This window comes from Phoxinus phoxinus (assembly GCF_949152265.1).
Source record: "Phoxinus phoxinus genome assembly, chromosome: 5".
Lineage (NCBI taxonomy): Eukaryota > Metazoa > Chordata > Actinopteri > Cypriniformes > Leuciscidae > Phoxinus > Phoxinus phoxinus.
The window spans coordinates 31280217-31352305 of NC_136880.1; the positions used below are offsets into that span (position 1 = coordinate 31280217).

A 72089-nucleotide genomic window follows, 5' to 3' on the forward strand; every position below is an offset into this window, starting at 1 on the left:
AGATATGAAGATTCTTTCCTTTACCAAAGGATATTGTCAGAGGGCTGAATGAAGTGCAGATCCTCTAACTTTTGGAGCTCCCATCCGTCTCACGGTCAATCCAAGTAAGTAAATCCACTTCAATATTATTATTATAAAGCATTTTTCCAACCCATGCACCCGTTTTGTGAATACATGAACTTTGCTCAGTTAGTTGTTGTAAATAGGGCTCGTTTAGGTCAGTCCTAATGCAGATGTAGGGTCAGGAGTGTTTTTGTAAGGGTTACGGTAGCAGTGCATTTTCAGCTACTGACACTTTAACATTCGGAAAGCCGATAACCCTCACTGTCTTACCAAGTAAGTACATCTTTTTAACTATTGCATGCTTTTACACCAACCATTTTGCTGCAGAAAATAGTGGAAAACTCCACCAATTAGGTTCAAACGATGTCCGTTAGTGTCTAGTTGGTTGTGTTGCGTTCAGCTTGTGATCGCAGTACGTTCACTGTTAACCCGTTGCTCTGAAGAAAACATTTGTAGTTGAGTCATTATATTTGTTCATTAAACTAGTGATGTTTTATGCATGAATAGATGACTGCAAGATTTTTTTTCACTACATTATGGGCATAGTTTTGCAAATACAACATGTAAAGAAAGTACGGTCTTGCCAAAGAATTGAAAAACTGATGAAAACTGCTTATTTTTCTTTGCTTAGAAGATGCATCGCCTACTGCTCCTGCTTTGTCCATCCTGTCCCCTTTGAAGGACAAAGGACAGGATAATAAGGGCAAAGAACAGGATATTTGTTTGGCCGCCGGGTTCTATCCTCAAGAAAAGTCTATGACTTTGATTCTGAAAGATCAAGTCCCTGTGGAGCTAAAAACCAACAATGCAGAACTGTTCAAATCCAGCAAAACCTATTATTATGCTGGATTCAGTGATGATGGAATCCAAAACTGCACAATGGATGGAAAATACGCAGACAAAATTCCTGTCAGAAGAGAAAATGCTGCTGTGACAGGTTTGTACTTAAATTGATAATTATTGTTTGATTTTTGTTTTATGTGATTTCATATTTTAAGTATTGTACGTTGTATATGTATATATTATATATGTAATACATAATAATTAATACATCTATAATTCTTTGTTTTCTACTTAATTCTTATTCTGCAGGAAGTCCTATTAAACCGAATTCACCGTCTTGTGAAACAAATTCTTCTAGTACTCCAGCCTCAGTATTCAACAGGGGTTAGTAATAAAATATAGAATATTATATGCTACACGTATATCTTGCATTAGTTATCTAGATTATGCTATACAAGTAAATTAAACATCAAGGGATTATTAATTTGTGTTTTAATTATTTTTTTTTACAATTTTTTCAGATGATCCAAAAATGAAGTCCATGACCCTTCTTGTGACAGGTCTGAGAATTCTGCTGGCTAAATGTGTTGCAGTCAATGTGTTGATGACTGTAAAGGCATTTCTATTTTAAAAGTTCAATTCAGCAAATCAAATTTCTTAACTGACGCTTGATCAGACCCTGGCAAACAAACAAATGCGATTATAGTGAGCCACCGTGATATATATATCTCTGTCTGTTAATGTTAAATGGATTTTTTTTGACATTATAAACATTTCTGAATTCAATGCTGTAATGTGCATATTGCTTTGTTGTGTGTTTTTAGATTTTGTTGCAGACAAGTGCAAGTTATAATTGTTATGCTTTTTAAATCAACAAGATATATATCTTTTTTTACATAGCGGTATCACAGAGTTCAAGACTCTTACATTGTCAAATTGTGTTGATTATTATTTGACTTAAATACTGAGGCTTTTTTTCATGTAATATGATTTATTTTTGTTTAATTGTATAATAAAATGCCTTCATGAAAAAAAGTTTCATGCCAGTATGTCTAAACCACAGTTTCAACAGCACACTGGTGCTCTAGGCAGACGCTAACCACTTTTGGATAAAGATCTACTGCTCGCTTCGGCTTCCAAGAATTACTGTTTTGCTGCTACGTTTTTTTTCACCTCAGTGCCTCTGTGATATAAAGTGAAAAACAGCTGTAAAAAAAGTATTTATTTATTTACTAAATACTTATAAAGTCTTTTATTAATTACTTAACTTGATTTAAAAATAAATATTTCACAATTGTTTGTCAAACCACTGTTTTAATGATAAAAAATGTGTGAGACATACACTCTTTTAAGATTTACTAAGATAATATTTTTTAAATGTTTTTTTAAAAGAAGCTGCTCACCAAGGCTGCATCTATTTGATCAAAAATACAGCAAAACAGTAATATTGTGAAATATTTTTTTTACAAATAACTGTTTTAATATATTTTAAAATGGAATTTATTCTTGTGATGGCAAAGCAGAATTTTAGTACTCCAGTCCTACAGTGGCATATGATCCTTCTGAAATCATTCTAATGTGTTGAGTTATTATTATTATTATTTATAATTATTATCAGTTCAAAACGGCTGTGTACAATTTTTTTCAAGATTCTTTGAATAGAAAGTTAAAAATAACAGCATGTATCTGAAATAGAAAGCTTTTTAACATGATAAATGTCTTTAATGTCACTTTAGATCATTTTAATACATCCTTGCTGATTAAAAGTATTAATTTCTTTAAAACAAATGTTTTATCTTACTGACCCCAAACTTTTAAAGGGTAGAGTGTATAATTGTTACAAAAACTTTATTTTCAGATAAATGCTGTCCTTTTGAACTTTCCATTCATAAAAAAAAATCCAGATTTTTTTTACTAACTAATAAGTACAAATAGGCTAAATGAGATGTTTCTTGAGGACCAAATCATGAATGATTTCTGAAGGATCATGTGACACTGAAGACTGGAGTAATGCTGAAAATTCAGCTTTGCCTCACACTTATAAATTGCATTTTAAAAATATTCTAATAGAAAACAAATACATTTTTAATTGTAAAAATATTTCACAATATTTCTGTTTTTTGCTGCATCACTAGGCCTACTATACTGTTTTTGTAACAAATAAATGCAGAGCAGAAGAGATTTATTTTAAAAACATTTTTAAAAAATCGTTCCAACCTAAAACTTTTGAACGGTAGTGTACTACTCGTTGTATTTACAAATCACCTAATTTTATTGATTAACTATTAATTAATGAGTAAGATGTTTTCACTCACTCATTTTATTGAAATGGTGAGCTTGCTACTAACCGAGACCATGAAATAAAAGGTGTACTGCCCTCTTGTGGCCTATAGTGGGATTTTACATGCCGGTAGGCTGCTTGTCTGAACAGGCAGACTTGAGTGACCCCTAGTGGCCGCCTGAGCTTTATTGGCACCAATGATTCCGCATATTCCACCTTTTTTGCTTAGTGAAGACTCAAGAGCTGTTTGCTTAAGGGGATAATGGTTCGTGTCCGGCCTGGCTCATGTCCCGATTTCAATCCGGCTTAACCCCGCTATAAAGAGGACTCGCAGAATAAAATGAATATCGGCTGTCTTCAAATAACACATTTCTAAAGTGACATCAGTAGCATCGTGCTTTTACTTGATACTCCATCTAATCCAAGGAGGCATTCAAAAGTGTTTAGTTTACAGCAGATACGTTAATTTAGAGCTGGTAAACATTCCGTTTTTAATATGCGTTGACAAAACAAAACCGAGTAAAGAAAAGCCCAATGTTATTAGCCTATTTTAGACACTGCATGTTGACAGGAGCGAGCAACAATAAGGCCATGTGTCACTGTCAAGGTAAAAGTAGGCCAGTAGAACACTGATGTCTATATGAAGAGGTGAGTTACTATGAATTCCTCATTTGAATGGTTTCTTCTCTTAGTCTAAAATGTTCTGTTTGGTGTTATTTTAATTCTGCAGCTAAACTCATGTACACATTCAAAACACATCCTTACACAGGATCTGATGTAAATTGGGAGCAGTGACACTAAGGTAAGGAATTAAACTGCTACAAAATTGAATATATTTACTCAATTTGTTTCACCGCACCACAGTGAAATATACTGTTAGTGTTTAAATGAATTAGAGAGGCTGTTGCATCACAATCACTGATATATTCTCATAGATGGCAGTGATTGTCTACAGCTACTAAAGACTCTTGGCTTCATTATATTACATATAATGCAAATTTGAGACAAATAGTAAAAATCATTCAATTCTCTAATGTAAAAACATTAATAAAAATGTTTTAAATGTCAAAATAATTGAAAATATTTGTATTTTTCGGCATGCATTTGATAATGCTAAAATGTATGGGGAAATTTTTTAAAAATATAGAAGTATATTAAGTATTTTAAGATAGTGTCATTGAGAGTTTGGTAAATGAATGTGAAGATATCCCGTTTAAATCTATATTTTTTATATCTATATTGCAGGAAGAGGTTTTATGTATGGGAATGCAACACTGTGGTCGTCTGGTTCAGGCTTCAAGCTCGTAATGGGATCTGGAACAAATTTAATTGTGCAATCCAGTGAGTATTATTTTTAATAGCTTTTTTTGTTGCTTTTATAGAATAAAAAGTATGGCTTGAAACTATTATTAGTTTTTTTTTATATCATATTTATTAATCTTTAATTAAAGGGAGGTGGAATGAGTACAACATTTTCATATCATTATCACTTGTGATAATGCAAAGATTATAAATGAAATATTAAGTATTTTTTTTGCACATTAATATTGCTCAGTTGAGGATGTTTGCACTGAATGATATTTGACATGGTGTGTAGTGTTGTGTGAATGACCAGGGATTCAATAAGATAATCTTTGGCACTGGTACAAAACTTATAGTGGAATCAGGTGAGATTTATAATTATTTATGGCTTTTAAGTCTTCTGTAATGCAAGAAAGTGACATTTATGTCGAGCACTTCTCCATTTATAATAGTTACACTAATGTAATGACTAATGTAGTACATGATGAATGTTTGAATGGCAACAATCAGAGGGAAATGATTAGAAAATATTTCTGAAAACGTAACATGAAATATAACACATTCTCAGTCCGTAAATGAGATAAAATGATGCTCATTGTGTCGTTTATCATTGTGAGTTGTATTCATTTGTTTAACAATTTATTTGGTAACACTTTACAAAAAGGTTTCATTTGTTATCATTAGTTAACTAGAACTAACAATAAACAGTTAAACAATAATGAATAAATGAACAAAGATATACATAACAAAGATAACAAAGAACAAAGATAAATAAATAGGCCTACTGTAACAAATGTTACCAATAACATAAATTTACCAATAATTTGATCGGTCACTGAATTCAAATGTGTAAGATTAAAAACGAACATTGGTTGCTGGTCTCATTTAGTGTTTTGCGTCTAAATAGCAATCTGTGTAATTGTAAAAATAAAGTCTTGGTATATATTTGTAAGACCTACAATCATGTTGCATTTATATGAAAACATCCACTAGCTAGATTGGAAAGACTTTAGCATTCAGTGACTTTTCTTTGAGCTAAATCCAATTTCAGTGTGCATGAAACCTCAATTAAATGTCATGCATTGCTCACTTAAGAAAATATATATTTTTTAGTGTTAAAAATTAATTTGAAAAGAATCTATCTTCAAAATTTGCTGTTTGGGGGGTTTGTGTTATGGTGTATAACTTTGTGTGACTAGAGGGAATGACAAGCTTATATTTGCAAGTGGCATGAAACTATTTGTGGAATCAAGTAAGTTCCGCTCTCTCTAATCTTAAAATAAATGTTTGTTAGGTGTGATTTAAATACTAAATAAGCAGTTTGCAAAAAGTAGTTTACTAAAATACAAGATTTATGTTGTGTAAGTTTTTGAGATGCTTACTTTTGACACACTTCTCCAAAACACACAGACATTTTTTAACATAAACATTAGCATTTTTTGTATGTTTAATCTATCCTACAAGTACAGCAGTCTTGATGGCAATACTGGGCTTTTTCAAGAGTTAAAACATCCTATATGTAACATAACATGGCATTTTTTAAAAACAAATAAACAAACAAACTATCAAATCTAAGCAATACGTTTAAAAGGATGCATGTGCAATGAAATCTCTTTTGATAGGCAGCATGTTTTTAGAGATTGCTTCTCATGCATAGGTTTATGTATGGATGTGTAGCCATGTGTGAATACTGGCAGCCTTGGAAAGATAATCTTTGGTAAAGGAACCAAACTTTCCATCCATGCAAGTAAGTTTGCATGTCTGATAAATTCAATAATTGCAACATCTTCAGAGTTGTATGTTTTATCCTTGTTTGTGTGTGTGTGTGTGTGTGTGTGTGTGTGTGTGTGTGTGTGTGTGTGTGTGTGTGTGTGTGTGTGTGCATTAACTCTTGAGAAAGTTCTGTGAGTTTGGTGGTAGTATTTGGTCTAGTATCTGGACTAGTAATCCAAATGTTGAAGGTTCAATCTATATAAAAAGTGATTCATAAACTGGAGTGTTGCTGAGAGAAAATCCTAGAGAAATTGCTCTAAGGAGGTTGTTGAGTCCACTGGAAAGCACGTCGATTGAGAATGCATCTTATATATATTTTAATTCTGTAAAAAATCTGTTAATCCTTTTTATATTCACTTTAAACATTCCCAGTTATTAAAGCCTTACATGTTACATGTAGATTAAATTATATGCTTTGAAAACAAAAGGTAAATTTATTACATGCATACAAAAAAATGCTGTACAAATAAATGATACAAAAACATAATAGTATATGTTTTATAAAAAGTGTATATAAATAATTAAAACTGAAACCGTTCAACATAGTTGAGTGAACAGTAGCAGTTAGTGTTTGGCAGTATTTGACATGGAGTGTCTCTGTGTGTGACTAATACTGCAGACAAAATCATTTTTGGGAAAGGAATAAAGCTGCTAATTCAAACCAGTAAGTATCAAGCGTATGATAACTATACCATGTTTGACAATGGAAACTAAAAACTAAACTGTATGAATTATATTAATCCTTTTAATAGTTAAATTCCTGAACAATGTTCTTACTAAATGACAAACACAGATGCATAGTCAAATTCTTATTTTTAAAGCCTAAAAACAAATGTACAGTTCTGCATTGGTTTAGTTTCTATCATTTATTGTAGAGTAGAAATGGTTATTGTAGCGGGGAAGTCTACTGTGTGAATGTTGGTGCTGGCAATAAGCTGATTCTTGGTCAAGGGACCAATCTCATCATTGAATCAAGTAAGTAAGAGATGTAAAAGTATGTCAGTTATAGAAACTAATAATAAAAAAAAAAAAACAGATTAAATGTGTTGCACTATTAGAATTTGTATAAATTACTATCTTTGCCAAGGCCACGATCACATGCTAAGACTTAAACTTACATTTTTGTTTGACACTTTAAATATTTTAGCACTGAACATAAATGTTAAAAATCTCCAGTGAGGGAATCACAATGAGGTTTGCAAATGGACATTTCAGGAGACTTCAGAAAAGTTTCCCATTTGGCCAGAGGACTTTTTTCTTCTTCTATTGGATGGTGATTTCAAACTCTTTGTTTTGGGGCTACTGAACTGACCGCAGGCTGTAGTTGGATCAGAGCGTGTGAACAAGGACATCAAATAGATTAAAAAGAGAAAAACTACATTTTAAAAGACAAATGATTGTCCATGAAAGAAGTCAAGTCTTTATTTCTAGTGCTTTTTATATAAATGTAATCTATTTTCATCAAGCGTCACTAATTATGAAATGAGTTTGAAATGGCACAACGGGTAATAATGTGTAATATTACACAACACTGTAATGTGTAAAATATTTCCTTAGACTCTCTGATTTAAAGATATTTTATTTGTCTGCAGTGGCAGGTTAGTACATTGAGTATTTGATGCAGGCTTTAGTGCTGTGTGGATGCAAATACTAACAAGTTGTTTTTCGGCAGTGGAACGAAGCTCGTAGTTGAATCAGGCAAGTACTCGAGTTATTTACAACAGGACACATTATGTAATAATACAACAGGACACATTATCCAATATGTTCACATTGTATTATTTGATAGTGGTGTGTTGCTACAGGCAAGCTAAAGCCAGAATGTTTTTTTTAAATCTCATTAGATTTGACATTTAAATCGCATTTGTAGTTGTCAGGTGTATATTGTTCACTTGGTTTAGTTGTGTGTGGTAGAACAAGCTGCTCTTTGGGTCAGGCACAACTTTACATATCCAGTTAAGTGAGTGATACCGTAACGCATCTCTTTAAGATATTACATTTAGGATGTTTTTCCATGTGCACTACAAATCTAAAACAAGGAAATGAAGGTGCATTAGCTTTATTTTAATCATAGTCAACACCAAAGTTGAAAATTAACATCAGAAATATACGCCATTATTTTGTTCATTGTGAAAAGTCATACAACCAAATAGTATATTTAAGGAAGCATGAGACAAGATGTAAAGATAAATGTTAGATGCACTTAAAGAAATTGCATAAAAGTAATTCTTAATTAGTAGATATTGTCAGATATTTGTGCATCTTCGCTTTGTTATGCCATGACAGTTGGCATGTATTTGTTAGCGCCCAAAGCACTGTGTGACTAGTAGTGGGGGAACATGGAAGGTTATTTTTGGAAAAGGAACAAAACTCATTATACATTCAGGTATGTATATATCTTAAATATAAATACACAAGCATACACAGTCTCATCACACCTTTAGACAATATTGCAATGTAAAAAAGCTTGGCTAAAATATCCAATTGGATCCAAATAAGGATTAATTTATATTGATATTTCCAGCAGGTTGATTTCAAAGCCTCTATATTTGTTACTAAATCAAACCAACCTTTGTTTATGACTTTTTTTTTATCAAAGTGAAAAGAAAACTATATTTTTTCCAAATGAAAATCCAGAATGTTTTTAATATACATGTACCAAATATCTATCTAATTGTAATACTGCACAACAGAAAATGCATATGTAAGAGAAATCACTATTCTCTAATCGCATCTTTAGTTATTAAACACTTTCTATGTGAACATCGGTTCTCTGTGATCAGAGATAGCATGGGGTTTTTGGTATAGGTTGTATCTCTGTGTGAATACTGGAAATTATAAGCTTATATTTGGTGGCGGAACAAAACTCATTGTTGAACCAGGCAAGTATTTGTTTCTTGAAGTTGCAAACCCTTTCAAAAAGCTTTGCTTTATATACCAGGTATATGTTTGCATTTCGTTTAGTCACGTGCTATGAGTTTTCTTATTTTCCTCATGGATTTAAATCAATCTTTTTTTTATGCAGCACATGCAAATATTCCCTTCTATAGAGGGATAAACTGAAAATAGAACCGTGATCCCTGCTGGCCTTTTGTTACATACCAACTCATTAGATTCATTTATTTGTAAAATCAAAATTATTGACCGGGTCGTTTGCCATGGATTTATTATGACGTTTCCAATAAAAGAGAAAAATCACAGATATTAGAAAATTCATGAACTGGTGGGTGAGTTTCACACAATATTGATAAAGATTATATTTTTGAGAGTGGAGGGAGTTTTTGCTTAAGACAAAATGGGTGTGTGACTAGTGGAGACTTGAAAGTCTATTTCGGCTCCGGAACTAAACTGACAGTTGAAACCAGTAAGTGCTTTGTATTTGCATAAATGCATAACATATTACTAGCAATTGTTTTTATAAAGCAATACATATCAAGTTGCAGAACATGTTTCAACAAACTAAGCGAGTCATTGATTGCGATATTATGCAAAAATATAGTGCTTAATACCTAGCACAAGTGAATATTATTTTGTTTTTTTAAAAAACATTTCTCTGTGTCGAACAGAACCTGTAGACTTCCCTATAAATGAGATATAGTAATAGGGTTTTTGAATTGTGATCTGGCATTGTGTGAATGCTGGAATCACAGGAAAGGTGTTCTTTGGAAAAGGCACAAAACTGATAACCCAAAGCAGTAAGTTCATAAGAATTAGTGATGCTTACATTCAATTATTTTATGTTGCATTTCTTAGATTTTGAATTGAGTGGTTTTATTTAAAATGCAGTTAGACATTAGTAAGATAGCAGTGTTGCTTGCAATGAGGAATTGCTGTGCCATCTCATTTTGTGTGACTACATGTAGATTATCTTTGGGAGATGCATTGAATTAAGTCTATGCCCGTAAGTTTATTATTCTTGGCCATGCTTACTTCAAAGGAATATTTAAAATAAAGTATATTCCATGTTGATGTAGTCTTCAGTGGAAACTGACACATAATTGGAAACCTGTTTTAATAACCTGATCATTCTACAGTTAAGTTCTATATGTTTATAGACAATTCTATTTTGAAGCTGGTGTTTGCAATCAGCATGTTTTTGTGTAGCTGTGTAACTGTGTGTGACTTATTCTGGAGCACAGAAAATAATATTTGGAACAGGCACAAAGCTCACTGTAAATACAGGTAAATCATTTCTATTTGCACTTTAGATTCAAGCTGAAATGCAAACAAGAATAATCTTGTTTCCACTTGCATTATTGTTAATAGTGCACATAGAAGTACTTTATTTAATATTGGATGTTCATTTTAGGTAAAGCATGTGAGAAAACAGTACATTTAGTAATACATGACATATTACTAGTAATGTATTTAAATAATGCTAAGCATTATGTTTAAATAAGGGAAATGTTTATGAAGAATTTGTAGTGTTGACTGGTACAGTGAAACGCTCATCTAGTGTGCTATAATCAGTTATAGTTATGATGCTTCACATTGTGTGACTGATGGATATGGAAAAATTATCTTTGGTTCTGGCACAAAATTACACGTCAGTTCAAGTGAGTAAGCAGAACCAAATATATTTCCCTTTTTTTCTATTGTTACCAACTTTACATTGACCTATAATGGAGAGCTGGAGATGAATTAAGAGTATTTTCGCATGGAAGGCATGTGATTGTGGAAAAGGAATTTATCAAATAGAATGTGCTAGTTAATGACCGGTCATAAAACTCTAACAATATCTGTCTTTAGATTATTTATTATGTGAAAGCAGCTTAATCGAATAGCAGATTTGTGACTGTGGTGTTAGAAGGTTTTGGTTGTGTGTAGTCATGTTGTGTGACTACTGGAGGAGGTTATAAGATTATCTTTGGGTCAGGCACAAGGTTGATAATTGACACAAGTAAGTTTATTTATTTCAGCAGTACTTTAAAAATTGCATGACTTGCATTCATTTTCTTTTTTTTATCATATTTGCTTACAAAGCTATTATTTGTTTGTAGATCTGTTTTAACAATCAAGCCGATTATGCCAGAGCCAGGGGAAAGATGCTAAACACTTTAGTGCATTTTTGCACTAAACAAAGTTGATCCATGAAAAATGATTGCCAGTAAATACACTGTAAAAAAAAAATCCCGTGAAATTTACGGTATAAAACCGGCAGCTGTGATTGTCATAAATTCACCAGAAAAAATACTGCATGTTTTAACATGTACAGTATTTTACTATAAAAATTACAAACTTTTTTAGTGTTGTTTATTGAAAACGTCTTATAAATTGTATTCATCGTTGTCCTTATCCTTATAAACTCACTGTTATTAAACAATAACAGTTGTTATAACTGTTAATAAATGCGAGGGCACATTTTCAAAATCTTAGCAGTTTGGATCATTGGTTTAAATGTAGAAGGTTATTGTGAAGGTAAACTGCATTGTGTGACTTCATCTGGACTCTATCAAATCTATTTTGGCTCTGGAACCAAACTGATAGTTGAAACAAGTAAGTGTCTATAGAGAAGTAGAAACATCACAAACCATTTCTAGATCCAGATCATGATATAGTTGTGAAATTGCTGTAATTTAGTCAGATACATAGTCCCATTGCCACAATACTTCTATTTATTTTTTTTCCTAGTTCAATACGTTTATCAAAACGCCTTTAATTATTAGTGATTAGTTTTCACTTGACATAAATATATTGTCAGGTGAGTTGATTTTGGTCTTTCAGGACAGTTTTTGTTCAGTGATCTGGTATTGTGTGACTACTGGAGGTGGAGGTTACAAGATTATCTTTGGAACAGGCACAAAGTTAATAGTTGATCAAAGTAAGTTTGTTTATATTGGATTATCAGTGCCGCTTTAAGGTGTGCTGAATTCTTCATTGTTTTATTCATTTGTGAAAAGCCATGATTGAAGTATCTACTTTTCATTTAATATTGAGAAGGTTAGCTCCGTTTCAAATTTCAAATGTAGCACTGTTGACAAACAATAGGTATCGGATGCTTTTACTTGGTAGTTAACTCTGTCTTACAGGATGAAAATGTGAGATTTTTAAGCTTTCTTAAGCTTTTCTCAGAAACTTCCTCAATGCTATTAAGATATAGAATAAAGCAGTAACACTTTACAGTAAGGTTCAATCTAGTTCAATGTTCATTTTTATATAGCTATACTAATGTTAATAAAAAAACAACAACTAATGTTAATAATATACTAATAATAAAATTAACATTGATCTAGATTGAACCTTACTGTAAAGTGTTACTGCTTTCTTCTATATCTTAATAGCATTGAGGAAGTTTCTGTAGAGGCAAAATATTGTGTGTGACTCAATCTGGAGCCTTGAAAATCTATTTTGGCTCTGGAACCAAACTGACCGTTGAAACTAGTAAGTGTTTTGCCAATATAGAAATTGCACACATTGTTCTATAGTATAAAAATGCATTCTTTGGTATGCAAGTGGGCTGTAAATTAAATGCAAAGAAATAAAAAGTTGTTTCTTTGGAAGGTTATAGTATGTAACTAGCATAAAAGGAACAATTCATTTGACACAATGTAGGCAATGTATGCATAAAGTCATATTAAGGAATATTTTGGTCAGATATAATTGAGGTTTAAATATATTATCTTTAGAGTTTATACAGAACACACTGTATATTTATATGTGTGTTTGACAGAGTTTTAACTATGGATATCATATAGATTTGTGTTGCATGTGACAAGGGATTTTGATGTGTGGTGTGACATTGTGTGAATACTGGAGGTGCAGGAAAACTTGTTTTTGGGAGAGGCACAAAATTAACAGTTGATTCAAGTAAGTTCATTATGTTTAGCGCTACTCTTTACACTTTATCTGATATTGGCTAAATAGCACCAATAGTTGAAACTAATTGCAATTGTCTTGAGGAGACATAGTTTTCCTTTTGTCAATTCCAAACATGTCTTTTGCTGTTGAAAAAGAACTAAATGACACTGTTCGTCTTGATTACATGCAAATGCCATTTTTATTTAATTAGTGCAATCAAGTTAAACTTTACTTAACAATTTTACGTAACTTAACTGACTTTCCTGGTTATCTTTTGAAACAAAATAGAAAAATGCACATTTAATTCACAACATTTAAGGCAAATGAAAGTGGTTTGGGGATAGATATAACATTTGAATAAATAAAAATGCTTGACTAGCATCTCTGAAAAATCTTAATCAGGTTAAAATGATTTAAAACGTACTTGTTCTATTCAGCCGAAATGCATTAAGCAATATTAACATGTAGCGGTTACACAGAAAAGTTTAACAGGGCGATGGAGGGCTCTTTGGCTGTCTCAGAAGTTTTTGCTGTTTGGTTTTGTAATGTGTGACTACAAGTGGTCTCAATAAGATTATATTTGGGACAGGCACAAAGCTGCTCATTGAAACAAGTAAGTTAATTGTAATCACCTTTTAGAGTACACTAAATTCCTGACATTGTTGACATTGGTCCAGGTTTGGTAAATTAAGAGAGACCTTGGTTTTGGGAAACGGTATTTGTTAAGAGTAAATGTTTGAGTATTTTATAGGCAAACTCTATAAGCAGTCAGCATGTTTTTGTGTGACTATTTAACTGTGTGTGACTGGTACTGGATTACAGAAAGTAATATTTGGGAAAGGCACAAAACTCACTGTAAATACAGGTACAATTTATTTACTTTTGCACTTCTCTAAAATTCACATGTTCTCAAGAGAGCATGCGTAAAAGTATATATGGTAACACTTTACAATGCGATCAATTTGCTAACATTAGATTATGTATTAATGCATAATAAACTATGACATTTCTTACAGTACTTATTAATCTAGGTTCACAATACATGTTAATTTACACAATTATATGTTAAAATATGTATAAATAAATATTAGAGATTATTAAATGCAATAAAAGTAGTTAGTTCATGATGACTAATGCATTGCTTAATGTTAATAATTAATAAGACACACTTGCATACACACACTTTTACCCGAACAAACTTTACAACTTGCATCATTTCCAGCATGTTTTTGTGTAGCTATATAACTTTGTGTGACTCAGACAGGACTACAGAAAGTGATATTTGGGAAAGGCACAAAGCTCACTGTAAATGCAGGTAAACACCAAGTTTTATGGCTCGTATACATTCTTAAAAGAACATGGACATAAGAATAAATGTGCATATCCTACATTTAAAATATTTGATAATTTAGACATATTCTTAAAGGGGAAATTTGTCATTCAAAATCATTACATATCAGGTATCTAGGTCATGATATAAAATGAATTGGATTTATACTTGTTCAATAAGTATATTTCATTTAGTATAAAGAAATTAATTCACACATGTATAAAGTATGCGAAAAAAGGTGCATGGGCAGGATTTGCTTTAAAATACTGTATTGCTTAAGATTAAAATTATTTGTAAGTGAAAACCAATCTTTGCTAATTATTCATTTATGAAATATTGATTGAGCTACTCAGGCCAGATAGTTTTTGTTTGGTAGTCTTACATTGTGTGACTTATGCAAGTGGAGGCAATAAGATTATCTTTGGAACAGGCACAACGTTGATTGTTGAATCAAGTAAGTTCAAGATTATTATTCAGTATTATGTGTACTGAATTCATTGTATTTGGTTTCGTCCCTCTATAATTGTCTTCAATTGCATAAGGTAACCTCTTGTCAGATGTCAGAGTTAATCCAGATGGCCATGTCTCGGGATGGATATTAGTGACATTTTACTCATAAGCTAAGAATATAAAATTAAGGTATAGCTAGCATGTAATCTTTAGGGCAGATACTGTATAATGGATGTTTAAAGAATAAATTGTTTAACTATAAAATTAATTTGGACTTTCGACCCAATGGGAATGTTGGATCTTATGGGCAGAAATGCACTAAGCAAAATACTATATTACTCCCATTGCAACTAAATCCAATATTATAATATGAGTTATATTCGGATTCTTTGTCGGTCGAACATTATTGTCATAGGCTAAGTTTTATAGCATCTTGGTTATAGTTTTTGCTGTTTGGTTTTGTAGTGTGTGACTCAAGGTGGATTCAATAAGCTTATATTTGGGACAGGCACAAATCTGATTATCGAAACAAGTGAGTTAATTATTACACACACTATACACCAACACTATCACTGACATGGCATTGTTTTATGAAAAGCCTTGTTTTTTCTTTACAGGGATACAACTTAAGTAATTAATAGCACAATATCTGTTAGCATGAGAGCAGCTTTAAAGCCTAAAAGAATATTTTTTTCTACTGAAGCTTAATATTTTTGTATTCAATTCTAAGTTGAATTTGTGTTTGCCTTTAAGCATTCAGTATGTTTTTGTGTAGCTATATAACTATGTGTGACTGACACTGGAGTAAGGAAAGTAATATTTGGGAAAGGCACAAGGCTTTTTGTAAATTCAGGTAAAACTCTTTCCTGCTTTTTTCATATCGACTCACTTTAAAATAGATCAAGGTTGTATAACAATATGGAATTCGAAATTTAATTATAATTGAATGGCATAAGAGGATTTTTCTTTTTTGAAAATCAATGTAAAGACAAACATTCTTAACATCATAACCATATGCATAAGTAGTACAGTTAGAGTTATGAAGTTTCGTACTGTGTGAATGATGGAAGTGGATATGGAAAGCTGATCTTTGGCTCTGGCACAAAATTATATGTTAATGCAAGTGAGTACAGAATCCCACATAATTGTTTTTTTTTTATTGTTATTACTACTGTTGCTAACTTTACATAAAAATGGGAAGCAATAGTAAAAGATTGTTCCACAAAATAGAATGTAAATCATATAATAGCAGGACCTAAAACTTATTTTTTTAAATTAAACTTTAAAATACATGAGAGCATATTTCAAAAAACAGTGCGGTGATAAACGTGTTAGAAGGTTTTGGTTGTGTGTTTTTATATTGTGTGACTGGAACTGGATATAAGATTATCTTTGGCACGGGTACAAACCTGATAATTGAAACAAGTAAGTTTTTAATTCTAGTGGGGTTCTTATATATATTCATTTATATTCACTTTGCATTATGAGCTATTATTTGCTTTATCGTACCTGCAAAAAATTATACAACCAATAAGTCATATTTTTTACATTACTTTTTAACAATATTTTACATACAATATATGTTTTACATTACTTTAACTTATCAAAATAAGTTTGTAATACATTTTAAAATAATTACAGTTTAAATTTCTTATACATCCAAGTTGGTTGAACTTAGTTTTATATTATTCCTTATTTAAAGAGTAATTTATTATAAAATATACAATGCATTGAAATCACTTTTTATTCAAAAAATATCAGTGTTTTCATGAGTATGAAGTTATTGGGGTAACACCTTTTTACTTGTATATCTTTAAAATCAAAAGTTATATCTGTCAACATTAGTTAATGCACTCTATAAGATTAGTCAAATCTGTAAAAAAAAATACTCCTATGATTGATAGTTTATTTTTGCTAATGCATTATCTATCGTTAACAAATGAGACCATATAGTAAAGTGTTAGCGTTATTTGTTTGGCAAACTGCATTGTGTGACTTCATCTGGTCTCAGACAAATCTATTTTGGCTCTGGAACCAAACTGATTGTTCAAACAAGTAAGTGTTTTGGAGGCTTTAAAAAAGAAAAGAAAAAGTTTTTTTACATCAACATTAAGATAAAATGTAACATGTCAATCTTATCGTTTTTAAGAGAAACTAATGAGTATTTGACCACACATTTAAAATACTATCAAAATGGTTCATTAGTATTGTACTTGTATACCAAGTGTCATTTACTATACGCTTTCTAATGCATATTTAATTCCCTTTATCAATGACAAGTTATCACCTTAATCCTTGACTGTATGAGAAAGTGTCTCAGGTAGTTTTTGCTAAGTGGTCTTATGTTGTGTGACTTCTGGAAGTGGACTTTACAAGCTTTTCTTTGGGGCAGGCACAAAGTTGATAGTTGAAACAAGTAAGTGTTTTTGAGGCTATAGCAAATAGCACACATTTTTATAGGGAATGCACAAATTACGAAACGAAACTGATGCATATTACATATACCAGACAAAAATGGTTATTTATTTACACATTGACTAATGGTCATTCATTACTGTGATTTAAAATACACCTTATAATTATAACTTGTCATATTAATCTTTAAGATTCACTGAGGAGAATAAAGTTTCAGGTCAGGCAGTTTTTGTGTAGTGGTCTTACGTTGTGTGACTTCTGGAAGTGGAGCTTACAAGCTTTTCTTTGGGAAAGGCACAAAGTTGATAGTTGAAACAAGTAAGTGATTTTGAGGATAGTTAAGAGGAATAATACATATCAGGAATGCATATCAATAAGTTAAAGAGAACTTATGCATATTTTGTCACACGTATACCAAACCAACAACATGATTATTTACAAGTGTAATTTACGAATGGTCATTCATTATTGTGCTTTAAAATGCACATTTAATACACCTTACAATTACAAGTTGTCATTATTAATCATTGAGATTCAATACCGATAATTAAGTTTCAGGTCAGGGAGTTTTAGTTTAGTGTTCTTACATTGTGTGACTTCTGGAAGTGGAACTTACAAGCTTATCTTTGGGAAAGGCACAAAGTTGATAGTTGAAACAAGTAAGTTCATGATTATCAGTACTACTTAATGTTTTATGATTTCCTTTTTATTATTATTTAATCTTGAATGTTTCGAAAATAAACATAATAACGATCGTAACTCTATAATTTATCTGAGATCTGCCATTTAACAAGGTATCAGTTAAATTTTCGGCTTGAAGTTAAATCTGGGATGGTCACAGGTGTAGGAAGGTCATAGTTTTAGGATATTTTCACCAAGTTTCACCTGGTACCATTTTACCATGCTTTACATTAAGAAATGAATACAACAGGTACATTAAGTTAAAGTTATAAGCTTTCTTTTATCATTTCAGTGGCATAGGCATCACAAATTGTTGAGGAAGTTAGTGTAGAGATGAAATATAGTGTGTGACTCAAACTGGAAGCTGGAAAATCCATTTTGGCTCTGGAACCAAACTGACCGTTGAAAGTAGTAAGTGATTTGTAAAAAATCTTGCTAAGTATTATTTCCTCCAAAATATAGATTGGTCAAAAGTATTAAGCATAACATTTTATAGTTGTATAGAAACACTAACTAGATAAAATAATGAACTAGATATTAAACATATTGGATCATACAATTTGTGCTATAACTTTGAACAGATTCATAGTATGCATGAAGATTGGAGAACATTAATAGTATGCGTGAAGATTTGTTTTATTTTGGTTAGATATAACCAGTCTTAAATAGTAGTTATAGTTTGAGGGATTTTGCTGTGTTGTTTCGTACTGTGTGAATCTTGGAGGTGGACAAAAGCTTATTTTTGGAACAGGCACAAAGCTAATAATTCTAGCAAGTAAGTTTTATTATGTTATTTTTTATTTGTGCAGCGTGATGCTATATTTGTAAAGATTTCGACTTCTGAGAGGTTTTTTGTTTTTTATCATTCAAAAAGAAAAGAACGATTCTAAATCGATTTTAAGAATTGCTTTTCTTTTTGCTTGAGAACTTCCCAGGGTACATTTATCTCAGGGCAAATTATGTTGGTATTCAAATCTCACATTCAAGGAGATTTTCGTGATGTATTGTCTATGGGCCAGCATAGTAGTTTCTGGCATAGCCCTACTGGTTCTTCTGGCAAGAACTAGTAAACTTCCCATGTTTCAATTATTCATTTAGCTGTTACAGAACATTGAATTTCCGTGTAATTTTTTTAATTCAACAAATTCACATTAAGTAAGTATATTTTTAATCTTGACTAGGCACACACAATGATCATTGACTTTAATAGTCTTGTGTCTCTAAGGCTACATAGTTTTTGCTCTGTGGTCAGATACTGTGTGACTACTGGAGTTAATGTCAATAAACTATTCTTCGGGACAGGCACGAAATTGATAATCGGAACAAGTAAGAAAACAACCTAACTCTAAAAACTTTTACTTTTAACAATTATATTATGAAAGTTATTGATTTTGAACCTGATGGCTAAATATTAGGATGGCTATTTAGGTATCAATATAATTCCCATGTGTGTCTTAAGACATCTGAGTAATAAGAAAATAATAAGTATTAACGGACTACACTTTAAGCTGGTATGTGGCAAGAACATTTGATACATGTACACATGCTACATGTTCTTACAGAGGCTTGAAGTCAGAGATGTTTTTGTGCTGCTATATAATTCTGTGTGACTAACACTGGAGGTGTTAAACTGATATTTGCAACTGGAACAAAGCTCACAGTACAGTCAGGTATGGCAAAATAGTTTATTCCCCAATTTATATTCCCTATCTTTAAAATATCCTGCTAGATATCCTGTTTTCAACAACAAACTGAAATATATCATCATAAGAAAGAGTCTGATTGTTATTGCAAAAAAACAATTAGCAGAACTTTAGATGAGGAAACAATGGCAGGGTGAAATTGTTATGAAGCTCAGTACTGTGTGTTAACAAACTATGGAGGGAAACTTGTACTTGGCGAAGGAACACACCTAGTTGTTGATACAAGTAAGTGCCTGCAATCGCAATTCATAGTCAACAACATTAATGGATATAAATGCATTGTTGAATGTTTAAAAACAAATTCAAACGAAATTATGCATTATACCATCATATCCCACTACAAATGCCCTCAGCCACACCATAGAAAGTTAGAGGTATGAGGTTTAGCAGTGTGTGGATACTGGATTTGGAAAGCTCATCTTTGGGTCTGGCTCAAAACTTCATATTTATTCTAGTAAGTCTCTAAAATCCCAAACATGTTTTGAATTGATGTGGAAGATGTGATCATAGACACTTATGCTTAATATAAGAAAGTAATATAATGGTATTTAGAATATAATAGTAAGTAAAATGTTGTTGGGGGTTTAACATCAGGTTTAGTTTAGTTGTTTATATTAAAATCCACTATATGACTACATCCGGCATGTACAAACTTATTTTTAAAAGAGTTGATAATCAAAAAAATTAAGTTCATTAGAAATTGACTATTTCTCAGATGAAGCTGTATTGTAAAACTTTAATTTTGAAAGCTCAGTATTGTAAACTGATATCTGCTCTTGGTGATCGAGAGCACGTTAGAAGAGCAGTCAGAAAATGTAATGAAGTTCAGTGCTGTGTGTCTATTAACTTTGGAGGAAAACTCATTTTTGGTCAAGGTACAAATCTGCATGTTCACACAAGTAAGTGGTTTTGTATTTAAGTATTGCAATATTAAAATATCCATTATTTGATATAGCACATACAGAAAACATTTTAAAAGTTCATAATGGAAGTATTGTAGTTTAAAAACTACAGTGAAATGAATTAGAAAAAGAAAGAATGCATGAGAAAGAAATTAAATTACAGATATTGGCCACTGAAAAGCTATAAATTACCATATGATTAATCGGCACAATTTTATTTGAAGTATAATACAAGGTAGATTCTTTTTCACCCTGGTAGATTTCCAGGAATGTTAAAAACACCTATCAATGGCCTTAAATACTTAATACATACATATTTTGCTAAATGTTTTGGTAAGAGTCAAGCAGTCTAATGTAGAGAGTTTTAGTTATCATGTTTAGCACTGTGTGAATTCTGGAAGTTCTTACGGAAAGCTAATCTTTGGGTCTGGTACACAATTAGAAGTTCACACAAGTGAGTATCCAGATTCTTATCCCAACTATTCATATTTTGTATATTGTTTAAAAAAATGTTGTGTCATAATTTTAGTCATAACAATATTGTTTTAATTTATTAGAAATCCTTAACTGTCAGGTGCATTTATATAACATAATATAGAATTTTCCAAGTGGAATTGTAAATTTTTGAATTCCTTCAAATGTTTGTAGAATGAGGGTGTTTTATGTGAGCATGTAGAGTAATTGCTGAGAGGAAATACAGTGTGTGTCTGGATCTGGAAACTGGAAAATATTTTTTGGCTCTGGAACCAGACTTACTGTTGAATCAAGTAAGTCAATAATATTGAATGTGATGAAGCTCTAAAAGTAAATGAGAAAAGTATCTTGCACAAATTCAGTAGAACTTAGAAGCACTGTAGGCAAGGAAAATTACTTGCAGATATTTTTCTTATAAACAATTTTTCACAATCCAGCACTCATTTATATAAAATATAGATAACTGTTTTGAATTTTCTATTGTGTAATTACAAAAATGAAGAAACCTCACACTATAGTCGAACACAGTTAACACATTATGTGGATGTAGAGTAATTGCAAGGGGGAACTGCAGTGTGTGACTTCTGGAAACTACAAAATCTATTTTGGTTCTGGAACTAAACTTCAGGTTGAAACAAGTAAGTGATAAATACATTGCATTTTATTACATAAAAACATGTAATTGTAATTCCAAACTAAATTGTACCTGTCCCAAAGATAAAGTTGATTAACAAATATGAAAAAAGCTTTTAGTAGGCTTTTGTCACCATATTCAACAAAATTAATTTTGATCTTACTTAACTTGTTTCAATTAAGACGAAAAGTATTCAAAATATAATTTCAAATAATATTTAGTTTCTCAGTAGAATATTATCCACATGATTTTTGTGGTATGAAGTTTAAGAAGTTCCCATAAGAAGTTTACCATAAGTTAGCATGTTTGTTGTTAAAAACATTTAAGCACTTAAGACAATATAATGCTTCCAGAGATTTAAATATAAAAAATACAAAACAAAAAAACAAACTTAAATGCAACAGAGTACTATTACAAAATAACCACAGGAAGTAATTTGTATGGTTGCTAACACTGTGTGTCATATTCTGATAAGATATACTTTGGTCAAGGAACAAAGGTTATCATAAATCCAAGTAAGTAAAAACAAACCAGTCGGAGTTATTAATTTATTATTTGATGTAGTGTCTGTTTTCTGGCTGCTTTTCAACCCTTCACTTGTGATCAAGTTCTATAAGACTTGTTTCTCAGGGTTGATAGATTTTGCCGTGCAGTCGTATACTGTGTGACTGGACTTAGAGTGAATAGAGTTATCTTTGGAACAGGCACAAAGTTAATCATTGAAACAAGTAAGTTTTCCTTTCTTGTTGAGTTTAGTTTAAAAAGAAAAACCTGACTTTTACACAAAACAAATAATATTTTAGACATAAAGCATTAACCCACTCAAGGTGTAAAGTTTATGATGTTTCCTATAAGTAGTATGTTTTATGGCTGTCATACAACATGAAAAGTTACGTTTGTAAAAAGAACAAAACTTATGTCAGCTCATATAATCCTTTTCATAAATGGTTATTTTCATGTACCAATATAAAAACAACAACATGAAATGCTTTATATAATCCAAAGATTTTAGCATTTCAGTTACATGTCTGAAAAAGCAAACAAACATGAAAAACTCAACATCGCACCATGTAAAAAAGTATTATTGATTATAAAAAAATGTGACCGTTTAACCGTGGAATACAGTTGATTAATATAGGTTAATTATAGATTAATATATGTTAATTGTTTCTCTCAATTAATTTCTCGTTTCAAAAATAAAATTTTTTAGGTTTTGGAACCAAATTAAGCGCTTATCATCAGTACATTCACCAGTAAATTTACTAGCAAACCTGAACATCTTACATTGACGTGGCCAGTCTATAATTTCTTAGTTTTTGTTGCAAAGTTTTTCATTGTGTGAATAATGCGGGAGTGAAGATTATCTTTGGAACAGGAACTAAATTGATAGTTGCAACACGTAAGTGAACAGTCTTCGCCGTTGATTAAAGTTTGATTGTATTCTTTCCAGAATTTGCCTTTTCAAATGGTTTAGATTTAAAGTTCTCAATAGTGCAACATAAACCTTTGTGAGTTCTTATATAGGTTCTTATTAATCGGTGCTACTCATTACTGTATAAATAATAATCTTACGTTTTTGTAAAGCCATAAAACTGTGTGTGACTAACTCAGCAGGACGTATAATATTTGGGAAAGGAACTAAACTTACTGTCGATTCAGGTATAGCTAAAATCTATCATCACAGCATTTTCATTTGCTTATTATATGCATTTATATGATTTTTATTTTATGTTTTTTATTTTAAACAAAGTAGTAATTATGTTTTCAATTATCCTTTTATTTCAACCAGTCAGTTCAACTAGTATTTTTTTTCTTTGAAACATTTCTATAGCCTCATTCTAGATAGTTTTTGTTGTGTAGTTTTTGGTTGTGTGAAAACTGGGGGATATGAGAAGATTATCTTTGGAAAAGGAATTAAATTGATAGTAAAGTTTATCGCCTTCTGACAAATTTTGCATGATAAATCTGCTTTTGGTCTCAAATTAGCTTTGGAGATTAGGATTAGTTTTCGAAAGTATAGTCAATCTACAAAAAGTGTATCCTATAGATCAATGCTATCTGATTTGAACCAACATATGAAGCATATATTGTAAAATAGATATTCTTGATATTTGCAAGCTTTACTGCTGTCTTATGCAGAGATAGACATAATTGAATGTAGACCAACATACACATTATCTAATTACAAATATAAAAAGAAGCATTTACAAGTTGGACACATTTGAACTTAAACAGTTGGTATTTCATACTTAAAAAAAGAACTAAAAGTACGTTCACATTTAGCAGACACGTTTATTCAAAGCGATTGACATAGTATTGAAGGTGTACATTTGATCAGTTCTTATATTCCCGGGAATTGTGGACCCTTGACTTTGGCATTGTTAGCATCATGCTCTACTGTGTGAGCTTTATATGTTTTATATATATTCTAATCATTCTAATGCACTCTAAGTAATTGCTGAGGTGTTAGCTACTGTGTGACTTATTCAGGGGACAAAATAATGTTTGCCTCTGGAACATCATTGGCTGTCCATGCAAGTAAGTGTAAGCTATTACAATTAATTGGCAATGTAAAAAGCTTTATCACACAGTTGAATTTATAAAAGTAAATTTGCTCGCTTCAGGTGTTCACAATGTGATTCTGACCCTGAAGTTAAGGATTTTACTCAAGAACACTCTGAGTACTGTATAGTTATTATATGACAGTAATCCACTTTCAAAACTTTAAATCTGCTTTATATTAGGGATATCTTTTGCATTGCATGATTTCAAATTATGTTTGTAACATAACTGTGTTCTAGGTATTAAATCAAAAGGACTTATTGCATTACCAAAACTGTATATAGATATTGCCAAAGGTTGCACTATTGTGTGACACTTGCTGACAAAATTATATTTGGTCAAGGGACAAAGCTGAACGTCGATTACAGTGAGTATTGAAATCATCATAGTGGTCTTCATTACATATTTATCGTTACAGACATTAAATATTGTAGTACCATTATCTTACAACAATATAACAATTAAAGATTACAGAAAACAATTAAAAAATATAAATTAGCCTAAATAAAAAAATTATATTCAATATTTGGAAAACAAATAATTAAACATGCAAGTTTTAAAAATAAAACTGTGAGGTCGGGTAGTGTTTGAATGATGAGACTTGGAATATTCATTTATGACAAGAGACAACTTGTTTGTACATTCAAGTAATATAGTTTTATTTTTAAGTTGTGAAAAATAGTCATTACAAAACATACTTACATTAACTTTAAAACCTAATCTTGTCGACAATAATCGGCAGAATGTTTAAAGACCAAACAATATTCTCAAATAAAAATTCAGACCCTATAATATATATGATTGAAAAAAACGCTTTTCCCATTCATAATCAACACGTATATTGAACACATTAGCCCCGTTCTTGGTAAACCATGTTTTTGGTGTGATTGTTTCTGTTGTGTGGATGCTGGAGGGACAAAGATCATTTTTGGTCAAGGAACAACTTTAAGAGTTGAATCAAGTAAGATGCTTTTAGTTTCTTAATACCACTTTTAAATTTATCCAAAGACCAGTTTAGTTAAAAAACAAGACTTTATTAATAAGTCTTTCACCACATGCGATGGTGATATTCATCAGTTATACAGTGATTCCTGTTATAGTCCTAACGGATGGAACGGTAATGGTCATTGTACATAGGAAGATAAATAATACTAGGGCTTGTTTTAGTGAGGGCTGTTTCTGTTGTGTGAATATGGGGGCTTCCAGGATATTGTTTGGAGAAGGGACAATGCTGCATGTGGAAGCAAGTAAGATTCCCATTAATGTTGTTTTTATTGGTAGCCTATACAAAGGTGAAGGGTTGTTACTCAATATACAGTGTGATGTATGATAAACTCATATTTAGTCCGGGAACACTCATATTTGTCTATTCCAGTAAGTAAGATGAAGCCTACATTAGAAGAGCAGTCAGAAAATGTCATGGAGTTCAGTACTGTGTGTCTAATACCTATGGCGGGAAACTCATTTTTGGTCAAGGTACAAATCTGCTTGTTCACACAAGTAAGTAGTTATTCTTTTTGATATTCATACCAGTACATATAGAAACATTTTTAAAAAAGTTGATAATGGAAGTTGTTAAAAGCAGTTTAAATGTGACAAGTACACATGTAACATGATGTAGAAAATGAAAGAAAAAGCTATAAATTATAATAAGATGATTAATTTATTTAAAGTTTATTAGAGGGTAGAATGTATTTTTTATCCAGTAGATGTCCAGTAATGTTAAAAACTGTGTATTAATTGCCTTCGTACATATCTTGCTTAATGTTTTGGTATGAGTCAAACAGATTACAATGAGTATTTAAATCATGATTGTTGTCTGCGTTACACATTTATCGTTGCCAAATTATTATTATTTTTTTTATTCTGTTTTTTGAACACTTACACAACAATCATGTACATCACATGTATGTAACAACACATATAATGTACAAAAACAAAACAAACAGCTCATATTACATGAAAAGTGAGCATGCAAAACCATGAAAAACCAACATTGGATAATACAGTATGTACTTTGGAACTTAGAATTAACAATACATTGCAATCAATAATAACCACAGATATAAGCAATAAAGTAGGGTTAATAAAGTGCACATTAAAATTGTTGCTCATATTTAATATCGTAGTATAATTGTCTCAAATCAATTTAAAAATTAAATGCTACATAAAAAAATTAAAAAATATTATTTGACAGTAAAACAACCGTGTAGATGTAGACTATGTGTAAAAAGGGAGAAATTAAATAAGAATACAATTTTATATTAAATATAAAATAAAAAAACGGATATATCTTTTAATAACAGGTTTTAAAAAATAAAACTGTTTTTGCTGTGAGGTCAGGTAGTGTGTGAATGATGGAACTTGGAAGATTCATTTTGGAAAAGGGACAACTTTGTATGTACAGTCAAGTAAGAGATTTATTTTTATTTTTAAGTAGAAATACATCACAATAGCATTATACATTATACTCATTATAGCATTATACATTAACTTACATTCATTTTAAAACATGAACTTTAAGACCTAACAGTAATAGGCTAAATATTGAAAAGACAAAACCGTAATCTCAAAAGAAATTTGTGTTATTTATATATATTTATATTATTTTTTACTATTAATAATCAACATGTACTGTATATCAAACACGTTAGCCCCAGTGGTAAACTAGCCATGTTTTTGTTGTGATTGTTTCTGTTGTGTGGATGCTGGGAGAAAGATCCTTTTTGGTCAAGGAACAACTTTAAGAGTTGAATCAAGTAAGATACTTTAATTTCCTGTAATTAATACCACTTTTTAATGTCTTCAAACTCAAAGACCTGTTTAACGTGCACAGATGGTGATATTCATAGCAATTTGAACACAGAACACACAAACAAGTTTTCAGCACAGTTAAACAAAGCTAAGGCTTTTAAAGTAACACCACCAGTAATATATAACATAATCTCATTGAAAATAATGATGTACAGCAGAGTCCTTGTAGCCTGTGAGGAAGAGTTTTTTGAAGTGATGTTTGTTACTGTGTGAATGTTGGAACACGGAAGATCATCTTTGGATCAGGGACAAGACTATACATTGAACCACGTAGGACAACATTTTTATTCTATTTTATATAGTTACAGTACTCTTTAAAATTATATAATTCAGTGATACAAAATTACCATGATAGCAATCCAGTATAAGGAAAATTAATGTGTTGGCGTCAAATTTGAAGATCAAAATGATACAAATCCAAACTAAAGCTTAAATATTGAAATTAATACTCTAAATGAAATCTCAATCCCTAAAAACATTTTTTGCACAATATTTTGTTTTACAGTTTATTATCAACACCTATCATATACATATTTTAGCCCCAATTATGGTAAACCGGTCCCCTTTTTGTAGTGATTGTTTCTGTTGTGTGGATGGTACTGGGAGAAAGATTATTTTTGGTCAAGGAACAACTTTAATAGTTGAATCAAGTAAGAATATTTTAATGTTGTTTTTACATACATTCTGCAATAATGGGATGTGATTAATACCAAGTTTTAAGAAAAAAAAAATGTATAAAGAATATTGCCATTAGACCACTGACATTGAAACAGTATAAACTTTTAAAATAATAATTTATTCATCAAATGATATTTATTTATTAATAGGCAATCAAGATGTGTCTTGTCTTGATGTCTTTCATCACACACACATAATTTGAACTACTGTACTTTATGAAGAGAGTCCTCATGAACATTTTGTCTGAGTGTTTGTTACTGTGTGAATTTTGGGAACAACAAGATCATTTTTGGAAGTGGAACAACACTGACCATTGAATCTCGTAAGACACATTTTCTTCATCAGTATTTCATAATGTGCGTAAAACAAAATCATCATCCATAATTGGAATAATGTCTTCGCTTATACCACAAAATATCTGTCTTACCTTAAGACAAAGTAACTTTAAAAACAACCTTTAAGATTTAACAATAATAGGCTAAATGTTTAAAAGATCTAAACTAAATGTAATCTCAAATTAATATTCAAACTGTATATATATATATATATATATATATATATATATTATATGACCATTTATAGTCAACACGTACAGTTCATGGTAAACTGGCCATGTTTTTGGTGTGATTGTTTCTGTTGTGTGGATGGTACTGGGAGAAAGATCATTTTTGGTCAAGGAACAACTTTAAGAGTTGAATCAAGTAAGAGACTTTTAGCTACTGTTGTTAATGCTGCGTTTTAATTTATTCCAGTTTAATTAAAAAAACATGTGAAGTATTTCATCACATGCATGCTCACAGATGGTGATATTCATAAGTATTTGAACACACAATATCAACTACAAGTTTTCAGCACAGTTAAACAAAGCTAAGGCTTTTAAAGTAACACCACCAGTGATATATAACATAATCTCATTGAAAACAATGATGTACAACAGAGTCCTTGTCGCCTGTGAGGAAGAGTTTTTTGAAGTGATGTTTGTTACTGTGTGAATGATGGAACACGGAAGATCATCTTTGGATCAGGGACAAGACTATTCATTGAACCACGTAGGACAACATTTTTATTCTATTTTATATATAATTACAGTACTCTTTAACGTGTGAACATATTTCACAGTGATTTCTACTTGATATAATTTAGTGATAAAAAACGACCAGCAATCCAGTACAGGGAACATGAATTTGTTGAGGGTCCAAACAGTGTGTGACATCAAATTTTAAGATCATTTTTGGAACAAGGACAAAGTTAACTGTTGAAACCAGTAAGTACAAACATATCTCAACGTTTTTATTATCTCTGTTTTTATTTATATTTAGATGATTCCTGTTATAGACATAACGGATGGAACGGTAATGGTCATTGTACATAGGAAGATAAATAATACTAGGGCTTGTTTTTGTGAGGGCTGTTTCTGTTGTGTGAATATGGGGGCTTCCAGGATATTGTTTGGAGAAGGGACAATGCTGCATGTGGAAGCAAGTAAGATTCCCATTAATGTTGTTTTTATTGGTAGCCTTTAAAAAGGTGAAGGGTTGTTACTCGATACAGTGTAATGTATGATGATAAACTCATATTTAGTCAGGGAACACAGATATTAGTCTATTAAAATGGATATTGATTAATGACATTCTCAGTATTTATGTTAGTAATGCAATTGTTTTGAGTATCATATGTTGCAGCTGAAAAAATACTTAAAATACTTTAATTTACACAAATGTCGATAATGTTGCAAATGCTCAATTAGTAGTAAACTAAATAATTATAGCTTAAATATTGAAATTAATACTCTAAATGAAATCTCAATCCCTAAAATATATTTACACAATATTTAGTTTACAGTTTATCATCAACACAAACATCAAATACATATTTTAGCCCCAATTCTTGGTGAACTGGTCCCATTTTTGTAGTGATTGTTTCTGTTGTGTGGATGCTGGTGCTGGGACAAAGATCATTTTTGGTCAAGGAACAACTTTAATAATTGAATCAAGTAAGAATATTTTAATGTTTTTACATAAATTCTGCAATAATAGTATGCGATTACCTTGGTTTAATAGATATTGAACAACTGACATTGAAAACGTTTAAAAGAATAATGTATTCATCAAATGATATTTATTTATTAATAGACAATCAAGATGTGTCTTGTCTTGATGTCTTTCATCACACACATAATTTGAACTATAGTACTTTATGAAGAGAGTCCTCATGAACATTTTGTCTGAGTGTTTGTTACTGTGTGAATTTTGGGAACAACAAGATCATTTTTGGAAGTGGAACAGCACTGACCATTGAATCTCGTAAGACACATTTTCTTCATATATCATATGTGCGTAAAACAAAATCATCATCCATAATTGGAATAATGCCTTCGCTTATACCACAAAATATCTGTCTTACCTTAAGACAAATAAGTAAAAATGGTTACAATAAACAACCTGCCTGTGTTAAACATGTACAAGTCATGTTAATTGTACAAATTGTACGTTAATTGTACAAATTGTACATAAATTATATATTTTAATATATTAAATACATTTTTGCTGAAACAATGATAAAGTAGGCCTTTTACCAACCTATGTTGGTATAAATCACCATGTTAAAATAAAATATTTAAAAATGCCCTGTTTACAATTGAAGCAATTGAACATGTAATTTAAGTTTTCACTGAATAACTTTTTAGAGTATTAGGTAGACAAAGGTAGTTTTTGTGAGGGACGTTTATGATGTGTGACTTTTGGTGCAAACAAGATCATCTTTGGAGAAGGGACGATGTTACATGTAGAAGCAAGTAAGAGGCTGATCAAGATTCATTATTTTCACAGCATTTGTAAATTGTAACTGAATTCATTAGGTGTAAGAATTTAAGGCAAAATAAAAGTAAGAATAATGTCCGCCAAGGCATTGGATTGTTGACTCCGGAGGTTGTTGCTCTGGTATTCAACACAGTGTGAATTATGGCAACAAGATCGTATTTGGTCAGGGAACACAGCTTTATGTTTATTCCAGTAAGTATAATGCATTTTCATAATAAAATGATATTAATAAATCTATAATGAAAAATATATATTTGAATATCTTGTCAGCTTAAATCGGTAAAGAAGGAATAATTTGGAATCCAAAATGGCTTTCAAATTGTGATACCAGTATATCTTCTTTACTTAAAAATATGAATAATATCTATTACTGTTTGTGATGTCCTAAGTCATTCTATGCCAAAGTCAAAGTCGTGAATAAAAATAAAATAAAAAAAAAGTCAGTAAATCTGACGAATCATAAAGAATCAAAACTCGAATGAATCATGGCTCTTTTAAAATGCTTAGAGAGTTTTTGCTGAGGCCTTTTTTAATGTGTGAATTATAACAAGATCATATTTGGAGCTGGAACCAAGCTAATTGTGGAAACCCGTAAGACCAATTAATTATTTCTATGAATTCATCTTATTAATACAGTATTATTTCTATATAATTATAATACTTCTTACAATATTAATACTCTTTACATTTTTTTGCATTGCATTTAACCAGATGAAACAGTCCAAATATAAAACTTAAAAAAAGTGTTACATATTCTATTAAACCAGGAAACTTAGTAAAAACAAATGAAAACAAACAGAAGGGATAAGGTCATGGCTGTCTTATGTGACAAAATGGAGTAGCAAAACATATTTTGTAATGTAACATTTAAATTAGTAGGTTTTAGTCATTTGATAAATAAATACTAATATAATCTGAAGGTGTTTTTTAGAATGCAAATTCATTTTACTTACTTTTTTTAATTAATAATTATCCCAAAATAAATACAGAACAATTTCCAAGTCATGTACCAAGTTTTTGTAGTTAACCAGATAGCTGTGTGACAACTGGAGTAAAGATAATATTTGGAAGTGGTACTCAACTTATTGTTGAGTCAAGTAAGTGAAATTATTTCATCAAACTTGTTTCTCCTTTTGACTTAAATCTACTATTTTTATAATGTTTAATTTGATCAAATTTACAGAATCCAGAAATGAATACATTAAGACAATCCAAAATGTATACGTTAACATTTCAACGTGGAGTTTAGGGATGTTAAGACACTATTTAAGTCTAATTGTAAAAATGCTATATCTAAAGTCTCACATATCTGTTGGCACATACTATTTGATATCAAAAATACAGTTTTCATACAAATGTACTATATGCGTCATACATAAACTTAGGATGGTTATTGTGTAAGGCTATAGCAATGTGTGACTGGATCTGGAGCAAGAAAGGTCATTTTTGGAGAAGGAACTAAACTGACAGTTTCAGCCAGTGAGTATTCATATATTTTAGTCAAAATTATTATGTTCTATTTAGGGCTGTTACACTGTATTCCCTTTAATTTCACTGAGGTTTCATTGTAACCTTAGCTTTATGTTTCATTAATATGCGTTTTAATCGGGATCACATTAATCAGGAAAGACAAAAATCGTATTATTCATAGCGGCACATTTCCATTAATGCATAATTCCATTAACGCATTGAACGCATGACTTTGGGGTTGCGAGCGCCATGCTCTACTCATTGAGTTACAGTAAATGTCATTTGTGAGTGCAGTTATTTGTGATTAGTTGCGTAAGTTGTAAGTTTTTGCTATGTAGCTAGTGTCTGTGTGACTGGTGGTTACAAGTTAATCTTTGGAAAAGGAACACAAGTGCATGTTGAAGCAAGTGAGTTGTACCGTTTATATATTATTGTATAGAAGTTGGTTTAAATCTCTTATTTATTATATATTTATGTATATGCATTTGGAAGATGCTTTTATCCAAAGTCATTTACATTGCATTCAAGGTATATCTTGTTTTTTCTCTGGGAAAAAACCCATGATTTTGTCCAACTTATCCATTTTTTTTGGAGAAAATCGCATTATCATGAAAAATTTAAAAGGCTGAAATTAAAAATAACTTTATTCCCCTTAAAGTTTTACTACTACTTTTTTAAAATAGAAAATGTTAATTTGCATATGGCTAATAGACAATTCTTATCTTTGTCGTTTTAGAAATTTATCAATATGGATTTGTATAAGTTTGCATACAGGTGAAGCATGTACTAGGTTTTTTGTAGTAATATATTGAAAACAGTCATGAACTGACATTCAGAAATGACACATCACCCCATAATTGTAAGCCCTATAATTTAATATATCCCCACACATCACAAAATAGAGTTGGAACTTTAAATGTGTTTTGGGACCCCCTTTTTTGTCGAGAGCTTTAGCAATGTGTCATTTTTGGAAGTGGAACTTTGCTCTCAGTGGAATCCAGTAAGATTTTTTGCCTTACTTATTTTTTGCCAATCAAATTTACTTTCAAGTTAAATTAAATTTTAAATGTTAATTATGACCATACTGCTTATTATTTTTGTAAATGTTAATCATTTATTATATCTAAATACTAATCATTCAATCTAAAATAACCAAATATTCACTCAGTATAGCACAAATTACACTTTAGACTTTAACCTTTTATTGTCTTGGGGCAGTTTGTTCTGCAGCATGGAAAATCACCATCACATGCAAGTCAGACAAATACACAACATCAATAATACATAAAAAACTACACAATATGTAACAAATATTAAACCCACATCAAGCATCATGATGCATTATGTTTGCTAATTGCATCTACACTACACATCTACACTGTACTATATAACAAAAAACTTTGATAGTATCACAGAGTGTCAGTTACATAAGAATAAGTTATTGATAGTGTGTATGTCAGTGTGTGACATCAACTGGAATAGGAAAAGTTATATTTGGAGCCGGGACCCAATTGAAAGTTCAAATTAGTGAGTATAGTGCCCAACATAGTACATTAATGTTTATTTAACGTTTTACTTCACATAATGTGCAGTTTATTTCTATCTTATGGTTTTGACATTGATAACTCATTCATTGAGTTTTTGTGCTATGGTTAATTGCTGTGTGTATATTGGCAATAAGATTGTATTTGGAAGAGGGACCCAAGTAGTTGTCGCTGCACGTAAGTCATATTATGATTTGACATTCAAACACTAAATTTGTAGTTTCTCAGCACAGACAATTAGAGTCCTTTAGAGATGTCCAAACGTGCCAACAAAAGTCTGAGCAGTAATGAAAACCAATATTTTTGTATTCCTATTCCTAATCCAATCGTTGTCTTCTACTAATGAATTAACTAATTAACAGTTTATTTATTCATGAAATTGGAAATACAGCGCTTGCTGATTAACTATGATCTCACAAATTCAGTGTAAACCTTAAAATGACAAGATTTCACTTTAGTACTCAGTGTAATGACTATACTGTGTGAATGATGGATTTTGAAAAATAACATTTGGCTCAGGGACAAAATTAAGTTATTTTATTATCTTTTTATACAGGCTTTTGTACTAACACTATAATATTAAAATATATTATTATGATATTCAATTGCAACAACTCTTGAACTTGAAACTCTAAAGCACAATGCCAAGAACAAGAAAGTTAGCATTGGGTATTTGCAATGGAGTCAGAGGTTGTGTGACTGATGGAATTAGAATAATATTTGGCAAAGGAACAGAACTCAAAATACAACCGAGTAAGTGTGAATTCATCCTAAAGTTAACATTTTCAGACTAATGATGTGCATTACAATTCTGCAATCAATCAGTTATATTCTATACATATTTTTTTTTTGTAGATAGTTTTTAAAAGTAGTTTCAATCTTTTTCCATGCAATGTAGAAATCACAGCAAAAAAAAAAAAAAAAAAAAAAAAAGCAAAATAATTGATATGGCAATTGTGCTAAGTACAGTTTTTATGCACACTGCTTTCATTGTGTGACATCAAACTGGAAGGTCATTTTTGGTTCAGGAATTACACTGAGAGTTGAGCAAAGTGAGTATTAATCAGAGCATATTTTACGTTTTTCTTCAGATATTATTGAAGTATGTTAGTTTTATATGAGTTTGTGAGTGTTCAGTTATGACATCTTTTGTAGCATTAAAAAAATATTTTAAAATAACTTATTTAATATGTTTTCTGGCATTCCAATCAGCAGTTATGTGTTTTAGATCTTAAATTTAGTCAGATTTTAATGGAACGTTAAGCATCTGACAAATGCAAGACTTTTTGGTGCATGCCTAAAGGCTGTGTGAATACTGGGTATAAGATTTTCTTTGGCAGTGGAACCAATCTTGTCATACTATCAAGTAAGTTACATTTAAAAACAACAAAAATAATATTCAGTAATCATCGTTCATTTCGTTAATATTATTCCACATTAATAAAACAAAAATAGAGGTTGCGCAAATTCCAATAAGGTTGTATTTGGCAAAAGGATCAAACCTTTAGGTTTTCATTTTGATTTAAAATGATGAATTCACTATCATATGTAGTATTATGTGAATTATGACCTGAAATATGTCTGTGTGAATAATGCCAATATTAATTTCTTTAGTAAAGGTAAAAAGCTCAACATGGAAGCAAGCAAGTTCTGAATATTTGGAAGCCTAAATGCTTTTGGGTAGTTTGTTATTAATGCAAATAATCATAGTCATTCTAAATTTTAAAGGATCAGAAGTTTCATAACTTTTTTTTTAATTCTATTAATTATGTTTCATGACAGCTACGGTAAAAAAAATTGCTTCGATTATTTATCACAACTTAAAATCCAACATTGTTTCAACTTTAAAAAGTATGTGTTCATGCTTGACTTAAAATATTAAGTTTAGTTAACTTTAGTTTAGTTTAGTTAAGTTGGATATTTAAGTTATCTCAACAAATTTTAAGTTGTTATACTAATTGCAGCCACATTTTTTTACAGTGTACACGTAAAAATTATTTTGGTTTGACAAATATGAAACTTAGAGTCTATTGTAAGTGACTTCTGTTATTATCTTAATATAGTTCCTACTAAAAGTAGCTTGCATTAATGCACTGACTGCATTATTAAAACGTTTATAGAAAATTATAGTATAAAGTAAATATAGTGTTTATACACCATAACTTTGCAGTAGCAGACACAAGTTACTGTAATGAGTATATATGCTGTGTGAATCAAGGATTTGGCAAGCTGACATTTGGTTCTGGGACAAAATTAATTGTTCATTCAAGTGAGTTTTACATTTTACATTTCTATTACATTTCTTTTACATTAATAGTACTAAAGAAAATCGCCACTGTTTAGAAGTTGTTAAAGTACAGTACAGTATGTACAGTATTACATAAAATAGAAAAACTTAAAAGCCCTCAACACACGCTCACACATGGTTTTTGTTATGGACCCGGCCCATGTGTGACTAATGCTCGAAAGATAATCTTTGGGACGGGGACGATACTCACTGTAGAAACAAGTAAGTTGCGTTGCTAAAAGGCATTAAAGTAAAAAAAAACAGAAGATAAAAACCGAATATCAAAACTGGTATGCAAAAGTACTTGATGTTATACTCTGTGTCTCAAATATTTGCACATTGCTGGATATTTGTATTAGGCTAAGTCTCATTTAAATAGTAAACTATTTGACATTATCCTAAAAACAACCATTATCGAAAATATAATTAAACACTCAACAAGCGTTTGTTTATCCTACATGTTCATACACTTAGTTAAAACCCTAAGTTTGTTTATTGTTGGAATTTCTAAAGTAGCTTTTCAATAGTATAAGAATTTGAGTAAAGTTTTTAGTTCATTGGAAAGGGGACCAAACTTGTTGTACAAACAAGTGAGTTTTGTTGTCTTATATTTATATATATATATTTTCACTAAACATTATTGATTTTTTGGACGCCATTATGAGTAGCTTTAAAATATAATGTAGGCCTAAACGCTCCAAAATTAGAATTGCAATATGCCCTTCTAAAGATAATAGACAAAAATGTTAAATGATCAAACCAGTTATTTCTAATTTAATTTCAGTTTCACGAGAAAGATTAGGTCAGTTAGTTTTTGTAACTAAGTCTGTCCATGTGTGACTGCGGGAAATAAACTTATCTTTGCAACAGGGACAGAGCTTATCATAGAAAACAGTAAGTTACTTGAAATATATTTTCAATCCTTCTTTTCAATTTATTAAGTTTAAAACTCGCTGTGTTAAAGTATTTAAAATGTGTCTGCATATATCATTCCTCATAATACAGATCACATAAAATTAGTACTGATTATAATCTAGCTTTTATAAATGCTGATACTGAAACAGTGTGGACATCATTAGTGAATTCATTAGATTTGACTTGCTGAACTGTAGTCTGTAGATGGTATAATTCCAGACAGTACTGTTTGTAAAATAGCTGGAAGGCATTAGTTTTTGGCACATAGTCAATGGGTGTGTGAATGTGAATAAGATTATCTTTGGGAAAGGAACCAAACTTGTTGTGGAAACAAGTAAGTAATGCATTTCTGAAAGTCAACATGAACAAATACTAACATTTTAAAGGTCAGTTCAAACTGATGTCTAAAAAATATCAAATCTGTGTTGTGATATTTTGATTTTTTTTTTTAAACTTAATTGTTGTTAAATGGTCAAGATCATAAATTCTTTAAAGTTCGCAAAAATACATTTGGTACTGGTTAGGTTTTTAAATCTAAATTACTTATCATTATCATAATCACTTGCATTATTATTTTCCAGCTTAGCTATAATTTTCCAAACTAATCAAACAAGTCATACCTAAAAGTAAAATATATAAACACCGCCAAAAGATGGAACCTCACTGGCCAAACGTGTACTAAGGGTAAATGTACCATTCTATACTGGTGTGTGAATAGGAACAACAAGATCATATTTGGGACCGGCACCAGTCTCATTGTTACTTCAAGTAAGATATTTTGTTTAATCAGATAGAATTGTAATAATAAAAATTGTGATCCTTAACATATTTCTTTTAAACCTTAAAAAAGTAAGATAAAGTTTAATCATAAAAAACACAAAAATCTGTAATTAATATTTGCATGAATAAAAGTGCTTCCCAAATGCATACTGTATATTCAATAATTCAACAGTTTATTACGACTTTCACTTAAAATGATACATATTTGCAAAGTATACAAATTTTACAACTATAAAGGTCATACCAGCTACAGTAGCATTGAATATTAATATATTATACTATTATAATAGCGGTTATAGTGCTTCATGTATTGAGCTACTTGTTTTTGCTATATAGTCAATGGCTGTGTGAATGATGGATATAAGATTTTCTTTGGTAAGGGGACCAAAGTCATAGTACAATCAAGTAAGTTAGGATTTTTTTCTAATTATACAGTTAAATTACTTCAATCAGTCAATTAAGTTAATCAGATTTTCAATTAGAAAGATTAATTCAAGATCATATATAATGTGTTATGTGAATTATGGCCTATTGAATATGACACAAGTTGTTGGTGCACGCTCAATGACTGTGTGAATAATGCCAACAGGATTTTCTTTAGTAAAGGGACAAAACTCAACATAGAAGCAAGTAAGTTCTGAGCTTTTGAAAACTTAAATGCTATTGGTAGTTTGTTATTAATGCAAATAATCAGTTATTGACAAAATTATGCTGTTATTCATCACAAAAACATGAATAGCTAATCATTAATTTGCATATTAGTTAAATTATGAAGAAACGCCAGTTGTATAAATTTAACAAAAATTATTTTGATTAATTATGTTTCATGACAGCTATACAGGTAATTTTTTTTTGGGATTTGACAAATATGAAACTTGAAAGTATGAAAGTCTATTGTAAGGTATGTTAATATAATTATAAAGTAGCTTGCATTAATGCACAAACTGAAAGTTTATGGAAAATTACAGTATCAAGTAAATATCAATTGTTCATACACGATAACTTGGCTATAGAAGCAACCCGATCACACTAAATGCGTCTCTGTAGCACGCAGTGTGTTTATTGTGTAATTTATACGCGAAAATGAGTTTTTACGTGCATAGGATACGCATGGGTTGGTTAGGATAGGTTTAGTAGTGGTGTGGGGTGCGTGTGTATTAGTGTGGGTGCGTGTGTATTATACGTTTGGGTAGAATTAATAGTGTGGGGTGCGTGTGTATTATACGTTTGGGTAGAATTAATAGTGTGGGGTGCGTGTGTATTACACGCAATGAAGTGCGTATCAAATGCACGCGAAAACTGCGTATCATATGCACGTAAAAACTAATTTTCGCGTATAAATTGCACGATAAACACACTGCGTGCTATAGAGACACATTTACGTGAGAACAGACACAAGTTACTGTAATGAGTATATATGGTGTGTGAATCAAGGGCTTGACAAGCTGATATTTGGTTCTGGGACAAAATTAACGGTTCATTCAAGTGAGTTAAATTTTTTTTCATTCTTTTACATTAACATAAAAATAGTACTGAAGTCACTCTTTAGGAGAAAAATCTTTTTAAAAAGTGATATATTATTGCAAAACAAAAGCCCCAGTGTGATTAAACCTGACACAGGTTGTTAAAGTACTTGCATTTAATTTATTACATTAAAAAAAGTATTTAAAGCTCACAACACTTCAGGCTATGGTTTTTGTTATGGACCCGGCCCATGTGTGACTAATGCTCAAAAGATAATCTTTGGGACGGGGACAATACTCACTGTAGAAACAAGTAAGTTTGCATTGTTCAATAAATGAAAAAGCAACTAAGTAGATAAATACTGAATATTAAAGTAAGTTGATGCTATACTCTGATATTTTGTAATCAGTCTCATAATGTAGTTCTATAATATAGTTTTCACATTGCAGCTTAATCACAGTATATTTTGATCAAATCTTATTTAAATTGTAAACAATTTGACATCCTCAAAAAAAACAAAAAACATTTCCATTATCAAAATATAATTAGAAATTCAACAAGGGTTAGTTCATCCTAAATGGTCATATACTTAGTTAAAACTTTAAGTTACTTGAGATATATCCTTCTTTATCGTTTCAATTGAGCATGTTTCAATTTGCATTGTTAAATTATCTTTATATATCATTCCTCATAACTAATTATGTAATTTTTCCATTGTGTCATGAAAATTAGGAAGCTGATATGACTTAATATATTTGTAGCAAATTAAAACGAATGTCTTTCTTGAAAAATACAGTGGTAAAATGAACTCTTTCTCTGATTACATCAAACCCATTTATACAAAATACACAATATTTTCAATATTAAGTAAGCCACAATAAAACGGTGAGGTTTTTGTGATGGGGTCAGCACGTGTGTGAATGCTGCCAACAAGATTATATTTGGGAGTGGGACAAGACTAATAACAGAAACAAGTAAGCTTACATCAATGCCACTGAAAATGTTACATTGAAATATATATCATATTCCAAATGTATTGAATTTACTCCTAATTTCCACTTAAATCCCAACCAGATTAACTCGGTACAATAGCTTTATCTTATCATCAAAATGTAATATTGGCATTACCCTGACACTCTAATAAGCACTATATCAGCATTAAATGCATACAGTAAACAGTTGGACTCTGTAGAGGGCCATGTTTTTGTGTAGATACAGTTTACAGTGTGACATCAACACAATGGAAAGTAGTGTTTGGAGAAGGAACTAAATTGACAGTTGAAACAAGTGAGTATAAAATTAGTACTGATTATAATTAGTTTTTATAAATGCTGATACTGAAAAAGTGTGGACATCATTAGTGAATAGGTTTGACTTGCTAAACTGTATGGCATAATTCCAGACAGTACTGTTTGTAAAATAGCTGGAAGGCATTAGTTTTTGCCACATAGTCAATGGGTGTGTGAATGTGAATAAGATTATCTTTGGGAAAGGAACCAAACTTGTTGTGGAAACAAGTAAGTAATGCATTTCTGACAGTCAACATGAACAAATACTAACATTTTAAAGGTCAGTTCAAACTGATGTCTAAAAAATATCAAATCTGTGTTGTGATATTTAGATGTTTTTCCCCACTTCTTTAAAATGGAACGGAAACATTTAACAAACTTGAAAAATGTTTGTGATTTTGTAAAAGTGTATGTGATGTTGATAAATGGTCAAGATCAGAAATTCTTTAAAGTTGGCAAAAATACATTTGATAATGGTTAGTTTTCTAAAAACGAAATTACTATCTTATCGTTGTCATACTCGCTTGCATTATTCTTTTCTAGATTCTAGCTATAATTTTCCAAACTAATCAAACAAGTCATACCTAAAAATAAAATATAATGACTGCCAAAAGATGGAACCTCACTGGTGTACTAAGGGTAAATGTACCATACTATACTGGTGTGTGAATGGAGGGAACAACAAGATCATATTTGGGACCGGCACCAGTCTCATTGTTACTTCAAGTAAGATATTTTGTTTCATCAAATAAATAGTTTAGTAATAAAAAGTATGATCCTTTAAACCTAAACAAGATGGAGAGAAAGGTTCATCATAAAAAAAAAACACAAAAATAATTTTATAATATTAATATTTGCATGAATCAAAGTGCTTCCCAAATACATATATTCAACAATTCAACAGTAAACCTTGAAACCTTTTTGTTTAAACCTTAAACAAAACTTTGTCTACAACTTTTGTTTCACATGAAAAATAAGAACCTTTTATATGACTTTAAACCATAACTGCCTCAATGAAATGCTTACTTCAGATAAATACAATTCACAAAGAGCATTATCAGCCTTATATGATTGTTTAATAATAACTGATAGGCTATGGTATAAATAGATTCCCAATTATTCCAATCAATATTTAAGGCTACTAGTTTGTATGACCTTACAATTTATAGTATGCTTTTCAAATATGTAAACTTTTAAATTAAAGTCCACCAAATAAAGTATTCTGAATAAATATAGCCCTTATTGTTGGGCTTCAAAGCAAGAAGAGTATAGGCAACATGTTTATGTGTTCGGATAAACCACTGTGTGACTCAAGGAATTAACAAAATTATTTTTGGAAAAGGCACTCAACTCACTGTCCTTTCAAGTAAGATCAAGCTTGTCTTTTTTATTTTATATTTTAAAACCAATGTTAAATTTAAAATTGTGTTCCCATTATTTTCCCATTATTAATGAGTATCATACACTTAACATTTGACGCTAAATTTCAAAAAAAAAAAAAAAAAAAATTATTGAAAGTAAATTGGCGAAAAGAATTGTGATAGCCTATTACTTTAGTACTCTAAAATGTAATTGTTGTACAAATATGGCCTTTTATGTAATACTTCAAGTATCAGGGCAAGATGTCAAGTTCTTTATTTTAAATATAGTATAGTGGAAAATTACCATTTATGTAAGTAAAATATGAGTAGATCATATAATTGGACTGCTGTGCAAGTCTTTGGAAAAGTTTTTATTTATTTATTATTATTTTTAAAATCAGCCAAGCTTAACTAGTTCTTAGGGTTTCCATAATCTTAACCCTAATACATAACTTTGAATTTGGGATCATCAATATGTAACATCAACAATAATAGCCATTTATTGTAGAACATTAAACATCATCAAAACAAAATTTGGAATAATACCTGGTACTTAACAGATAAATTATAGAATTATTTCTTAATTAGATTGTAGGTGATAATAATAATATGTATCCCAATTCAAGGAATAAAAGCATGCCTTATCCCGGATGACTATATGTTCAGCAGCAGTTATGTGTGTATGGTCAACAGCTGTGTGACTCAAAGTGGATTCAAAATTATATTTGGAAAAGGCACTAAACTAACTGTGTTTTCAAGTAAGTTTGGCTCAGTTCTCTCAAATATCGCATAGCTTTGTATCAAATATGCATGTTTTTATGATGCTTAAGTTATAAGAGCTATATGATTATTATCAGAACAATAAATCAACGGTGATCTTCTATCTTCTTAAAAAGATTTGAAGGTATTTATCTGGGAATTAGTATTTCATAATTTTTCTTGTAATATCTAATTCCCAGATTAATACATGCAAAACGTACTGCTTGTTATTAACTTTAGGAACATCAACTCTTCTTTTGTCTTTGAAAAATAACATTTAAAAACTGATTTTTATTCTACTAAACTTTGATATAAATGGAGGTCGTTCCTTCTTTAAAGTTTTCACACTATCTTATTTAAGAGCGATTGTGACAGAATAGCTTGCAGTGTTTTTGATATCAGGATATTGCTAGTTTTTAGTATATGGCCAATGGCTGTGTGAATGCTGGACAAAAACTTTTCTTTGGGATGGGGACAAAACTTCTTGTACAAACCAGTAAGTTGTACTTTATTCTTAGTATGAATGCTTGAATGCTATTGAAACTAAATTGATGAATTTAGAATTGTGATATTACTTTAGTAGTCTAGTACTTGGAAGTATTTACAAAAAAGGCCTACTACTAAGTATATAAGGGCAATATGTCAAGTCTGTTTTACAGTTTGAACATATAAGTGACTGAATCGGAATATATTGATGGCCATCATTCCTCAAAAATACTTTTAGAGTAGTAAAAGAAAAAAAACGTAGAGTTGGGGTACTTCATGAATGAACTTGGAACTGGACGCACTCGGGTGGACTTGTACTCAAACTTGATGTAAACTTGGACAGTCAAATCCACATTATGTGTAACATGAAAGAAGAATAAGAAACAAGAAAGAAACATAAAATTAAGACAAAAGACATTAATAAACATTCCTCGCTAAAACTCAATTGGTTAAGTGCTTAGCCTCGACTCAACAAGGTGGACTCGGGCCCAACACATAAACAATTCCCTAAATTTTGTGTAAAAAACCCAACAATTAACTATTTAGGTTTTAAGGTGACTTTTCATTCCATTGTTAAAATGCTATCTCCTCTATGCTGTTCAGTGCCATCACGATGTCAATAGTTTTTTATACATGCTGAATGACTGTGTGAATGATCAAATTAGAATATCATTTGGCAAAGGAACAAAACTCATTGTACAGTCAAGTAAGTTACAATATCCAATTTTCGTACCAATATTTAATTGTATGCATAAAATGTTTATTTAAAAATGCAGTTATCTCATGTTATAGAAAAGCAAATAATGTAATGTAGAAGTATTTCAGATAAGACTGCTAGTAAACACAACTAATGTAATACCATTTTAATTATGAAAAAAACAAATACAAACAAAAACCACCAAAAGCATACTGTCAACATAAAATCAAAGAACGGAACTCAACAGAGTTTTATAAGGTTTGTCTAAAGCTTTAGTCTGTATTTTTGTTTATTTGTAGAAATTAATAATATCTAAAAAATAAATGTAATATAAATGTATCCCCCCTACAACAGTCCACATTGTACTCAGAATAAATGTATGTGCTTTACTGATGTGTGAATCCTGGAGGCACCAAGATCATATTTGGGACAGGCACCAAACTAACAATTACTTCAAGTGAGTTCATTGTCTTTTCAACAGATCATAAGTCCATATTCTTGTAGGGCGTTTATTTGGTATTTAATGGCTGCCATTGCTTTAAAACAATGTTAATTTGGATATTTAAATTTTTTATATAATAGAATGCTATTATGAGGATAATATAGATGAGTATAATATTAGAAGTTCACACATGACTTGAAATTGGTATGGTGCTTGTTGTTAACTTTAGGAACATCAACTATTCTTTTGTCTTTGAAATATAAAAAACAGACTTTTATTCTACCACTAAACTTTGATATAAATGGAGGTCGTTCCTTCTTTAAAGTTTTCACACTGCATCTTATTTAAGAGCGATTGTGACAGAATAGCTTGCAGTGTTTTTGATATCAGGATATTGCTAGTTTTTAGTATTAGGCCAATGGCTGTGTGAATACTGGACAAAAACTTTTCTTTGGGATGGGAACAAAACTTCTTGTACAAACCAGTAAGTTGTACTTTAATCTTAGTATTACATTTATTCTGTGATAAAACCATTATTTTATCAACCAAACGTGACTTTGATTGGATTGTAAAATGAAAATGACGTCACAATGTAAACTAAATGCATTACAATATTTATCATGTATCAAATACTTCTGTTCAGTGATGTTGGACTTTGGGCTAACTAAACCAAAAAAAGAAAACTGACAAATATAAAAGGATAAATGTGCCAAACAAAACCATTTGGTCAATTCTGGGCTCAACAACAATCATATTTGGGGCAGGCACCAAAATAATACATTCCAACTTTATTACTAGTTGTTCAGTATATTCAGTATATATTCATTTGTCAAGCACATTGAAAGATGGCCGCTCCAAAAATGTTGAGGACATTAAAGAGACAGAAGTGTTTGTGAAGGGAAATTTAATATCAAATTTACTGTTCCACCAAATATCAGACATTTTCATAAGAGGTTTTAAAAACCCACTTCATCCATAGACATTAGTTATTAATCTAATTCTTATTCAAATTTAATGTAATGTCAAATTACAAAACTCTTGTCTTTTATACCTATCAGAGGGAAGAGTATCCAATATATTTCTGTGTTGAGCTTTGTAGTTGTGTGACTCAAAATAGAGACAAACTGATCTTTGGGCAAGGGACTCGGCTCATTGTGTTATCGAGTAAGTTATGGATTCAGTTTTTTTAAGTTAACTTTAATTAATATTACTCAAGGTCTTTTCACTGATTGAACAGGTAGACTTGTACTAAATCTATGCAATTATTAATTTGACTGATACATTGATATATTTGAGATTTTAGAGACTTTCCGAGTACAGTCGAATTCACATCATGTGTAACATGAAAGAAAAATAAGTAACGACATAACATTCAGATACAAATACATTAATAAACATCTCCCACTCAAACTCAATTGGTTCAGTGCTTAGACTCGACAAGGTGGACTCGGGAACAAAATCAAACACTGCTGAGCAAATTTAGTTCTAATTCTTAGCATCATGATAATAGTAGCCTAGTAAAATATTTCTCATGATGTTTAAAAGTATGATCTTTAAAGTTATTTTTTAAAGTCTGAAAGACATACAATCCATGTACACGACTGGTTTTTGGTACAGAGTCGATAGCTGTGTGACTAATCAATTGAAGATGTTCTTTGGAAAGGGGACCAAACTTATAGTACAAGCAAGTAAGTTTTATCTCTAAAATTGTAATAATCACTCATTTATTTTACTTAAAATATTTTATTAGACTGCTGCATGAAAAAAAACTTATATTATATGCAATAGATAATATGTTCGTGATGATAGGGCTTCTTTCATTTTCTAAATATTCTTACAGACATTATGATCATATAATGTTCTAATAATAAAAAAAAAAAAGAGTATTGTGGAAAGTTGTTATTACTGTAAAATATGAGTAGATCATATAATTGTACTGATGTGCAAGGCTTTGGGAAAGACAAATTAACAAGTTCTTAGGATTTCCCTCTTAACCGTAATACAAATCTTTGGCATCATCAAGTAACATCAACAATAATAGCCATTTATTAGTACAACCAATCAGCATCAATACAATATTTGGAATAAAGCTGACATTTAACTGATACATTAGTTAAATTATTTCTATATTAGAGTTTAGATGATGATAATCACCTTTATCCCATTTGAAGAAATGAAAACCTTATCCCGGATGACTATATGTTCAGCAGCAGTTATGTGTGTATGGTCAACAGCTGTGTGACTCAAAGCGGATACAAAATTATATTTGGAAAAGGCACTAAACTAACTGTGTTTTCAAGTAAGTGTGGCTCAGTTCTCTCAAATATCGCATAGCTTTTTATGAAATATGCCCCTTTTTATGATTAGAACAATACATCTACAGTGATCTCCTGGTCATAATTTTTCTTGTTAATATCATACTTAATTCCCAGATAAATACATTCAAAACATACTGCTTGTTGTTAACTTTAGGAGCATCAACTCTTCTTTTGTCGTTGAAAAATAAGTAAAAATGTTATTCTACCCCCTAAACTTTGATATAAATGGAGGTCGTTCCTTCTTTAAAGTTTTCACACTGCATCTTATTTAAGAGCGATTGTGACAGAATAGCTTGCAGTGTTTTTGATATCAGGATATTGCTAGTTTTTAGTATATGGCCAATGGCTGTGTGAATGCTGGACAAAAACTTTTCTTTGGGATGGGAACCAAACTTCTTGTACAAACCAGTAAGTTTTACTTTAATCTTAGTATTACATTTATTATGTGATAAACCCATTATTTCATCAACCAAACGTGACTTTGGATTGTAAAATGAGAATGACGTCACAATGTAAACTAAATGCATTACAATAGATTTAACATGTAAACTAAAACTCTTTTATACCTATCAGAGGGAAGAGTATTCAATATATTTCTGTGTTGAGCTTTGTAGTTGTGTGACTCAAAATGGATACAAACTGATCTTTGGGCAAGGGACTCGGCTTATTGTGTTATCGAGTAAGTTATGGATTCAGTTTTTTAAGTTTACTCTAATTGATATTACTCAAGCTCTTTTCACTAATCCACCAATAGGACATGAGGTAGACTTGTACATGAGATTTTCACATCTTTTTTATTTATTTACAATATTTCAGTTTTCAACAATTTTAATTCATGCAACTATATTAATTTCACACAAATATTTTAACTACATTACTGAGTGGCTCTGACATCAAAATGAACACTGAAGTTTTGACTTGCCGTTTATGGAAGTATTTATAACACTGACAGTCACTGTGTGACTAACAACTTTGACAAAATGATATTTGCGAAGGGAACTCGGTTGTTTGTACAGACAAGTAAGTAAAACCTAACTTTTGTTTGGAAATAATTAATCTAAACATCAGATAAAAAACGAAATAAGGAAATCATGAGTTTTAAACAGAACTACAGGAGTGTCCACCTTTGTCACGCAGTAGTCCAGTTAATTGGACTAAATAATTTCTATAAGCATGATGGTACAGTAATAATCTTTCATTTAAGGATAATTATTTTCTGTGTAATCCCATTATTATACATCAACCAACTGTGACTTTGATTGTATTTTAAATGTAGAATTACTTTTGTCAAAATGCATTACAAAGATTTATCATGTCAAACAATTCTGTTCAGTGATGTTGAACTTTGGTGTTACTAAACCAAAAAAGTAAACTGACAAATATGATGGGCATTGAGTAAAAAGGATAAAAGTGCAAGACAAAACCATTGTGTGAATACTGGGTTCAACAACAAAGTCATATTTGGGGCAGGGACCAAAATAATAATAAATTCCAGTAAGTTGTTTTATCTTTTTTCACAAATTGTTCAATATATTCAGTATATATTAATTTGTCAAGCACATTAAAAGATGGCCGCTCCAAAAATGTTGTGTATGTGTATCTAAAAGTACTTTATATGGATGCACATTTATATAAAAGTTGCACTTGTGCCACCAGTCCATAAGCATAAATTAATTTTTTCTAATTCTTTATAAATCCCTTTAATGTAGAAGAAAAACATTCTAGTTAAGTCGATGTTAAATCTAACATAATGGCGGTTGTCCCTGCTACTCATGGAAGTTATTATCCCACTACTAACCACTGTGTGAATAACAATATTGGTAAAGTGTTATTTGGGAAGGGGACACAACTCTATGTACAAGCAAGTGAGTACAACCATTCAAATAATAATAGCATATTATTTTCATGGAACTTGGATGTCTTAATTTTAATGTCATGAGTAGAAAAATGTACTATTAGATTTACAGTACCACCAAATATCAGACGTTTTCAGATATTTCTAAAACCCAATTCATTCACAGACATTAGTGATTAAATCATCTAATTATTAATATAATTTAATGTAATATCAAATTACGAAACTCATGTCGTTTATACCTATCAGAGGGAAGAGTATCCAATATATTTATGTGTTGAGCTTTGTAGTTGTGTGACTCAAAATGGATACAAACTGATCTTTGGGCAAGGGACTCGGCTCATTGTGTTATCGAGTAAGTTATGGATTCAGTTTTTTTTAAAGTTTACTCTAATTGATATTACTCAAGCTCTTTTCACTAATCCACCGATTGGACAGGTAGACGTATACATGCGATTTTCACAGCTTTTTAATTTATTTACAATATTTATTTAAGTTTTCTAAAAAATTTAATTATGCAATTATTAACTTGACACAAATATTTTAACGGCATTACTGAGTGGCTCTGACAATTCAAATGAACACTGAAGTTTTGACTTGCCGTTTATGGAAGTATTTATAACATTGACAGTCACAGTGTGACTAACAACTTAGACAAAATTATATTTGCGAAAGGAACTCAGTTGTTTGTACAGAGAAGTAAGTAAAACTACTTTTGTTTGGAAATAATTATTCTAAACATCAGATAAATAAACAATGAAATAAGGAAATGAAGTAATTTAATAATAAGCTTTAAACAGAACCATGAGTTTCCACCTTTTTCACACAGTACTACAAATAAATATGTAATAATATGATTTTTAAACCAGATGTTTATGCCTAAATAAAATAAATAAAACATTGCTATAAATAATTAGCTAAATAAATTGCAGGATTAAGAATCACTACAGTAGTACAAATCTTTAATTTGAGGATACTATCCATATTTCTTACAGATATTATCAGAAATGTATAATTTTATTTATTTTATCCAGTATTACATACTGTAGGTACCATCCAAATGGTTTTTGTAATGATATATAAATCTGTGTGACTTCTAGTGTTAAAATAATCTTTGGAGGAGGGACAAAATTAACAGTACAATCAAGTAAGAGAATAATATATTTTAATAAATGAACTCTGATAATGTTGTGTAACTGTCTAGATTGATGGTTATTTAAAAATAGAGTTATAGCCACTCCTTAAAACAACATTTTAAAATAATCCGAACACATATACTTCAACATTTGAATGAACAACAATTCATGTTTTACCAAGTAATCTTTGGTTGTAACTCTTAAGCATGTTTCATAAATTCAGTAATTTATGTGGTGAAAAAGCTAAATTGAGAAATTGGAATAAAAATTATCAGCATTATAATCAATCAGCTAGACATTTGACATTCACCATGTATTAACTTTCAGTAAAAATTTGCTTTCTAATCGTAATGGCAAATATTTCGTCATATAATGATCGAAGACTATATTCGATTTCTTTTTTTAGCACTACTGAATAGATATACAAACATATTTTGAGTTGGTTAGTAAGTGTCTAAAAAGGCTGACTATTAATTTTGACAACTATCAATTGTTTATTCTAAAATAAACTAAATTTGATGTTGTTTTGATTTTGTTAGGAACTATAATACGTATAGTATTACAGAGCATCATGCATGTGTAATTTTGGCCACATGTATATGGATTATGATATGTGTGCTAATCATTGTGTGACTAACACTGCTAACAAAATCATATTTGGGAAAGGGACACACTTATCTGTGCACCCAAGTAAGTACTAGCAACCTATGGATAAGAATCTACTACATTATATCTTTTCGAATTTTGTTTGTTTTTTATAATTTAGGTACAATGTTCATTTTAGTAATGCGAACTAAAACAATTTTTTTGACATGTTTTTTCCAGGTTAAACAAGTGTTACATTTAATTGACATTTAGTCGAGTTTCATTTAAACATGGTCTGATATGGCAGAATATTCTAATAATAAAAACCTCCAATCTTGGACTAGAAGCAGGAATTGTAATCGGTACCCATTACAGCAAATAAAGAAAGAGTGAAATACAGTATAATCAAAATAAATACAGTATAATAAAAAAAAGAAGCAATTTAGAGTTTAAGCCTGAAATGTCATATTTATTGTGGTTAAAATTAAATATTATATGATGCAGAATATATTCTGTAATGAATATATACATATTCTACCATATTCATGAGGCGAATTGTTGATGCAATTAAAAACCATCTACATCTCAGCATAATTGCTAAAAGCATTGTATTACCCATGCTAGATCATGTCAGTAAGAGTTCGGATCTTGAATAAGATTAAACATAGAAACTGTAAGTTTCCGTGTTTAAGTTGATTTATGTTGGCCTTGTGATCATTGTGGTATAAATTCAACTAACACAAAGCTAGACAGTCCAATGCACTGAAAATATCTTAAATATATGTTTTCTGATACAGTGTTATATTGCTAATGTGAAATTTACATTTCATAATATATAATAAACTACTAGTTTACATATTGAAAGACTGAATGAGTTTTTGAGGTGAGGTATCAGCCTGTGGGCCTAGAAAAATGAAGTATGGAGTGAGAATTTGTCATATTATCAATATTTTAAATGTGTATTAAGTAAAATGACTTTGGTGTCATTGATTTGAGGAAAACATACTATTCTATTCCATATTCCATTCATTGAATCGACAATAAGATTTTTTTCCATTTTAATTTGAAATGTCCATCTGGAAAAAAATGTAATCAAATGAAAATGCTTTTCACATGTATAAAATTATTACAATGTTTATTGCAGCGAATGTACTTTCTAATCCAGTAAATCTGCCATAAAAGCTGTGACACATGACGAAATGTAATTGCCATTTTTTTGTCTGCATCAAACACATACACTTCATGTTTGTAAAACTAATGTGTTCGAATTTTCTTCTTATATTTTTACAGGACAAAAAAAGGAACCAGAATTTTACAAACTTAAAGTTTCTGGCAACTCGTCGTGTCTGGCAACTGACTTCACGGACCATTCAGCTGTAAATTTCAGTCATTTAATGCCAGCAGTGAGATATTCAGGCAAAGATTACCAAAACTACTACAGTGAATTTGCCATTGTAGATGAAAACAAATGCCCAGAAAAAGGTAGGAATTACCACAATAATAAAAAAAGTCATCTTAATTCCTAAAATATTTGGTTGCATTAGATTAACCTACTTTATTTCACATTCAGACAGCTGTGCAGGATCATCCAGTCAAAGTGGTGATGATATAGAAAAAGGTAAGTGTTTTCCTTTTTTTTTTCTTTTTTTTTTCAGATTTCAGATTGTAGGGATAGCCTACTATCATTTTAATAAACATTAAACAAATTTGAAAACTGGATGAAAGTGCTGGATCATACATGCTGGATTGTGCAAAACGCACGGGAAACCCTAAAGACATACTAATTGTATTTTTATTTCTGCAGATGAAAAAATCAACTTCTTGTCACTGGGGCTCTTTTGGCTGAGAATCCTCTTTCTGAAGACTGTTGTGTTCAACGTCCTGGTGACTTTCAAAGCATGGATGAGCTAACGTGAGTGACCATGCTATATCTTCTGACAATGGGTCTCATTCACTAACTGTGTGTTAACATTTGTTCGTATTTGTTCGTTTTTTTTTAAGTTAAGCATTTAGATTTATTATTAGTTTAAGATAATATTTAGTAACTGAAACATACATTCAAATAAGACAGCGGCTATTTGCATTGTGTTCATTTGCATTAACAAAAATCATTTTCTTTGCACTTAGCGCAAATAATGTTAAATGCTATTTATGTATTGTGGTATTTTTTAAAACAGTATGCAACATTTTCAGCATATAGCCTATGACTTATTAATAGATTATACATAAATAGATGCCATGTTATTGAGACATTACTTGTCTCTGTCTTGAAAACACTATAGTGTAAATTAAACAAAGTTAAAAAAAAATTAAGCTTTGACAAAATCACTGTTTTTGTAAAAAAAATTAAAATATGTTCATGATTGTGGTTGCCAGATTTCAAGAATTTAAATCTCCCCATTCAGAGCTTTTCTGTTAAAAGATCAAAGTTTTTGCTTAATCTTTGCAATATGGCAACCATGCGCACACACGTTTTGAAGCGCGGATAACCTGAAAACCGACAAACAAGTTAGCTGGAGTTTATCAATCTCCAATGAGATATTCTGGTAAAAAGAAAAAGTGTCATCCAGCCAGCGTTTGTTCTGCCACTTTGTTGCTGCGACTAGGCTAAATCTGCGATCAAACCTTCTCAGTGATAAACTGTAATAAATCCAAACATAGATCTCGACTATATTTGTGATTGTGGTTGTTAAATAAATGCACTTGCGCTACCTTTGATAACAATCGTTGTAATTATATTTTTGAGCAAAATAATCAGGATTATCAATTTTACCATTATGCAGCAAGACAAAAATGTGACTAGGTTTTCATGACTAAAACTAGACTAAAATGCCGATTTTGTCGATTAAAACTTGACTAAACAAAAACAGAACAAGGTTGATTTTATGATCAAAACAAAAAAGTACACTCGACTACCCTACACCTATACCCCTAACTTTATCAGATAACTTTATTCACACTATTAAATTCCTAAGGCACTTTATTTCCACTTTTTGAATATTTCCGTAGTCTTTATTTTAAATACGAAGAAGAATGTGTTCGTAAAAGGCAGATTCATCAAAACATAACGCCACACACACCCACCCGTCAGCAGGAGTTCTTTTGTCCGGCTCAATTAGACAATAGTGGGCGGAGTTAGTGTTAATAGCCTCTGACAACAGGTGGTGTAAATAAACACTATAAATATAAATGAAAAAAAGAAGACTCCCGGCGAACTAGATTATAGTTCTATTACAGTAATTTAACAAAAATAGTGTACAAACTGGGATAGGTTCTATACTTTTGATCTTTATAAAATAAATTTAATGAGTATCAAGTCAACTGGTTGTGAATGGCACACATGGCTTTACTCGAAGATCTTGCTGCAAATTTTCTCAGAATATTTTCTGCAAACATACAGTAAGTACGCAACTTGTATACAATCATTAGTGAATGAGACCCCAAATATTTCATTAGCGAACTCTATATGTGTTGTTTTGTTTGAAGAATTACAATTGGTCTATTATTTGTCTTTCAGATCTCACAAATCCAAGTCGTTTTCCATCAGCTGGATTTATCACAGTGCCTTCACCGAAGACAACCGGAAATGTTGCATCACATTTGAGAGCCATTAGATTTGCACCGTTGTTGTTAAATGATGATCAAGGGATTGTGTAACCTCCCTCAGTTATGCTATAATGCTTATGGTTTTAAGAATCATATACGGTATACACATTTGAATGTAATGTGTTTATATGCTTTTATAATATGGGCTCAACTATTCTAGTTTAGGATACAATAGACGTATATGCCGCCATTTTGTTGTTTCTAATTTAGCAACTTAGATGTAGTTCATGTTTAATTTCTCTTTATTTTAATGGTTTCTACATTTATTATCTAAAAATATATTATTTTGTACAACTTATTTTTTAAATGACTTTGAAGCTGGATTACATCTGAAAATTCTGTCTATAGCTTTCATTTTTTGCAACATATCCACAATTAAGTGGACTTGTGCTTCCTTCTACAATGACTGACTTGAATTCAATAATGACTGTGTATTGTGCAAAACATATGAAAATAAAATGCATAAATAACCAACTTTGGGCTTCTGTGTATTATAAACATACAAAATCCAACCAGATGAAAATCTATAGGTATACTTAATGGAACCTTGACTAACCATTAAGATCACTTGAACTAAGTGATAATCAAATGTATTACAACGAATGAGAATGGATTAAAGATTTGTGGTCATGTACTTACATAAAAAAATAAGGTACAATGTGCTTGTGTTCAATGTTCATGTTGTAGTGCAAAACAATTTTACTGCTATTGAGATGGGATCATATACATACTGTATGGGTAAAGTTAAGGCCAGGTTTAGTCAGGTTTGATGGTTTTAGTTTAAGGGTGGGTTAAGGTGTAAGGCCAACAGTTTACAATTACTAATAAATGAGTATGCAGTGTGTTTCCATATGTAATCAAGAGTGCAACAGTGAATATGCAGGTATTTTTATTTTTTTTGTAAAAACATGTACACGATAATTGCATTGCATAAAATTATTAATTTAACATTTTTGGTTTAAATTGGGAGCAGTTAACTGCAATAAGAAAGGCAATGAACTTCAACTCTTTGGAAATGGTGGATTTTGTGTGCCAATAGAAAAATGCTGATTTGTTTGGGGAAAAAGCATCAGCACAATGATGAAAAATTATGAATTTGTAAATCCCCAAATACCAGAAAATACTGACCATCTTTCTCTATTTATTAACGTTTAAGTTTTGTGGCGTTTACAAAATTAACTTTTCAAAAAAAAAAAAAAAAAAAAAAAATCAAACACGCAGACTACCATTACTTAGATTCTTAGGCATGCCTCCTTTATCATCAAAAATAAAATGGCTGCTAGAGGGTAAATTACATAAGGCATAGTTAGTGTGTAATAATACAAATGAGGAACATGCAAAAATTTTCTTTATTTGTGATGCCCTTTCACATGATTTTATTTACTGAACTTTGTATGGTGAAAGAAAATTCCCATGCATGTTACTGTTGATTATAGTGTCAAAATCTCATATATTGAGACAAAGACAAAAAAATGGTGACTAACTACATCTACTGACTAAATAGACCTCTTGCAGACAAAACCTCTGATTAGCTAACTTGGCAAGCTGGCAGTACTGGATCTAGACAGCGCAACAATGGTAACATAACATGCAATACTACAGACTGGAGCTTTAACTACAAAGAACACACCTGCAAACCCTGTGTATTCAGAGTCAGACTCAAAACTGGTCAGAACTCACTGAGTTGCAAAGCATTCTGGGTACCCAGCAGCACTGCAATACTTTACAAAGTCAAAGCAGTAAATGTTGATTATCCATCAAGATCAGAAAATGAAAGTCATATGTATACAATGAACGAGAACACATTAAATTATGTGGTTTATGTTACTATCATTAAAGCAATGACGTTAAATTAAATGCAAGTATAGAAGAAACACTTACAAATGTACTGAAAATGGTCCTTGATTTGTGATTTTATTTAAACCTGAAAGTACTTTAGCCTGAAAGAGAATAGTTAAGTTAATTTGTCATGTCTATGACTCCGTTTATGTCTCTGCTACGCAAGGTATTTGAGTTTAGTCTGTATGGCAGGGTTAAGGTCAGAAAACATATTTGCAATGTGGAACCACTGGCCACACTTGAATCAAATGAAGCCAAATAACTATTGTTGAGTGTGCCAGTTAGTATTAGTACTAGTAAAATGACAGCATGCTAAATATAGTTTAACTTTTGCATAGAATAATCTCAGTTATTTCTCATAAAGTGAAACAATACACACCATATAGCTACACTAAAGCCACCCACAACCGATTCTTTCCGATATCCAATCTTCTGCAGAATGGTAACCACATAAAATGAACAACATGAATTCTTCTAAATCTCCAATAAGACTGCACATTAAACACTGTAAGGCCCGGTTTCACAGAAAGGACTTAGATTAAGCCAGGATTAGGCCATAAATTAGGGTGTTTTGTGAAAAAAACATTACTGGTGTGCAGCTTATTTCATCTTAAACTAAACAATGGCAGTGACACATTTTACAGTTTTCTCCAACTGCTTACACACATTTTCAAAACTATGTCACCCAAAACTGCACACACAAAATGTAAAATGCCTCACATCTCCTTCAAAATGTAACACTGCATTCAAAATGCCTTTAAAATGCCAAAATGCCATGTCAGAATGAAGCATTTGCATCAAATGGCAAACACTTCTTTCATAATAGTACATTTTTGGATATACCATGTAAACACTGTTGTTCTAAATCTAAAGCTCTTTGGTCTTTTATAGTCTTATTCATTTCAATACAATGTTCAGTAATCTGCTGAGAGGGGTAACAAGTTCACTGTAAACACCAATGCAATGTAGACACAGAAAATATTCATTAGGCCAAACATTACTGTTGTATACAGCATACAACAAAACCATAAACATATGTAAACCAAACGTATATTCTTTAGAATACAGTAAAGAACACAATTGTGTGTGTGAGGTATCTGTCAATTGTTGGCGTCCATTGTTCAAAACAGGTAATCTGACCTTTGACCTATACTACAGTAAAGCAGTGATTGGTTAGTGATCAGTTATTAGTGTTTGCACATGTGAGGAGTGTGTGTGTGACCTGGTGAATAAGTGTAGCATTTTGATTGGTTGTGTTTGGAAAAGGAAAGCAAGTCACTTCCTGTTAGATTTTTGTGTTTTAGGTAGAGAATTGTGTGTAGTGTTTTGAAAAAAGTGTTTTATGCAATTGGAAACTGAGTCAAAGGCTGAGAAATAGCTTATGGTTTTGAAGATTTGGTGTGTAGTTTTGCACTTTGAGTGAGAGGTTTCAAAAATCATGTGACATGAAAAGATTTTGTGTGTTAGCAGTTGGAAAAAACTGTAAGATATGTCAGTGCAACTTGCTTTCAGTTAAAACAGGTCAAACATGCATTTTAGTCTGGGACTAGCTAACAGTTTTTCCTCAATTGTTTACAAACAAATACTGGTACTTGAGACACAATGACCACAACATGTAACTCATTCACCAACCCCCTGAACCAATTCTGCTAAACTACAAGCACAATTCCTGCTTTACACTCTAAAACACACTTTTTTCAAAACACTGCACACAATTCTCTGCATTTGGCACAATTTTCATGCAGAAAGTCTCTTGTTTTCACAAGGAAAACACTGCCATTCAAATATGCACACTGACTCATCACATGGGCAAACACCCGTCACACAGTTTTACAATTAGAAATCAGAGCTTTAGCATAAAAGGGCAACAAGTGAGCTCTTCAATGGAAGCTCTTCAATGTTTTTTTTAACTGTATACAGTAAATTCTTCTGTTGTTTTGTATGTAGACCACACTATGTACAACTTTGTGTTGGGATGTACACTGTGTACATTGTTTTTGTGGGAAAAAATTAAATATATTTGTTACCGTGTATTTGTGTGTTCTGAGTATAAAAACAATATTCTCAAATATTTTACAACACACTTATGTATGTACTGTCTATAATAAGTGTAACACTGAACAAAAAAAAGGCCTAACTCATTATGATGAATGTAGAAGAAGTGTTTTCCATTCATCATAGTGTTTTACATTGAGCACATCAGTGTTCAACTGGTTCTTATAAATGTCTATTCACATGATGGTTTGTGTGTGTCATTTAAAAAAAATACCATTTTGAGAAGAAATTAAATTTTTTTTAATGTAAAGTTTCATTTTGCAGGAGAATTGAGGGGTTTTGCCCATTGTGTGTGTGTTTTTGATTTGAGTTCTGAGAATATGAGGCAGGCTTTCAGAAAATGTGTGTAAACAATCGAGAAAAACTGTAAGCCTTGTCTGTGAAACAGGGGGTTAAAGTTTAAAGTTTAACATGAACTCTCCTAATGCAGTTCCATGAAAAGAATTCTGGGAACTAGAAATTCACTGTAGCTAACGGCCTAACACAAAATGATTTTGTGATAAACATTTTTACAACCACTTCACAAATTTAAGTGGACTGAAATTCTTGTGACATGATGTCCAAGAATTATGTTGCTTTAGCTACATTTAATAAACCTTTTAACTTTTAAAAAGTAAAAGAAGTTTATTTGAATATTTTTTGATACACAAGTGTGTTTGTGTGTCTCTGTGTGTGTGTGTGAGCTTGTGCTTGTGTGCGTACACTATACACTGATAAATGTACACTGATAAAAATGGTTCTTTGGTGAAGTAAATACTACAGAAAAAAATAACAAATGCAATTTCTACATTGAACAAGTTAGTTCAGGCAAGAATTCAAATAATTTGTAACAAATTATTCAGTGCTTTTCTCAGCCCTTTAAAGCGCTTTACATATCGAAGCGGGAATCTCCTCAAACACCATCAATGTGCAGCATCCACCTGGATGATCCGATGGCAGTCATATTGTGCTGATGGAGATACCAGCTTATTGGTGGATACAGCTAAATTTTTTTACAGATAAAAAAAAAAACAGAAAGAAAGAAAAAATAAGTCATTTATGTTAGGAAGACGAAATACTCTTTAATGAACAGCCTTTAATAATCTGGGCTAAATCATTAAAAACTATTCAAAGTGTAGATCTTGCTGTTCTGTGACATCTGGAGTTCATTTTCTACTAAAAATGACCCATTCATGCTCAAAAACTATCCATTGAATGTTACCGTTATTGTGTCGTGTCCTAAGTTTTGAGGTCTCGGTGTTCGGTACATTACCTATAGGAGATATGTTGTCTTACAAAGCGTAAATCTATTGTGTTGTTTACATAAATGTTTATAACCATACACTTAAAAATCATGGCTTAATTCAGCACTACATTGTTTGAATACAATTTACAAACAATAAGTGAGTAAAATGTACTTAAAACAGAGTACTGCAAAGTAAACTGAATAAGTTCAAATATAAAATGATTCAAACTGTAACTGGCTCTAAAGTATGTGACGATGCACAAAAAGACATATGCTATTTGGCTTCTGGCTAGTGTTTTTGCTCCCGAGTTAATATGCTGTTGCTCAGTATAATGCTAATGTCACCTGGTACTGCATTTACAACACAGTCTCTCTGTACAACGCCAAATAGCACATTCAAATATACCAACATAAAGGTCTTCCTTTCTTATACTATCACTTGGAGCTCGCACATACATATAATTATTTGTATTTTATATTTGTTTTTACTTTAACTACACATGATTTTCTCAATCTTAGTAGTGCGCAGACACGTGTGCTCTTTTTCTCATGCATTACTTCCTTTATATGACTGTGCATCTCACTTTTTTTCTGAGTTTGCAGATGAGATCACACTGGTTGTTGACCTAATTTCAAAAGGTAACAAAACCACATATCGAGAGGAAGTCAGCTTTCTGGAGACAACAATCTTGAATATAAAATGATTTTTGACTTAATTAAAAAAACATCCACAATTAGAAATACATTGTTCTGTGGATATTCTTTTATCAATGTTTAGGTATTAATAGGACAGGAATTTGGTTTCAATGGTCAGGAAGGCCCAGCAATAGCTTGTACTCCCTGAAACAGTGCCCTTGGTCCAGTTCTTCACTACAACTACACTTTCATATTTAGTTTAAGAGCCCTAGTTCATGACACTCACAATGAAAACACAGATTTGACCTCATCGACCTACATGTATTTCGGATGGAGAGGAGTGAAACCCATACATCCTGGCCACCTGACACCTTCATTGTTTATTCCTCAAGTCATAACTAATGTAAACTAGGACACTTTTTCACCTTGTTTTTTGTCATATTTCATCATCTGAGTTAAAATGCCCAATTAAAATACAGACATTAAAATAAATAGTTTAAAATATATAGAGACTTGTGTGCTGCTATGTATTTTAATTTAAAATGAAAATGTAGAGTGTTCAGGATTGAGATACTCCATGATCTTCTGACTTGTAATTTTTGACATTTGACTTTTATTCAGTGCTCGAAAAGATAAGCTGTTGCTGAATTACTCTAACTGCACTGAACCCGGTCTTTAACCCTAAAAACGTGCCTGACATTTAACTTGCCTATATTTGGTGGACTTAAAATATTTAATATTATTAAAATATTAAAGACATTTTATTTTACATATAGAGTACCGCTCCACGAGGAACTCACATGATCATGATCAACCAAATACTACTCACTTTATATTAGTTACCCTCATGTAATTGGACACTTTTTCCAAGTCAAGTTGTCAATTCATAAACTAATTTGAAATATTTTCTCTTTCGACTCACTTTCACTCATTCCATCCATGCATCTAATCAGCGCATCTGCTCCACTCACAAGTAGGCTCTGTCAATCTGATCAAAACTAAAGTATTTTAAGAAGTCTTATGAACACTTTGGCTTGTGGAATAAATTAACTGTCTCAGTCATTAAAACCTGAGACACATTCTCATTAAAGATTATTTTCCAAGATGCTGTCAAGGGCATCTGACAACATGCATCATTGATCAGTCTAAAATATATCTCTAAATAATAGGCTTTGTATGCCGATCGTCACATGAACAAACAGGAAAACAGGTCTCATTGCACCCGCTTGTCATGTTAACGGCAGTACGAACTGACAGTGATATCTACCGACTTAAAGTTAATCAACTAACCTAGTTCTTTTTTTAGTTGGAGTTTTTTTTTTTTTTGCTTAAATATTAGTGAGAAAAAGAAAAACCTTGTAAGATAATAATCTGCATATGGACATCTTTCCACGCTCCTTTGAAGGTAACTCAAGTAAAACGGCTCTATATCAGAGCAGAACCCATATATAAGACCTGAACCGGAAGCGATGCGAAAAATGGAAGTTTGTTGTGCATTACCACCATTTTTGTCTTCAAATAAAAACACCAATGACCATCAAATCTTCTCTTCCTCTGACCTTGGTATATGTATATTTTTGTATTTATGTATTTTTCATCTGTAGCCTACTATACAAATATTTTTCTGTATTTTCAAATTACAATATTTTAACATTGATACAACTACTTACATGAAATTGAGGGGACAAGCATTCTTTTTAAATGATTTATATTATTAATTGCTTATTTTAGTCTTATTTTTGTGCACTTAGTTTTAACACTAAAGGAATACAAACAAATAAATAAATAAATGTTTTTTTTAGGCACTGTTTTAAAATATGTAAAACAATATGTTTGATAATGTTATATTGTTTAAGATGTTAGCTTCTTATATAGGGGATTTCTTGAATATTCGAAAGCTTTTCATGACAGAAATTTCAAGTGACATGTTTAGGGCCATATTTTATGAATGACCCAATTATGGCTCACACTGAATTGTGCATTTATACAATGGCACTGATTACAGCTAAAAGGTGTAAGGTCTGTTTTAGAGCCCCTTCACATGGGACTAGTGTTGGGGCCTCCCCTGGATGGCCACATGCTGATGGCTGCAGGAGACCTGTTGTGATGATTCTTTTGGAAAAAGTAGCAATTCTTTTTAGAAAAAATAACGATTCTTTTGGAAAAAGTAGCGATTCATTTTAGAAAAAGTAGCAATTCATTTTAAGAAAAGTAGTGATTCTTTTTAAGGAAAGTAGCGATCTTTTTGGACAAAGTAGCCATTTTTTTAAAGAAAAGTAGCGATTCATTTTAAGAAAAGTAGCCATTCTTTTTCGGTAAAGTAGCGATTCTTTTTAGAAAATTAGCGATTCATTTTAAGAAAAGTAGCCATTCTTTTTCAGTAAAGTAGCGATTCTTTTTAGAAAATTAGCGATTCTTTTTAGAAAAGTAGCGATTCTTTTTCGGTAAAGTAGCGATTCTTTTTAGAAAATTAGCGATTCTTTTTAGAAAAGTAGCGATTCTTTTTCGGTAAAGTAGCGATTCTTTTTAGAAAATTAGCGATTCTTTTTAGAAAAGTAGCGATTCTTTTTGAAAAAGTAGCAATTCATTTCGAGAAAAGTAGCGAAAAAGTTAGAGAAAAGTAGAGATTAATTTTAAGAACGATTGTTTCATCATACTACACAATCCTCATTCCTTATAGAGAATACTTCAGTCGACATATGCATCAGTGGAGAACATTTGCTATATTGCATAATATACATCTGGTTAAAATAACTCATCCCATGTCTCTTCATGTAATCCACATATTTTCATAAACACTCTGGTTCACAAAAAACATAACACAACTGATTATTAAACCCAATAAAGAATAATAATACTGAAAATAATAATAAACAATACAATTTTAGTCTTCAAGCAATAATAAAGAATTCCTGTTGTAAGAACATCTAATGGGCTGATGGACACCATGCATTTTTAAAAGATAATATTTACATGAATATTCAACTCAAATTGAAACGGATATTTAATTTTGTAGAATTATTTCATTTTGAATGTATGACCTTGTCTTGAGTCTCCAAACCAAACCAAACAGAAGGATATGATTGATCTTTCGACTTATTTTTTTTTAACAGGTCCAATTGACTTAAGTTTTTTTTGTTGTCTGTTTTAAAATATAATATTTACATGAATATTCAACTCAAATTGAAATGGATATTTAATTTTGTAGAATTATTTCATTTTGAATGTATGACCTTGGCTTGAGTCTTTGGGCATAAATATAATATTTATGATACGTTGGGCATAAATAGAATAGCATGCACCTATCTATGGGAAAACATCCTTAATGCACCCTTTATTATGAAATATAATTTTTACAAATATTTTAAGGATTCTTGTAAAAATGTAGATATCTAAATTGTTTATGTTTTCAATATTCTACGACTAACGTTCTGGGCCTTGCATAATGGGTGTTAAGGGACCATTAAAATAAAGTGTTAGCAGATATTCAGCAGATAGTCTACTAATAATGTAATGACTGATAGTTGACATTAAGTTACTTATACTGTAGTTAGTAGAATATCTACAGTGGACAATCAAAATAAAATGTCACCCTTGCACATGTTTTGGCTATATTTGTGTTGAGAACAGTTTTTTTCAGAACAGACTCATTTGAATTTTGCATGGGACTTTGTGACTTATGCGTGCTGGAATGGTGTTAATATGTATACACACTGTATATGTTACGCAACAGCACAATATATAATTGTTGATGCCTTTAAAAAATATAAAGTGTCAATGTTTTTTAGAATATGAAAATGTGAAAGTTACCACAATTTTAGGGGTGTACTGGAAAACCACAGGTAGCCTACTAAGCATGTTAAACACATTTTTAAAAGCAACATCTGTAAATAACGGGCAAAAAAGGTACACGCCCACATTTCTAAACTTATCCACATCATCCGGGAAGTGTGTTGTGTTTTCCATGGTTAAAAACCAGAGCTGTGTGAAGCGGAAAACCGAGCTCTCGAGATAGACCAGCTGTCAGATCTATGCCTGTAAACCCCACATCCACAACACCTGTTTTCCACGCAAACAAAATCACTCACACTTCCTGGTGATGTTTTTCTGTGTCATCTTCATTCGACGATTGCAAAAATAAATATTAACATTTAATAGTAGTATTATTATTTTCTCACAATGCAAGGTATGAGCATGCAGATTCTTAATGGATTACAGGTTGGTAAACCCTATTTATGCAATCTCATATTTTTGTTTATATTTGTTTGCATTGCACAGCATTCTAAAAGAAGTTCAAAATTGTGCTCTGCCTTTTTAAACGAGTTTATGACCGTAACATTTTATTAATGTAGCATTTTTAGTTCCACAAAGAACTTTTCAGTGATCTTTCAGTGATCTTTTGAAGAACCTTTTGTGCGATGGAAAAGTTCCACGGATGTTAAAGGTTCTTCGTGGAACAATCAATGCCAATAAATAACCTTTATTTTTAAGAGTGTGTATGATTTTTTTTATATATTTTTTTAAATAAAGTCCAGATATTTTTTATAGGCTAGCCTCATTAAGTATAGCAGATGAAGATATGGTCCTCTGAATAAAGACAAATCAACATTGTGACTCAAGTTCCAGTATTCTGTTGTCATTCTCATACAAGGTCTACCCCACTGAGTTCTCTTTAAAATAACAGACACAGAGGTGAAGCACTACAGCCCTGTGACCTTAAATACTGTACACATGAGGTCAGGATGATCTCATTACACCTTTTGCAAAAATAACAAAACGTCCATTATGATGAGACATTTTAGGGGCAGGAACATGCTTACTCTGTTGGCCAAAAACCACCTTTGATCAAGTGACAACATTGTCACTTTAAACATTGTCAACTTTAAACAAATTGACATCTATTTAAATGCAAGCTTAATGAGTGAAATAATGCAATATTTGATTAATATTTAGTCAAGATAAATAATACTGCTCTAAGGCCCTTAACTGGCCCTTTTTCAGATCTGAAATTAGAAAGGATGAGAAACTGACTAAGGGTTTCAAAGCTTTTGCAAGTAAATGAAAATTAAGATAAATAATTGTGAAACAAAGTTTGCCTATAGTACAGTATGTTGTAATAAATGTTAGCAATGTGTCATTGTTTAGGAATTTATCAGAAATCAGACTGCAATTTAAAACAAAATTGTTAAACAACAGCAACAGAACTACTACTACTACTAACTTGACTAATATGGTAATAAATAAATTAAATAAAAAAAATCATATTTTCTTACCACAACAGATATAATTATTGCAGAGATAATATCAAAATAACGTTTAACTGGAGCTGAAGCGTTTATTTGTGGGAAATATAAATTACACAGAACATTAACTAGGTTATTTTTTATTTTATTAAAGCTATTTTTTGGCAAGTTCATCTGTTAAGAGGGGTAGAGGGGTTTTGAACTAAAATTTAAAATTGTATTTAATTATGTAGCATTACCTTCAGTTGCATATATCAATTAATGTTTTATGTAAGTATGTGAAGTAATTTTTCATTAAGTGCTGTAATGTTAAAAAGAGTAAAAAATAGTCAAAATATTATTTTATATTATATTATTTTATAATTATGTGAAATAAAAGTGATAAAAAATAGTATCTGCTTTATTAAAAGTCACCTTAAATGTTTTAAAACTAACCTCTGGCATCATTTTGAAAGTAGGTTAGTAGGGTGATTTGAATCAAGGGTATTATTTGAAAACATGAAATATAGCTGGATTCTACACTAATTCTGGCAACCTGAATTATACGAAAAGTTGCACAAAGCAAAAAACAAAAACAATATGCAATTGGTGAACAACCACATGGAAAAATCTTACACTCTTTTTCCAAAAGTAACAGAGAAACACAAATGGAAATTTGTGTCCTGATACTATTCACCCACATGTTGTAAAACATCTGATTTTTTTTTTTTTTTTTTACAGTTTTGAATATGCTTTTTAAATAAATATAAGTTTTAGGCTTCAATGTGTCTTTGAGAGTCACATTCATGTTGCTTTGACCTGAATGCATCTAAATATCAATTGCACAATATAATGAAATGTATGAATGCTTTAAGCTCTATTTAAAGGACTGCAGTGAACAGTTTAAAACTGCAGCAGGTGTACAGTATATAATGCTGCTCTTAATGTGCAGTTCACATAATAATTATTTTACATGCAGGTCTATGATTTTTTTACATAAAAAAATATTTTAATTACACGCAGAAACATACATGCTGTAATAATGCAAGAACCCAGGCTAAACATTATGTAAAATAAATGTGATTTAAAAAACAGTTACTGTACAGATCTAGTTATACCGTAATTATGTTTATGTCACCTTAAAGCTAACCTCTGGCATCATTTTGAAAGTAGGTAAGTGGGATGATTTGAATCAAGGGTTAGTATTATTTTCCACAGGAAGCGGGCGCTGTGCAGAAATAAGACATGATGCCTAACTTCCTGCCTACGTCACAGACGTCTGTGGTTGTTTTTCTCTTGTGTGAGGCAAGCAAGACAGGATGTGTGTGTTTGCGCATGTGTGTGTGGGTGGGTGACAGAAATGAGGACAGGAAGACTGATGCATGCGTATTTGCACATTTTGCAGCTTGCAGAGACAGAGAGAAATGTAGCACATGCATGACTTTGGTCTATAATATGAACCTTATAATCTGTCATCATGTAGGCCTAGTGTACCTACAGTACTTTCTGTTAAATACTGATAAAAACACACACTTCCTCTTTCATTAGAGTTTTCCCACTACTTTATACTTGCATGTATTGTTCATAAACATTATTCATAACTGAAACAGAGGGTGTGATTAGTCATAAAAGCACATTAAATATGCATCACATAGAAAAGACACTACAAGTGAAAGAGAGATTTAATCATTACTGTAAATTATTTTCCCCGATGCTTACCCTTTATGCTTTCCGTGAAAGTGTGATTCATGATACAAATCTTGCTCATTTTAGTTAAATAAGTACCAGTATACGATGCACACATATATAAGTGTGAATAAAGGAGAAACTGTGTTGCGGTTTTAAATTCATTATTTATTCATTCCCATTTTGCATTGCATTGTGTTATGTACAAAAATGTCAAAGATATGCCTTCTTTGTATTTATTTTAACCATTAGTTTATAATATACGCATCAGTATTTCATGATATGCCGTATGTGAATGCACATTCATGTGCAAAACACATTCAGGAAGTCTTGTGCAGATAAACAGATCTCTATAGTGTCCTCATGCATCAGTGGTTTGGACTAATTCCTCAGTAAATCTGCAGGACTGCTGAAGTGAAGACAGTGACAGAAGCCTCCAGCAGAGGGCCTGCAGCAAGAGCATCCTCACAGACAAATATAAGTACACACTGACACCTATTGTCATTATTGTAATCTGCAGTTCTGTGCTTTTAATCATTATGTGTACTTAAAAATGAACACTAGATGACGCCATTGCTCCATTGCTCCACCTGTGTGTTACCTAAACACTTCACTGAGTTTTCTTGAATCAGAGATTTTGTATTGACATTGTGTGAAAATTATTAATGTTATCATTGTCTTATATCAGTAGTTAATATATTTTTAATTAATAATTTATTTGAAATAATTAAAAGAGGAGTTTCATGTCTATCCTTGTATTGTTCAACTGGTCGAGGTTGATGTGGGATTTAGAAAGTAATTAGTAATAAGTAATGCAATATTTTGAGAGTAACTAGTAACATAATCGAATCTCTGTTGAAGATGTAATTAGCTAGTAATTCTTTTTTAGAGTACCCAACATGGTATACAATTCACTATAATTTACAGTTACTAAATAAAAATTATATGTGTATAATCCCCCCACTCCCTCCCCTTTTTGTCAATTTAGACATCATCAAATAAATGGGGTTGGACCAGGAAATTACCTGAGAGATTAATCAGTTTGTAGTCTGATAATTCTAGGAATTCGCTCAAGAAATTTTTCCTTAAAGGGGACATAACACACGCAACTGGTAATCTCATGTTAATCTTGAGTATATATAGAGTAGTATTGCATCCTTCATCTCCGAAGAGTCTTTAGTTTTATCAGATTTATAAAAGACAGATACGCTGTACAGAGTTTTTCCGAAAACAGGCGAGCTCCTGGAGGTGTGACGTACAGCGCTGCCGACGGCTTCCGTTGTGGTGAAGAGATGAGTCCCACCGTAGAGATGAGTCTCACCTTAGTTAGGCCCCGGGCAATCCAATTGGTTCAAGCACGTTTTATGGGTAATCGCTTTTGTGTCTGGTTGGTTACAAATCAGACAAAATCACTTTATTATATAAGTCATTTGAACTACGTTATAACGACCATTAATGTATTTTACCTTAATGTTTAATTAAATGTACTAATGTTTCATATCAACACCGAAGCTATAAATTGTGAAATTAAACATTTCTAGTTCTTAGTGTTTTTTTCTTTAGTTAGCTTACACTTACATAATACAATTCAATTACTAAACAATAGCTGTCTGTCTTTCTGACGAGCTGCGTGTAATGTGAAAAGCGCTATACAAATAAATATATTACTTGATAGCAGACTGCTAGACTACTTGCTTAAAATGTTTTTACAAACTGCTTTTATCTTATCTTGTACATATTATCTTGTACATAGCAGCGGGATTCAGCTGTAGGCCTAGCAGCGGGATTTAGCATGCTACATAAAGCTACAACTAAAACCGCTCACGTTAGCTACAACAAGTTATAGTGAGAACAGCTACTGTACCATCAGGCATACTACTGGGTTTACTCCGGGAGAAGTGTCCATACAAGGAATTCTGCCCTTTATGAAGTCATACAGGGCCATACTCGAAAAAAAAAATTCCGAAACTTATACGAGCCCTGAAGGAGTGTATTTGGCACAGAAATACTCTTGTCATACCTCCAACTCGTTTTTTTTTTTTTTTTTTTACTTTGGCCATGTTTAGCATGATAATCCAACTATTTAACAGTGTAAATAAGTCAGAATGCATGAAATAGCATTAGACATCCCCTAAAGGGATAGTTCACTTCAAAATGAAAATCCTGTCATCACCCTCAAGTTGTTTCAAACCTGTATGAATTTCTTTCTTCTGCTGAACACAAAGGAAGATATTTTGAAGAGTATCGGTAACCAAACAGTTGATGTTTGGAGACAGAATTTTTATTTTGAAGTGAACTATTCCTTTAAGAAAACCGTACCAGAGCTCTTCATAGACAGTATATAAGCTCTTTCACTTTGCTTTAAAACATTAAGAGAAACACTCTGCTCTTTTGTAAAATCAGAGTGTGCATCTATTCAGAATACTGAAAGTAAGAAGTATCATCAACCAAAAGTACATGACATTGTATGTGATATTATCAATGTGCATGGTATGTTGTAATGTACATGTTTTCAGTTACATTTTATATTAGGTTATTTTATTGCTGCAAGGTGGAGTAACCAAAGCATTATTTAATATACTTACCTTAGAAAATAGTCCAGAAATTACACAAAAAATACAAAAGAAACTGCAATAATTACATTTAGTGCATTTAATTAGACTGCATTAACCATATATTATTACATTATATAACAATCATAATGTTATTATAATTATGACGCTGTTGTTGTTATTATAATTATTACATTTAGTTCTGATTGTAAAGTATCCCACATTTCGGAACAGAAAAAAAAATGTCATGGGTAATTTGAAAAATAACCCTGCCCCAACGCATTTTGAACGAAAGGTGGTGCTGTTGGCCTTTTTTAAACTAAATATTCAGCTTGTTATATAGGCCTACGGTATAAGTTTTCAGTAAAGAAAAAAAATACGTTTTGGTTTCTTAAACACCAGAACTTTCTTAACAAAAAAATAATAATTCTAGATTAAATAAATAGTCAATAGCCTACAACTTTTGCCTTCTCATTTTAATACACAAAGGCCGAATTGCCAGTCCTATGAAAGTCATCGTTACGTTATTTAGAAGAGCGTATTATTTAACCGTTTGCTGTTGTCAGCTCAACTGTGTTGAAACTAAGTTGTCTGTCTGAAATAAACCAAACCAAATTTACCGTAGCTAACGTTGAATCCGATCTGAAGTTTTCAGGACGCATGTGTGGACGGAACCGCATTAGGCCGGTGACACACTGGATGCGTGCCGTGAGCGTCTCAGCTGCGTGGCGTGTCCGTTTTTATTTCGGCTCCCATGTTAACAGGTTAGAGCTTGCACACTGCTTGCGTGACACGCGCGTCTCAGGCGCGGCTCGAGCCGCGCGGAAAACGCGTGCATGCTAGAAATAGAACCGACGCCTATTTTTCACGCGACACGCAAGCGTGTTGGAAGCGTTTCCATGCAAAATATAATAGGAAAATATGTTTATATGTCATTTTGTACACAAATACATATTAATTAATGACATTTTGATGTTTGAAAGTCTATAGGTTGACATAAATTCAGATATAAATGTAATTTAAAAAACAAAAAAATTAATAATTATCGATTTTCAAATGCACCTGTCAAACATAGGCTATTTTGCCGTCAATAGGCTACTGTTGACGGTGTTCTTTATCAGTAGGCTTTATGTATGTATGCTTAACATAAAGTATAGCCTTCCACAACTCTCTCCCCATATGTGAACAAGGGTGATCCAAATCACGCGACTTGACACTTTCAAGTAGGCTACACTTCGAGTTTGCAATGATGGACGACGGCAGGTTAATTGAAGAGGTGAAGAAACTCTGTCACCTACTCTGTCCCTCTGTCACGTATAGCAGCAGCAGCGCGCCAGCGCCGCGCCAAGCACGGTTCTGGTGTGTAAAGACAGAAAACGCGACGCAGCCGCCACGCAGCTGACACGCAACAGAAACGCCACGCTCACGCCACGCATCCAGTGTGTCACACGCGTTGTTTTTCATGTGGTGTCCGTACCTTACAGAGATGGAGAAATGTACTGGTGTCATCTAAAGCTTTCACTGCCATCCACAGCTGCTGCTCCGTCAGTTTTGTAGTCCGCGCGTAGGCCTATCTCAAATGTTCTTCTCTCTTAAGCCGCTTTCGATGTATCAAATGCGTTTAATCACGTGAACTTACATTACTGTAAATGTGTTGTTTCAATTAAATAAACAAAGTATCTTTTCGGTTTTACATGACAAGTGTTGTTCTCTCAGTGTTAAACAACTTCTGAGTAAAACGCAAAATTTGATAAACACAACGCAGATGTCCCTTTATGTACACCATAGTTAATAAAAGCATTGAGGAACAGAAGGCCACGAACAGCTTTCACAGCTTATTTGTATATTATTTGTTCTTGGACGACTGAAAAACTGAAATGGGCCAGGGGATAACTTTCAAGAAGTTTGGTAAAAGGGACATTTTTTACCCTTTCTCTTTTTTCTTGTTGTTGTTGCAGAAAACATTTTCAAACTCTTTTCATTTCTTTTGTAAAATCACAGAATGTGCACCCATTAAAAATAGGTATAAACAGCACAGCATTGTATATAGGCCTATGATATTTTGCATAGTTTATCAGCAGGATCCTTCCTTGACATTGACAAACAGTTAACAGTTTTGTAATGTGATTGTGTAACACATTAACTGTTTCTCAATGTCAAGGAAGGATCCTTCGCGCTCCCAAATCACCCACAATCCTATGCGTGCAGCTATCTTGCTCAAAAAAGTGGGACAATTTAAAAACCAAGAACAAGGTGGGAGAAAAGGATGGAAATAATTGTTTATGCACATTTGAACCCTTTCATGCATGAATTATGATAACCTCAGGCAGGATTTTTTTCCTAAGTGTTTTTAATGCTTTAGGGCATGAAAAACAAGATTTGATTTGACTTTTTTTTTTACACATTTTTCACAGAGATTTTCAGATGTCCACTTGAGTTCAATTGCTGTACAGCAACCAAATCAGTAGCACTTCCATTTCTGCGCCGAAAGCGGACCTTTTCACTGTGTAATGACTCAATGATGTGCACTTGCTAGCCTGTTCCATTTACGTGTTCTCCGAATTCTAAAGAGGAGCCTCGCCTAGCCTCTGAAGGAAATCACTTGGAAGGACCAGTCCTGCCAAGGAAGTATCCTTGACATTGAGAAACAGCAACTATATCAAATAATATATTAAGTCATGAAATGGAAGTTGAGAGAGTCTTTTCTTTCCTATTGTGTGACATATATTTAAAGGGGTCATGACATGAGAAACCAAATTTGCCTTGATCTTTTGGTATATAAGAGGTCTTTGTACCATTAAAACGTCCTGCAAGTTTCATAGCTTAAGACGTCCTCCCCATTATAAACGAATCATTTATTTAATCAAGCTCTAAATACAGCTCGTTCTGGATCCATGGTAAGAAGTGACGTCACGGTACGAAGTGACGTACCAGCGTTTGACTGCCTCCAGAACAAGACAACTATGCTTTAAGCGCAAGACAACTACGCTCATTTCGTATCATTGTCGCGCCCGAGCCTCACAAGTGTTCAGTTGACGGACAGCGAGTGGGTCTGTGTACAGGGAAATTACGATGCATGCCACGCAGATGTGCTGTTCCTGGCTGTGGACAAACAACATCTTTGAATACGCTGCAGAAAGATCCAGTGGATGCACTTTATTTTTTTGCGGACGTCCCAGTCCATTTGAAGGATGACTGTTTTGAGAACAAATCCCAAAATGATACTGTTGCTCAAAGATAAGTCTGTGCCGACTATTCTGGGCTCAACAACGACGACGCAAACTGTAAGTAATGTATTAAAAACTTTAAACTACTTTTTAAATACGCTGAATCCGCAAATGTTCTGGCTGGGGCGTTAATAATTGATGCATAGGCACTGACGTTAGCCAATCATAACAGTGGGCGTTAACACTGAACT

The 72089-nt window shown here is 31.6% G+C and overlaps 2 protein-coding genes across 9 annotated transcripts; both read left to right on the plus strand.

Annotated features, from left to right (window-relative positions):
• The first annotated feature begins 272 nt into the window (after nt 1-272).
• trdc (T-cell receptor delta constant) lies at nt 273-1874 on the plus strand. The gene is made up of 4 exons (XM_079613715.1): nt 273-336; nt 695-1000; nt 1156-1230; nt 1368-1874. Exons 2-4 carry the CDS (start codon nt 820-822, stop codon nt 1475-1477), a joined length of 366 nt encoding a protein of 121 aa, XP_079469841.1. The 5' UTR covers nt 273-336; nt 695-819; the 3' UTR covers nt 1478-1874.
• Nucleotides 1875-3341: 1467 nt separating this feature from the next.
• LOC306999208 (M1-specific T cell receptor alpha chain-like) lies at nt 3342-53931 on the plus strand. 8 transcript variants are annotated; one of them, XM_079613722.1, is made up of 7 exons: nt 3342-3775; nt 3897-3929; nt 4373-4468; nt 51141-51332; nt 51421-51468; nt 51655-51762; nt 53368-53929. In XM_079613722.1, the coding sequence occupies exons 3-6, from the start codon at nt 4384-4386 to the stop codon at nt 51759-51761; spliced, it is 432 nt and encodes a 143-aa protein (XP_079469848.1). In that variant the 5' UTR covers nt 3342-3775; nt 3897-3929; nt 4373-4383; the 3' UTR covers nt 51762; nt 53368-53929. The 8 variants fall into 8 exon arrangements, with proteins under 8 accessions (XP_079469848.1, XP_079469847.1, XP_079469849.1 ...); XM_079613721.1 differs by having other exon boundaries at nt 3355-3775; nt 3858-3929; XM_079613723.1 differs by lacking the exon at nt 3897-3929 and having other exon boundaries at nt 3748-3775.
• Nucleotides 53932-72089: the final 18158 nt, after the last annotated feature.

Excerpts from the sequence above, each read along its gene's own strand:
- trdc (XM_079613715.1), top strand. The coding sequence starts at position 820 with ATGACTTTGATTCTGAAAGATCAAGTCCCTGTGGAGCTAAAAACCAAC. Across the intron at positions 1,001-1,155 it reads AGAAAATGCTGCTGTGACAG|GAAGTCCTATTAAACCGAAT; the intron begins GTTTGTACTTAA and ends CTTATTCTGCAG. Across the intron at positions 1,231-1,367 it reads AGCCTCAGTATTCAACAGGG|ATGATCCAAAAATGAAGTCC; the intron begins GTTAGTAATAAA and ends CAATTTTTTCAG.
- LOC306999208 (XM_079613717.1), top strand. The coding sequence starts at position 48,025 with ATGGCGGTTGTCCCTGCTACTCATGGAAGTTATTATCCCACTACTAAC. Across the intron at positions 48,140-51,140 it reads ACAACTCTATGTACAAGCAA|GACAAAAAAAGGAACCAGAA; the intron begins GTGAGTACAACC and ends ATATTTTTACAG. Across the intron at positions 51,469-51,654 it reads TGGTGATGATATAGAAAAAG|ATGAAAAAATCAACTTCTTG; the intron begins GTAAGTGTTTTC and ends TTATTTCTGCAG.